The sequence below is a fragment of the Cottoperca gobio genome, chromosome 8 (assembly GCF_900634415.1).
Source record: "Cottoperca gobio chromosome 8, fCotGob3.1, whole genome shotgun sequence".
NCBI classification, from domain to species: Eukaryota; Metazoa; Chordata; class Actinopteri; order Perciformes; family Bovichtidae; genus Cottoperca; species Cottoperca gobio.
The window spans coordinates 20,637,667-20,709,755 of NC_041362.1; the positions used below are offsets into that span (position 1 = coordinate 20,637,667).

Consider the following 72,089-nt stretch of genomic DNA (forward strand, 5'->3'; position numbering starts at 1 on the left):
TCAGCGTTCTGATGTTAGTGTTGATATGTTTATTTACTGTATATTTACAAGTCCTTGAGTCTGCTCGAGTCAGAGCACCAAGGCCATCCACACCGAATCTCTCTGGATCTATTGTTTGTGCATTTTTGTATGATTACATGACAACAATAACAGAGAAGCAGTTGTCTCAGGCTCTCTCCAACAATACTCAAATATTATATACAAAATATAATTTTTATAAATTATTAAATGTATTAAAAGATAAATATCACACACACACACACACACACACACACACACACACACACACACATACACATACACAAACACACACACACACACACGCACGCACACACATTTTTATAATAGTGTCAACAGAATCCATGGTGACAGTGATGGATTGGGGTGGGAGTTACGGAGGCCAATGGAATGACCTCTCCACCAATAAGGAGCTCAGAAGATGGCTGTGTGACCTTTGGACCAATCACAGCACTTTTAGGTCAAATGTGACCGGAGGGCGAGCACCAAGAAAATCTGTCCATCTGGGAATGAATGGAGGAGGAGAAAATGGAGAGAGGGAGAGAGAGACATGGGAGACTCAACACGAGACAGTAGTCGTTTGTGTCAGGTTTCAGTCGTGGTTTCAGAACTGTTACACCCCGATGCTCTGCAGCAAACAGCAGTCAGACAGTCATAGACTCGAATGTGAACATAGTCGAGCTTCTCTGGGTCACGCTAACTGTCAGCATCTGATGTCCTGAGCGAAGCACAACTACTCTAAACAGGGACTAGTTGGGGACGATGTGCGCTGTGTGGAGCTTAACAAAGCAAAACGTTGGTGGAAAAGTGAGCTTCACCATACAGCCTTGTGTTACACACACACACAGACACACACACACACACACAGACACACACACACACACACACACACACACACACACAAACACAGATTGAGTAGGCAAATCACGGCACGTGGTTTGCGGCATGGTCAAAGTGATGGATAGATCCTGAGACTACTTCCCTGCTTCCCATTCCACACCAGGCATATGGAAATTGTACGCACACACACACACACACACACACACACACACACACACACACACACACACACACACGCACACACACACACACACGGTATGTTTATTTACAGCTAGTGTCAGGTGGCTGAGATTGATTATAAATGAACACTGGCTCATGATTAGCTTGAACATGATGGTGTGTGTGAGTATGTCTGTGTGATATATGCCTCTCAAAGAATTGTAGGTTAATGATTGGCTCTACGTTTATACTGTGAATAATGACTTACTGTGCGTGTGTGTGTGTGTGTGTGTGTGTGTGTGTGTGTGTGTGTGTGTGTGTGTGTAATATGACATAGGAAGAGATGCAGACCTCAGCCTTTAACAAGTGGTTGCAATTAGCTGCATTTTGCTCATAAATTACACACTCATACACACACACACACACACACACACACACACACACACACACACACACACACACACACACACACATAGACACACAGAAACGCATGTACAAGTGCAAACATTGCAAAAGTCAATCGGTTCGTCGCAGATACACACACACACAGATGCGCAGTTTTGTCAATCACACCGTCGAGGGCCACCATCATCACTACAATCATCATCATCATCTGGACCTGCTCAGGTTACTATTTGTGTTTCTGAAGTTATTAATTTGTACTTTACTCGGAAAGGTCCAGTGTAAATACAGTTATTATCTTCGTTGCACATCATCATCATCATTTGATCAAGTTTACATGAGGCATGCTGAATACAGATGGAAGAATTGTGTTGCTCTGCAAAGCCCACAGTGTGTAAGTGTGTCTTGTAGCAGTTAGAAATCCTCCCTAACAAATGTATACTTTCCTCCTCTCTAAGTAACTTTTGCTAAAATAATAGTGGCCAGCAGTTTTAGAAAATGAGTGAACCTTTAAAAACAAAGTATATATTCACCTCTGTGATGTCTTCATATAGAGTATGTCAGTAAGCACAGCTTCTGTTTGGGCTCTGTGCAGGCACACAAACATCACAACCTCACTGTGACCACAAGACAGCTGATCGCTGTTCACCAAGAAATACTTCCAGCCTGTAACTTTCCTCAAAACCACAAATGAGCATTTTATATTCCTGTTCTGTTTATGTATCAAGCAAATGAGATAGAACATGTTAACTAGAAGAGGCTCAATTCAAAATGAAATGTTACAACTGAGGTTTGATTAATCATTTCAGGTCAGTCTCTATTCCGGTGAATAACAGTCCCTGTCCTTAGTCTCCCTCATCTTAAGATGAATTTACAATACTGGTACCAGCAGTGGAGGGATGGAGTCTGCTTTCCAAACATCTTTCCAACAGTCAACACAGTGAAACATTATATAAAGAGGCAACAATTGAATTTCAGCGCACAAGGTCAATCCGTTACCTCAATGTATTTAAATCCTCCCCATGTTTTGGTTCATTTGTGCGCACGAGATAAGTGTATACTCATACAGAGAGCCCGCCAAGCGCACATCTCTGCAGGCTCTAACTACAGCGATGATGTCTATATCATCAGGCTGTTGTGAAATAACCACAGAGCCCCCGTGCTAATGTGTACATCCAACGTGTCGTTTGGAGACCAACACATTGAAAACAGTTGTGAATCACTTCAAACTTCTCGCTCTGCTCATAACTCCAGTCGTTTACCCGGCGCCTGCTTCCTAAACATCGGGTAACCGGGGTAACAACATGAGTCATGCAGAATGTCGCCTGGAGCTCCATATTTTTTAATAATAATAGCCTAGAGGTAGATGTGTGGCTGTGATGAGCAGCATGATGTGATAGAGATTGATATAAGATATAAGAAACTGACTGTACATCAATTACAAATCTTAATTGTCATGTCAGTTTTTTAATCCGCCGGCAGCATGAGACTTGCTTTGGCGTTCTGCTTCTCTTATGGCTCTCTCACACACTTTCATGGCCGAGTGTGTGTGACGTATGAGCATGGATGTGTGTGTGGAGGGAAGCAGGGAACAGGAAAAGAGCCTGAGGGAGAGAAAGAAGTGAAGTATGTGTTGAGGTCAGAAACGGAAGATTCCAGTATCCTCTTGGACGGTCACTCTTGCCCCATGTTGTTTTGCGCTGTGTATAAACCAAGCCCCCAGGAAGGGTGGAAACTTCTGTGTCAGTCACGTGATGAAGAATTAAATAGATGAATAAAACAATAAAAAAGTAAAACAAATAAATGAAAATAATTTAGTTGAATATCACCAGCAAACTGTATTTTACATAACATTTGAATTCCAATTGTATGAGTAATGAATCAAACTTAATAATAAAGAATACATTTCAAAATGATCCTGTGCATCACATGCTGAATCACAGCGAGATACAATATATATCTTATATCGCGGCATAGCTCAAAAATATTGCCTAAATATTTATTTAGGTGGTTTATCCGAGCCTGAGGTTGAAACAACAATCTGGCGGGGAATGGTTGAAGAGCTGACAAGCTCGGGAGAGGCAGGTGAGCAGCGAGAGGAGAGGCGGGACTAACACACACACACACTGCACACACACACTGAACACAAACAAAGAGAGAGACAGTCCTCTGGAGGTACGGCCACGACCAGAACACATCTCATTGTAGTACAAGTCTTCACATTGTTTCAACTTGTTAACTTCAACTTTAAATGTGATTTGTTAGATACATCTGGATGGTCTGTTTTAGAGGCTTTGTTTCTTTGTTACCTTGTAGTGTAGAAGCATAAAGAGAGAACGCACGCACGCACACACACACACACACACACACACACACACACACACACACACACACACACACACACACACCACCCAGCTGCCATTACATGTCAATCAAAGTCTGCCATGACCAATCAGAGAGGTTCGTCACTCCCCCTTTGTCCTGGACACCCTTTGGTCATTTTAGACAAGCAGAACTGACAGCCATTGAGACAACTGTGTGTGTGTGTGGGTGTGTGTGTGTGTGTGTGTGTGTGTGTGTGTGTGACAGATATTGGTCACCATTTGATCAAAGCTGACCAAGGCAACACATAGCAACATCATGAATTAATTTCAACAGTTGTCCATAAACCACACACACACACACACACACACACACACACACACACACACACACACACACACACACACACACACACACACACACACACAAACACACACACTGTCGGAATATATATGTTACTGGCTTTTCACCCCGTTTTACTTGGCATCAGAGAGTTTAATACAAGCTGGTCAGTTTTGAGGTGCATGCTTCCAGCTTGAAGGTAATTGTCCCTTTTTTTTCTATAAAGGACAAACATTCTGCCACTGCATTGAGATTGCCTTTTTTCTTTGTGGACACACTTTAGACTTCAGCAGACTCGTTCAGAGTGGAGGATATTATTAACAGTTTAGTAGTGAATAGTACTCCCTATGATGCCTATGATAAGCTCACCTTTTTTATTATTATTAATTATTATCATACTTTATTTGTCAGGCCCGATCCTAACTGATGAACAGTAAGAGAAGTGTGTATGAGTAATAAAGGCTCTCACAAAATAGAATAAAAGCTATATAATACATATATACTGCAGCATGATAAATATTATGCACAAGATTGTACACATTCCTCAATAAATAATGCGACCATATAACACATAGTTGTCCCCTAGAATGTATATTGTAGTTATTTATATGTAAATAGGGTTCACATTTATAAATAATTAATTGATTAATTAATAAGTCGAACTTGTAGCAAAGCTAAAAAAACATAATATGAAAGTGAGCATTGTGCCGAAGAATAAACTAAGAGATTCCATTGGACATAGTTTTTCTCACTATAAAGTTGTGACACTCTGTGGCAACAACAAACCCTGATGATGTCATCAAGGTAACATGTTGCATTATGTGAAGTTTTTTGGATCTTGTCTCCACATGGGATTCTAAATCACTTGATCACTGAACTCAGAGCATTTTGGTTGGTAAACAGAAACAGCAATTTGCAATTATGTTGTATAATAAATATGCATATTGGATAAAAGGGGATGATTGAAGCTATATTTACAGACTGGCATTTGACACAGTCACTCACAATGTAGCCTACTAGTATCTAGATTATCATATCATATGTAGTGTCAAACAATAATAGGAAGCTTACTATGAATATGAACACACTAATGAAGTCAGAGCAACCAACCTGAAGGCAAAACATATAAACAGAACTACATTCTGACACATAGAAGGACAATCAGCCAGACGTCTTTTAAAACATAATAATACGATAACACTCTTTACTGTGGACTAGTACTGTGACGGTTGTGCTTTATGTATCTGTGTGTGGGGGGCATATAACTGTAGCAGACACCCTGACACACACACGCACACACAGAGGATAGTAACTGTTGTCTGGCTGTAAACTGGCATCACCAAGTGGTTAAAAGCAGGAAGTGCATAAATGACAGTTGATCCTGAGATGTGTATCAAGAGTTTTGCATTTTGGATGTGAGATGAACTGTTGTGCTGAGCTGCATGTTGTTAAAGAGTTTAGAAACAAGTCAACCTGCCAACATCTCAGGACCAGAACACTGACAACACTTATCTCTCAACAGAAACACTTTCATCACACAATGACCTGAGAAACAAGAGCGGTCCAGCTGTCTTCTGCATTTGACCTCATGCACGTCAAACCTTATGTCCTCTCTGACAACACACCTGGGAAAGAATCATTTTGATGCCTGGTACAGACTTTGAACAGACTTGTTTGACTGTAAGCCAGTGTGTGTGACTGAGAGATGGTGAAAGTCCACATCGTCACATACATTTACAAAATGCCTTCTTTCCTCACCTGGCTCAAGTCTGCCATAGAAATCGTTGAGGAATGAAAATATGCACTCAGTGTAAGGAGTTCATGCAATTTTATTCTTTTATTTCTTTTAGATGTAGCAAATGTAAGTCTAATTTACATTCCTTTTGTGCAACGTTACGAAAATTGAACATTGTATAAGAAAGTGCGAGATATTAGAAACTGAGGTGGAGCTGTGGGGATTTGGTTTTATAGGACTGAGAGACTGCTTTCTGGCTTTACCGCCCACTCCCCACCTTCACTCTCCTCTATTTTCACTAACTTGTCTCTATATGTTTACCTTCACACTGGGATAAATGGTTTTTCTGTTGCTAATTGCGGCTGTGTGTTTTTCTGTTGGCTGGTTTGTGTTTCTCCAATCAGAGCTCTGAGATCCTGCATGGAACCAGTTTGTTTTTTCAAGCACAGGGGTATCATTTATAATGTGTGTGAATGTGTGTGTGTGCGTGTGTGTGTGTGCATGTGTGTGTGCGTGTGTGCGTGTGTATGTGTGTGTGTGTGTGTGTGACCACATACATACAGTTAGAATTACAGGTTGAAGGTACAATATATAACAATGTTTAAACTCTTTTAACACAGATTTATCCTACACTTTTTCTAAAGTACTTTAAAGATCCACACACATACGTTTACAGTGTAGCGTGATGGTGTGTGGCTGTTTGAAGCTGAGGGGGGACGTGTGTGTGCACATGGGAAGTTGGGCTGCCGTTTTAATATTGAGAGATTCATCTTGTAGAACACAGATGATCTTTGGCCAGATGGCAGCTCCAGCCCAGACCTGGGTTATATTTACTTACTTTGTATTTATTTGAAAAGGAGGCGTGCGGCCCACCAGTATAAAGGCCATGTGTTGTGTTTCTGCTGAATGAGAAATTATGGAAGTTGGGCGATGAGGCCCAATTTTGGCACACTTTGGCACACCGACAGGGGTGGATCACAGCGGTCTGAGCAGATGAACTGTATGTGGTGCTGATCAGAGCTCAGCATGGCTGTAAGAGTGAACAAACCAAGGCTGATCTGACAAATGAGTCATGGAGGTTTGTGAGAGTGTTATACAGTAGAGCTGTAGAGCTCTGGGGACGTCTCTGGTTTTCTTTCTCTGCCTTGTGGACTGGTTTCTGTAGGTTGTCAGAGGTTGCAGAGCGTTTCTCCATCTGTTAAACCTCTTTTGGAGGTCACTAGAGTTCAGAGTTTTGTTGGAATCTGTATGAACTTTCAAGAAGGTCCTTCAGAATAATGTTTGCAAATATGAAGAGGTTTTATACCTATCTGAAGATTTCTGGAGGTCTCTGAAGGTTTTAGCTTAGCTTAGCATAAAGACTGGAAACAGCTAGCCTGGTTCTGTCTGACCAGCAGCACAGCTCACTAATTAAAAAATTATATATTTTTTGTTTAATCTGTACGAAAACCATAAAAAGGGTAAATTAGCAGTTTTGTTCCCAGAAGGAGTTGCCAGGCAAAACAAAAATACAACAGCAAATTGATGTTTCACAGTCTGGTTTTCGTAAGATATAAGGTGTTAATTACAGAGCTTTGGTGCCGGTGGAACACAACCAGGCTAGCTGTTTCCTCTTGTTTCCAGTCTGTTTGCTAAGATGGCTCCAGCTACTTATTTATTATTACCATGAATGTGGCATCTAACTCTTGATAAAACAGCAATTAAGCAAATTTGCCAAAATGTCTAACTATTCCTTTAAAGAGTTTTTAGTGGTTACCTCTGGGGGTCTCTGGGGGTGTTCAGATTGTTCATGTGCGTATGAGTCTCTCTGGAGGTTTGTGGAGGCCACGGCTGCCGGCTGTTGTTGGCTGTTGTTGGCTGTTGTTGGCGGTGACTCTTCTGCTGTCACTTGAGTCCTTATGGTGTCAGTGGCTTGGCGTTTTGAAGGTGCTAATTAATTTTTACAGCCAGCTTCCAGCTGGAGCCTGCTGTAGAAAAATAACATAATTACATTTCCACAGCACATTAAAGGTGAACGTTTGCAGGCAGAACATTTGGCTACGCAGAGACAAGCTAATGGAAAGCTGAAACGTCACCGAGACAATGTTATGTTACACCATTGCTTTTGGAATAAAGCTTAGGTCATGTTGCTTACAATATTACAGCTACAGACAGAAGCATCACTCACAAGAGTTCCTAAAGCATTTAATCAGCCCTGACTCCACACTTGCATTGTAAAATAATGTGGTCTCATGTTGACTCGCAGACCCTTCAGTCAGAACATCAGTCAAACAGAGAGAGGTTCATCATTTGGATTTTCTTAACATTTCCCTCTCAGGCCCAGTTATGGCAGTATTGTTCCACGATGGTCCGATTATGTTAAAGAACATCTATGGTTGGGACAACAGAACGAGGTCATCTGCGTGCATCTGCATCTCTGTGTGTAAGAGTGTGGGGCCTGGAGCCGCTGAGCGCTCCAACGGTTCTGCAAATTCATTTATATACAGCTAGAATAAGTTTTGTTCTTTGATTGTTAGTTTTCACAACACATACCTTTGATAACATTATATATCTTACCACCTATTCCACTTTGAAGGATTTTGAAGAAAAGTCCTTCATGCCAAATGGAATCAATGAAACAAACATATTTTCTTTTTGGTAGTTTGAAAGAAAGCCAATTTGACATTTACTAAGTATTTCTTTTTCTTGAATAAAGGTTAGTATTCTGGAATTTAGGACATTACAGAATGTGTTCCCAAGGTTACTGTTGACACAGATCCTTCTGGAGTTATTAGATTCTGATTTATTTCCTTGTTCATAGATTGGTGATCAGCCTCTGGTTCCAGGCATCAGGGAAGCAGCCAGCTGTCAGCACCATGTTGAGCAGGAACAATAACCACTGCTGTTGGTAACACAGGTGTACTGTTCTTCAGCATTTAATTTTGAATTTTTTTGGATTAAGAGTTTTCAGTTTGTATGTTAAGTGTTTTTGTGTAATTGGGTAATCTAATGGATTGTGGTTGTTCTTGGTGGCTGATTCAAGGTTGTCTAACTTTGTCCAATTTCAGTTTGATTTATGTTCAGATATTCAGGAAGGATTCTATTGTAGTTCATTAATAAATAGTTTCATCAGATGTCTCCATCTTGTATTGCTAATTGTTTTGGCTGTTAAGCTGACCCTGGTCTCCTGAAGCGTGTTGTCTAATGGTCTGTTTGTACTGCTTTAGAGTTTCAGAGTGTTCATGAAGTAGTGTTGGGTCATTCTGGTTTCTGTTATTTTGTGTTTTCTCATTTCTTTATATTCATTTTTTCCAGAGGTGTTCGGTTTACCCTTGTGATTAGGGTTTTTTCATTTTTTTTTCAAGCTTTGCATTTAGTGCAGCTTTTTGGAAGACATGGTTAATGGCTTTTGTAGCTTTGTCAACGACTTCAGAGTTATTTTGGTAGTGTGAACTGTGATATCTCTCTCTCTCTCTCTCTCTCTCTCTCTCTCTCTCTCTCTCTCTCTCTCTCTCTCTCTCTCTCTCTCTCTCTCTCTTTCTTTCTCTCTCTGTCATGTAAGTGCTGGGTCTCATTAGCATTTTCATCCCTCCCACTTCTCTCTCTCTTCCTCTCTCATCCTCACTCGACCCTTCTCTCGCCCAGCCCATATCCAGTGACATCACAACTTCATTATCCAATCACCATGAGGCCAATTTGTCACTGTCAAAGTCCTGGCCAATCAGCTGCTGTATACTAATTCCTCCCAGCCAATGGCAGCGAGTGTAGCTCTGTTATAATCTATAAAGCAGGCAAGCAGTGAAGCAGCACACAGGAGGAGAGAGAGAAAACATGCCTGATAACGTTATTCCTTTCATAAATAAAGGAAAGCACAAGGAGATGTTTGAGACATTTGATTGACATGTGGTCTCTGAAAAAGGCAGGGCAAGAGGAAAATGAAGAAGAGGCACAACCAGAGAGAAAGTATCAGTTTATATCAAATAATGTCCTATTATATTGTCTGCTGTGGTAATGAAAGGTTGAGTCTGGGAACAACTTGTAGTCACGCTTTACTGTGAATGTGACAATGTTCTCATTGTAAGAGACAGAATGATCAGCGTAGAGAAGACATGCATGTTTTCACTGAAGTTACAGTCCAGTGTTGTTGTTGCTGTAAATCTATAAGAGTTTGCCTGTAGGGGTTACCAGGTGTATGTGACTTTGTGGAGATGCCAAACAGAGTGAGTCATTTTAAGCATGACATACCAGCTGACCAGCTATATAAAGCAGAATAATACATAAACCTGAGGAAAGCCAGACCATCTGAGAGAGATGATGACGATGATGATGACGACCTATTTCTTTCTATTGAGTCAGCACTAGTTCAAAAGCCCATTATTACACTACAGCCCTCACACCCTTACAGAAGAAAGATTAGTATATATTTACTGTCCTCGTGGTTTCTCATTAGTTGATGCCATGACAGATGTAAACCACCAGATGGCGACAGAATAGCATCCCTCCCCAGGATCTGCAGAAATCAAACCTATCTATCTATCTACACTGAAAATATCCGAAAGAAAATTCTTAAAATTATTATATCGTCAGGATACACGTCTAATGTATTTATCTTTGCATTCTTACACAATTACTGAATTAAAACCTATGCGCCCAACGTGGGGCTCGAACCCACGACCCTGAGATTAAGAGTCTCATGCTCTACCGACTGAGCTAGCCGGGCGCTAGAATTTTTATTATTATTACTTTCCAGAAATTTGTCATGCCCTCTCGGAGCATAGGTTGATAAATCTAGTTTTATTAGAAAACGGGATGAAGGGTGGGACTAACGTTTTCGTTCTTTTTTTATTTAGTTAGATTAGGAGATTTGAGTCATATTTTAAATCCAGTATTAGGCAGTAATGCACATTATTGGATGCAAACTGCCACTAAAAAACACCGAAGATGAAAAAAGACACTTGCACATGTCTTCTGTGGGTGCATCCCAAGTATCTTAAACTGCATCCACGTTTCCCTCACTTGCCTCCTAACTATGCGAGGAGAGAGGACACGAGGAATGAGACTTCCTTTCCTCTGAAGCGTCACGTGAAGCGAGGTCTGTTTCTGATCACAGCTGGATCAGCTGTCAGTCAGCTGTAGAGACTTTTGACGTGTGTGCACTGTGTTGATACTTATAAAGACACACAGTTATCAGCAGCCTGGTACCTGTCGAGCAAAAACCTGCGATCTGTCTTCATACTGTGTCCCGCTTTGTGTCTGTATATATTGATATTCTGCTTGTGAATTAATTATAGAATAACCCAGAATATGATTGTGATTTCTTTTGAACACTGGAAAGTATGCATTAGGTAAGGGTTTCAGGGAAAGTTGAAATGATGTAACTGTACCGACGGTCAGGAATGATTTACTAGAAGCCTGACAACAGAGGACATTTCTTTTAAGATAACTATTTCAAACTTCTAAGTCAGGAAAAAATAGTTTATATATTAATCGTATTTAATGATACTTATATATATTATAATGATTTGAACGTTTGAATGATACATAAATGAAGCCATTGTTATTTCCTCTGCTCTCAAAATTTAAAATAATCTTTATTTTCCAATTGTGATTTCAGAATTCGGGCAGTTTAGGGATCAGTTGCAGCCAACCAATCACATTACTCCGGAATAAAAGCAGAACGAACCATTGGCTGGGGGAGTGCAGGCACGTGTCTCCTGACGGCACTTGGTTTCTGCCAATAATATCCCTGACCACACCCACGAGCTCATTAATATTTATTAGGGTCGTAGAATCATGATTGGACGCACAGTGGGTAAAATAATTATATTTATAACATTATTACTCTGTTTTAAGGTTTTGATTGAGAGTAAATAAAAAGATAATACACAAAATCAACCAAATAAATAATGAATGAAGAAAAAAATCCAGAATAAGAAGACAAATGTTTTATTATCAGACAAATGTCAGTCTCACAAATGGCGGACAGACAGAAGGCCCTCCATCACAATGTTTCAACATCCAAATGTAAACGAAATGTCTTTGGCTTTTTTTTTTCAACTAAGAAAATATTTAATACCTATCAACATCTTTATCTCTCAGAAAATAGATATTACTCTTTATAACTCTTTTCACAAAATCATCCTCGGTATTTCATAACCTTCAACGTCCCTTTGACTCTTAAGATCAATTATATGTACAGATCCATATTTACCTTCATGAGAATTCCACTTTCAGGAGAATAAGGTTTAACTGCCACAGTAACATGTTGCCTCTTACACATGGTGCCAACATTTGTTTTGTGTCATAAGGCATCATTACATTCCTTTAATAAGCTGTACAAAGCACAATCCCAACAACAAACTTTATTAAACGGAGCACTTCAGTGCAAAAATTATGTCAGTGAGTGAATTTAACTTATACCTTGTTAAATGACATGGTTCAGCACTTTTCTCTTCTTATGTGATAATCACCCTTTTAGCTTGAATTGTAGTGTTATTTTTCTGTGTCTATTCTGATTTCCCAGATTAATGTAAGATTGATAGGAATGTGTATTTCCTTAAATAGATTGTAACATTTTTTAGGGGAAAGTTGTACATATCAGCAATATGCAAAACAGCTGAAATAAATCCTACAATCAAATTCAGTTTCGAGTAAACAGGAGCTGAAGATCCTGCTCCACCAAGCAATATATTGTTGTTCACTAACCAGGCTTCCAGTATCTTCATTGATAATAACTGTCCTTTGTGGAAGCACAGCTGGACACTTTCCTTTCATTTCCTGTTGTATATGGCCTGTTAAATGACACATCTAGAGTATGAACTAACATAACTCTCAAACCAAATAAATTAATTACATGTCACACACAATGTAACAAAAGGCCATTACACATAGAAAGAAATCCTATTACTGGCTGGGTATTTGCTATATAAGCAGCCTCTTGACCAACAGGCTTGTACCGGTAACCACTTTCCCTTTAGCCTGGGCTATAATAAAAAATAGCTCTGGACCTTTCTTGGGAATCCTAAATGTGTCTGTGCCCAGTCATTTCAGTATGGACCATTTGATCTGCTCCTTGGCTGACTGCAGAACCTGAAAGAAAAAAAAAAGAAGATAAGAAATATAATGTAGCATGAAGTAATACAGTAAACAAAAAAAATATAGTACAAGTCAAAAATACAAAACAATAAAAACACCTAAACCTTACTAAATATGAAATACTACATACTAATACAGCCTTGTACATCATGTAGTTAACTAATAAAAGCCTGATTCTTCATGCTCAGCTTAAGTAAGAGAAAAACTGAACTACACATCTGTGTGCATTGAAGAACTTGTACAATAGTGCAGTAGCACTGTTCCCCCACTAGATGGGACTGTGTTCGCTGTGTGGAGTTCTATGCCGCCAAGTTGAAAGACTACACCCGGGACCGGAACTGTACTATTCACGTTTTACATGTTTTGGGGGACATTTTGACGGTAACCTTTTATTTAGTCAAATACAATCATAGGTAGAGGAGAAAAATCTATTTTAAACTTTTGAATGCGGAATTCTTTCATCCGAGTCCTCATCAGTCCTCACAGGGTAAAAACAAAAAGTTCTACCATTTTTATGTGACCCAGTGGGTTCAGACTGGGGGGGGACAAATGTCACACAGGTGTGTTCCAGTATCGAGATTCAGGTTTTGTTCACACGGCACAGTGACATGTGAAAGGAAACATGCATATACTTTTGACAGGAAAAAGAGCCAATGGTCACTTGGGAACAAATGTCACTCAAATCTAAAAGTTGAAGACTCTCGAGTCCATTATCAAAGAAGCAGGTTTTTTTTCAAAGAAGCCAGTGTTTTCTTTACGTTTGTCTTTTCATGATTAGTTTCCTCAGTTATGTGTAAAGACTTAATTTAAGCACTGAGTTTGTAGTTCCTAATTTAAACAGCAGGGGGCAAATGGAGCTCAGATAACATTCACTGCAGTGTGGGATGCTGGGAAATGCAGTCATATCAGTCTCATACAGACTTCTACTGCTGCTATTTACTGAATAACAGGTGCAGTGTTAGACTGGTACCATTTCTGCGATATGTTGATGGTTAAAGTGTTTGAGGCATTTTTGAGGAAAAGTTAACAAACCACTGTTGGATACATGCCCATCATTCAAGCCCCAGCACATGACATAGGAACGTTGAATACGATTGTTCAAAGAGTTCTTCACATATCAGCCGCTCTTCAGCAAAAGCATGCCATGCTTACAGTAGACCAAAACATAGTATTTGACGCAAATATTGTGGTGTTATCCCCTTCCATTCAGAAGTTATGGGCGTTTTAAGTTTCTTTTGGCGGCCATTTAGTTTTTTGTCAATTTCGGTACCAAAACGTCCAAATTTATTTTGGCAAACAAAATATTCGGTTTCAGCATGTCCAAATGCTTCAGAAAAAGTGGTTTGGCAACTTTTCCTCAAAAATGCTTCCAACATTCAGATTTCCTGAAAATTGTCGTAGTCTATGTTGGAGTATATGATCATATCTTTTTTTCTGCAGTATGGGTACTAAAGTTTTACTAAAGTGACATATTGGATGCAGGAGTACTTGTAATGCAGTATTTTTATTTTGCAGCATCTCATTATGTCCTGGTGGTTCTGCCTCCAGCTGATAACTGTCATCAGTGTCAGCATTGTCAGATACTTCCTGTGTGCTCGCTCAGCTAGCGAACACTGTTTATTTGATCTTTTGAGTCACATTTACACCTAGATATAGATATGCAATGCATGCTATTCTAAATCCATTTCTCTGACCTTTAAACACTTCTAACAGGCCGTGCAGCGCTCCAGTATTGACTATATGATGTTATGGTCAAGCGTTATCATCAGTGTTAGGCAGTGCTACAGGGGAACAAGCTGTGCAGTGAAGGCTGTTGTGAAGTTAGTGGAGACTTACGTTAGTAGTCAGAGCCAGTTTCTCTGTTATGTGCTGTCAGGGTGAAAGCAACAGATACAGAAGAGCTTAGAGCATGAGTACACACACACACACACACACACACACACACACACACACACACACACACACACACACACACACACACACACACACACACACACACACACACCTCAATCCATTCAGTCACAGTTGAGCCTATTAGTGCTTTGGAGCGGAAGCTAAGCTAGCTGCTACCTTAACATGCGTGGTGAGCTAAAGTGTTAGCACGCACCCTGGGGAAAGCTTTCTGCTGTGATGTCGGTGTGTCTCTGTGGGTGCACAGAGTTGAGCTCTGTTATAGGTTATGGTATGAGAGAAGATGTTAATAACAATAACATGCAGTGTGTGCAGCGAGCGTTGTGTGTCTGTACGGGTGGCTGAGGTTTCATGTGTATCTATAACTTTGTCAGATCAAGTCTACATTTTTCTTGCATCTCTGCAGCTCCATTTGTGTTAAATGGGAAGTTTGTTATTAGACGAGAAGTTAAAAAGACACCTTGTTGCTGGGAAACATAAGGTTTATTAAGTACTGCTATTTACAATATGTGTATCAGTAGTGCACTTACTACATGTGTGTATGTGACATGCATGTGTGTACATATTCAGTGTCATTTAGGTGTACATGTGTGTTACCTGGGCCACGCTGTGTTCAGATAATGGGTTTTCATCCGCCTGTAAAACAAAATGACATCATCATATGAAAAATGCAAAACTCATGTGAACCAATTGATACACACTCACAACACATGAAGCAAAGCACTGCAGACAGCATTGGATCAGTAGAAACATCCTCACATACTGTAGAGAAGTGTCATTCAAAGCTCAGCCAATCACCAATGTCTGTCTGTCTGTCTGTCTGTCTGTCTGTCTGCCTCTCTGTCTGTCTCTCTGTCTGTCTCTCTGTCTGTCTCTCTCTGTCTCTCTCTCTCTGTCTCTCTGTCTCTCTGTCTGTCTCTCTGTCTGTCTCTCTGTCTGTCTCTCTCTGTCTCTCTCTCTCTCTGTCTCTCTGTCTGTCTCTCTGTCTGTCTCTCTGTCTGTCTCTCTGTCTCTCTCTCTGTCTCTCTGTCTCTCTCTCTGTCTCTCTGTCTGTGTGTGTCCACTCTTGGTTGTTTGCCATGACATTATGCACAGACTACCCTGGTCCCCAGAAGACACAGAAACCTGACTCTCCTCACTTTTCCTCTCGCTCACCAGCAGCTCACAGATTTAAAATATAGAGAAATGTCAGATTTACTCTTTAAGCCTCTCTGATAGTCAGCATGCTCACTGTGCATTAAACTTATCTATCATCCCTCCTTCATCCCTTCACTGTCTCCATCTCACTCATTCATTCATTCTCTCTGTCTCACCCTCTGCCTGTCTGTCTACAGCAGCTGGCTCTTGTCTGTTTGTCCCTCTACGTTACTGGTGATGTAATCAAACAGGACAAAGCCATAGGCTGGCTCTGACATTAGCTGACACAATCAGAAGAGGAGACAGAAAGGTAAAGCAGGTAAGAGAATTCAAGAAGGCTACAGTAGAGTGTGAACAGGCCAAACAAACAGCACCTTCACAATATAAGAGAGGTGGGCAATATGGCACTACATGTAATTATATATATCACAATACAGTAATAGTTGTGTAAATTCAATGAATAAATGGTTTAAAATAACCATACAATACTTAATCACATTTGATTATTTTCTTCTTTTATTTGCATCACATGAGACGACACAATGATTTCAAAATGGAAGCTTTAAGGTTCCTGAGAATAACAATGTCAAGTGTTACTGGTTAACAGGTGCAAATAAATACCAGCCTGACTTTATTCAGCGCAATATAAAAAAATATAAAAATCACACAAATGTGTACTTTGAGCATACCAAAAGAAATAAAAGACATGACTTTTCATGACATCCTGAGTTTACAATGTCACTCTCCTCCTCCATGTCTGCCCAAATCGGGTTACCTTGCAAGGCAGCTGGATAAGCAAGATCACGCGAGAATCACGAGATCCCGCGAGAATAGCTATCATGTTACAAACAGTATTGCAGCATCTCTATCATTGCGGTTTATACCGTCAAATCACCCAACCCTACAATACAAAATGTTCTTCCACATGACTAAAATCAATAAAGAAAATGCTATGATTGGGAGGGACTGACAGTCATCTTACCCTATAGTTGACCTTCTGCAGGACCTGCTGGGGGTCACTCTCCAAAATCACCCTGGCAACAGAATTTTAAAAAGCAGGACATTATATAAACTAAACAATTAAAAGAGTGATTGACACAAAGAATAATAGTAAGCTAGTTTATATGTAATTTTGTGTTCATCTTACAGATCTGTACTCTAATCAGCTGCACGCATTGTGTCTCTCTTACCCTCCATCAATGATTTCGTCCACAACCAGTAACACTCCTTCCATGTTGTCCAGTAAATACCTCCGCTCCACATTTTTCCTGCAGAAAAAAACACAACGATGCTATCCATAATACTCTGTATCCCCCAAAATCCTAATTTCACATGTCTTCACATTTACTTAAAGGGACAGTTGGACATTTAGGAAGCGCGATTATTCTCTGTCTTTTCTTGAATTAAGATGATATCACAGTCAACAACATGTGTTTCCTAAGAGTTTGTAAAGAGTATAACACTGACATCATACTGTATGATCTGGACATATTGCACAGTATAATCATTCATACTAATAATATTAATATCATCATTTCTCTGTCTGTTTATTCTCTGCACTACGACTGCATCTGTTCACATAGAAACCACATCCACCACCGTTTATCAACACACACACACACACACACACACACACACACACACACACACACACACACACACACACACACACACACACACACACACACACACACACACACACACACACACACACACACACAGTGATGAGGGGCTGCATGCATTTAATATCATTATAGTGCATGTGCATGGGGAGGAGTCTGTGAAAACAATCATCATCACTTAAAAGCTGTCCGACACCACAGAGATTGTGAAACTTCTTTTAAGACTCGATGAGCGAACGTACCTGAGGATCTGACTGAGGGACTCAAACAGGCAGTTCAGGACTGACATCAGCATCAGCTAGAGAGAGAAAAGGAAAAATAGCATTTGATTTCGAAGATGCAATAAAGTTGTTGTTTTTTGTCACGACTGGCTCAGGAGGCAGTTTTTCCCATTTGCCACTTTTCACAACAACTTTTAGGTTCTAATATATTTAGACCTCCACCCTTAAAACACCCTTTATTAATCATTAATTTACCCCTGAAAACACACAAAGCACCTGCATCTTAATCAAAGAGATTGTTATGGTAAAGAGTAATTTTTCCACAAATTTTAAAAGGTGAACCCGCACCCTTCATTTCAACCGTACACTTCATATGGTGTTTTAAAGGTTGGAACTTTACATTTGGGGTTGAGATATTTCCAGGTGTTGTTGTTATTCAACAGGATTCTTATTCTTACTCAGTATTTAGGTATTTAAAAGGTTTACCCTTCATTTGGGTTAAATTAATCCATTGAATGAAGTAAAAGAAATTCCATCCGTGATCCACACAGAAAACCCGTTAAAACCCTTCAAAATGTTAAAATCTTTTAATTCTAAAAACCCCTAGGTATCCTTTACTTTAAACCTTAAACAGGACCATAGTTCTTAAAGTGGGGGATGGATTTAATGCTCAATACATTCATATAGTCGATATTAAAATATATTAAATAATAGGGTGTTTTTATCTGTATAATGATATTGTTCAAATTCACGCAAAAGAAAGCTGCATTTAGATGAGCTAGTGAGACATATTGAAGAATCATTTCGCATAATTTTAGCATTAATCCACTGCTGAAAATAGTCCCAAACAAGTACACTAGTTCCTCCAGTTTGAAGAATGTTTTTTAAAAACTACAGTGAAATATTGTTTTGGCAGAAAAAGCAATTTCACCCTACCTCGTTCTCCTGAGCACTTCCTGCCACATAGAAGAAGAGATCTATACTGCTCTTATAGACGATAGTCATCCCCTCCAGGAAAGCTATCTCATCTACAGAGAGAAGAAAAAGATATACACTTCAGAGACAGAGAGGAGGGAGGTGAGGGAAAACAAGAAAATGAAAACGAGTAGAAGTTTTAGAATGAGAAAGGAGGGAGGGAGACAAGGAAGGGTGAGAGAAATAGAGGGAGGGAAGGGATGCTTAAAGGAAAGGAAGAGCAGGACAAAGGGAGGGAAGGAGAGGGGATATAGCATGACATGGGAGAAGAAAGAGAAGAAAAGAGCAGAAAAGGAGGAATGAAGGAGGAGTTTAGAACAAAAGGAGGAGGCCAGGGGCAGAGACTCAGGTATCAGCTGTGTGAAAAATCTAAATTATTCTACAGTGCAGAAAAGTGACCATCATGTTTCTCTGAACAGCCAAATAAATGTGTATGTTGGTTTAAAAGCTAATAGAAAATCCAAAAGTCACAATTTTCTAGATTTTGCAGGTTCACACTAACATAGTAGGCCTACTACTGGATTGGCTCCATAGTGGAGACCAGGCTTAAAACCGCTTGAGGCTAGTATCACCTGCACGTGTTGGGCTACTAGGCGGTAGATAGTTTAACAGGTGACATTGGAGACGTGTGTGAGTGAGGAGAATACACAGGGAGGGCCACAGAACAACTTACGGTCTCCTTTGTGTGTCTTGTTGAAAATGTTCTTCTCAAAGTTCTTCTGTTCCTTCATGGAGGGGTAAAGCCCAGGATCATAGTACTGAAACAGAAGCACAGGCGCTGCTGGGTTAAGGGTTTCAACATGTAAGAAGTTAAAGAAATGTAAGGACATGTGGAAAAGGATCCTCTAATACCAGAGCTTCTGGATGTTTTAGTTCATTAGAGTTATAATCCTTACAGTCTTCATGAAATCACATCCTGTTTTTGATGTTATTCATGGTCAGCATTTTTTCAGCAAGAGCCATTCAATGTATTCACATTCAGCAAGTATTTCTCTAGTTCATAGTTAGTGGTGGAGTATTCCATTCTCATGCTGGATTCAAGGGGCCTTCAAATGCACGAGGCAAGACAAGGAAACAATTTAGCAGTGTTACTGTTTGTACTGTTATCTTATTAATAACCACCTTGCTGTTTACTCTCCTACCGCATTGGCACCAATTTTCTTATCTAACTCTTGGCAAGAAAGAAAATAAGAATATTTCTTAAAATATCAAACTTTTCCTAAGAGGAATTATAAACCCTCCTTTCATAGAACATTTGAAAAAAATGCATTGAAGTCTGTCGAGTTGGTCTTCCACAGACCAAACACAGGGCTTTAGGACTATAAACAAATGGAACTTTGACACAACAAACAGATGGGTGCTGAAGCAAGTTTCAAGTCACAAATAAAATGAAATATAATACAAATATGTGCTTTCTGAGCTTTGGATGGTCAGCTGTAAAGTAAGATTAGGGATAATGTGCTGTTAATGGGCCAAAACATGTAAGATCACTGGTATGGCTCTTAGTTACCTTTGACAGAAGTCTGTTGCCATCATTGTCAAGAATGAAAACAGCTTTCACTGTGTAAAGGGTAGGTTCCTGCAACAATAAACAGAGAGGACATCTTAAATATTTCTGCTTTGCTGAGTAACCTCAGGGAAACATCTAGGACGGGGAGAGTTCTACTTCTTAATGCCACAGCTACAGTCAAAGGCATTCCTCCCACGCCTGAACAATGTGTTGTATCAACCTATATTATCAAGCCGGCTTTTCCAGAAACACCCTGTACACACATTAGCCGCCCAGTCCAACCACTCTCTACATTCATCTCTGCAGACTTTAATGCATTCATTTTGTTTGTCCATCCAGCTTTGTTCTGGACTTTCAAAGAGATGACCAAAGACATGATCCTTCTAAGCCATCTATGCAAACATCCAAACATCCATCCAAACATCCATCCAAACATCCAAAACATCCATCCAACATCCATCCATCCATCCATCCGTCCGTCCGTGCGGAGAGTTTTCAGACCCGGGACAAAGTTCTGTTATGCACTGACTAGCATAGATTCACAGTCAGAGTGTATCACAGAACTTAGACCAGGAACTTACAAAATTCACTGCCCAATTTTCTCAGCTGACATTACCATTGTTACAGGAGGACGAAGATGATGACGAAGACATGTTTAGATCAACCACCTTTTGTGTCAGGCAACAGTGTTTCCCCTAGGTTTACTGTTTTGGGGGGGTGCTGTCTGGGCTTGAAGAGGTCCGTGTGATGGGGGATTTTTAGTTCTCTCCTCTCCTTTCCTCCGCTCTGTCTCTGACTGTAGGTGTGTGCGCACGTGTGTGTGTGCGTCGGGAGCGGAGCCCTGCCCTTCCCGAAACAGAGCAGAGGAGAGACTGTGAATGCGCAAAGCAACGCAGTAGACATTGAAACGTGCACGTAAATTAGATAAATAACACAAGTGTTTAGTTTATTTAATAAAAGAGCACATGTTCGATGTGAAAAGTGAATATTAAAAGTAAATAAAAATAAAACACCTTTAACTTCCATTGACAATGAGAATGTCATTGGTATTTGGTCATAACCAAAGTATTGGACAAATGTAAATGTTGGGCTGATGATGGATCTAGACAAACAGAGGATCACCAAAGTTATTATCCATCTGGTCAAGTGATGAACCGACCGACCAACACGTCCAACTTTTGAGCTGCACCACTTGGTGCCTAAAACCCCCAAAGTTTTATCTAATGTGAGCAAGCATCCAATGGTCAGATTTTCAATCAATCTTCTTTTGATGAAACTTGAAAATAATGTCTCTGTGAGTAACTAGCCAAATATTGCCGTTGCATCAAAAGGACGAGCCAAGCCAACTCACTAATACACCGATATTCTTTTATAATCAAGGTTGTCATGTCCACTACACTAAGCTCGCAGAGGTTGCTGTATACAGTGATATGAAAACCTATATTTATTTAGACCACGAAGGTCCAGCATTCTACGCAAAGACTAGCAACTTTGATGAGAAGTCGTTGAAGTGCTCTAAAAATATGGAAATTTAAACATCTACAATGCAATGAAACTGGGCAAACTGGATCGGCTGATAAAGCCATACCTGTCCACTCTCCCGTTTTTCCCGTAATTATCCCGTATTTTTAACCTTTCAAAAAAGAAAAATAGGCCTAATTAAAAAAAGTGTAAAGTGGCCTCCGGTAGAGCAGGTGGCAGTATTATGTTTAACTTTAGCTGAAAAACGTTATCCGCCAGTAAACACACAGAAGAAGAAAACAGGAACAGTAACACAGAAGGTGAAGACGAAAACATATGATGAGAGTCACAGTGAATGGGAGATACATGGAGACGCAGTTGTACCTGCCAAACAAGTTAAAACTTTATGTAAGTACCTGCCAAATGGGAGGAGACCTTCCCTTATTTATTAAAAGCAGAGTCGGGCAAACTCATGCTTTTTGTAGTGTGCCATTCAGATGTTAGCTTTGCACACGGCGGAATAAGCGATGTTCGTCAGCGTGAACAATCGTCCAAGCACAAGCACGCCAAGAGGCACAAAAACATACACTGTCAATGACTTCATGTGTGACAAGAACTGTGTCGGAGGCAAACCAAGTGACCGAAGCTGAGGGAAAGATGTTGATGCTTTACGGCAAAAATAATGTAGCCTTCAGCTTCTGCGATGATTTCAGTCGCAGTGTAGCGGACATGTTTCCAGACTCTGCCATCGCAAGGAAGTACTCGTCGGGGGAAACAAAAGCCACACAACTCATTAATCATATAAATTGATGATAAGATATGATGGATAAAGCTCACATAACACGATTCAAAGCTCCAAAACAATCCACTAAATGGACCATGTGGTGAGATAATTTTATCAACTGCTAGCCAGTTTTAGTCATTTAATGAATTGGGTTGCACCATTAAACCTAAAGACATGTTTTAGCCATTTAAACCGAAGTTTCTACGTGTAAGTCAGTTGCTAGGAAACATGTAGCACAGTCGAATCAAAATCAATCAACAATGTCAACCAAAACTGTAAATTTGCATGCTCTGATATAACTTTAAAATTTAATTGTTGGCACCAAACCGTATATATAAATAACCTGACAATATACGTTGCAGATTTAAAAGTATTTTTGAGTTTAAAGTGAGTGGAAAATACCTGATTACCCAACCAAGCAAAGTTTTTGGGTAATTTAGTCATTATAATTAATGTTATTGGCACAATATTTTGTAATTGGAGCAACACTGTGTGACTTTGTGAAATGTACATTGATAGTAGGCTACTTCTCTAAATCTAACATTTTAGGCACATTTTGTTCAAATCTGTAATGCTGTTGGTTAATAAATAGAACTACGTCATGCTTTGCAGCACTATGGAGCAATGTTTTCACATGCGAGCCCGTTTTGCTTGCTCTCACATACAAGAAAGCACATGCTTCTTGCAAACAATGCATACAACGAACACTCAAAAACTGGCATCGTAAAAGTTTTACAGTACGAGGAAAGCCTTGAGGATTCAAACGATGTGACACTGCATACGAACATATATAAGAAAAAACCATAGAGCCCCTTTAAGGTTACAACTTATTGTCCTACTTTAAGAGTGGGGCTTGCACCTTTACCATTATTAATAATGAGCTGTTTCAATCTTCACTTTAAATGGTTTGTACAATAGCATGCTAGTTGGGTCAGTCAGTTGTGCAGTAGGTAAGTCTAAATGTATCTTACTAGTTACTGAGCAAACACTTTCTGTTCTCTATAACTATGTTTGAACTTCCCAGCTGCTGGTGCAACCGGCTGCTGATCCCTGTCCTCAGGGAGCAGCTCTTTACATAAGATGATGGATGATGACGAAATAATCACTGAAATGACACTATGAAATCAGCAACTTAATAAGTAATATTCAAATTAGGGCTGTCGAATTAACACGTTAATTTTGATTAATTAATCACAAAAGAATTAACGCAGATTAATCGCGCTCTTAGATGCCCCTTGACTCTTTACGTCACCGACGCGGCGCGGCAACAGCAGCCTCGTCATCATGATGGAGCGGATGAGAAAACGTTACTTGGCCCAGTGAATGGAAAGTTTACATTAATAAAGTCCCGGATGTAACTGTTGATGCTCCGTTCTGTGAGATTCCTGCAGCAAAGAATGTTCAAACCATCGAGAACTTCAAGCTGAAATATCACCGCAACGAAAAGCACTGAGCAGCTAGCTCGGAGCTAGCTAGCACCTGCCGCTGATGCTAAAGTGAGCGACCCGTGTCGTCATCTCTCGATCAGGCGTTCAGACGCAGCATGAGTCGGTCTACCTGAGACACATTAACAACTCCATGAAATGTATTGTAATGGACTGCAGGTGGTAGAGGACAGGGGGCTAACGGAGGCTTTACACATGGCATCAAAGGGCACAACTTTTAAACGTTTATTGTGCAATGAAAGATGTTATGCCAGATTTGAAATGGCACTTTATGTCAAACTGTTGGTCTGTGTTGTCTAAGATAATTGTAGCAAACAAGATATTGGAGAAATAGTATTGAAATAAGACATGTTGACCAGTTTATAATTCACTCCTCTTCCAAAAGCCATTTGAATATTTTGAAATGCTTCTCACACCAAATATTGATATATGAGATTAATTTAGATTAATGAATTACAAAGCTTGTAATTAATTAGATTTTTTTTTTTTTTTTTTAAATCGCTTGACACCCCTCATTTAAATGTAACAGCACATTGGAAATGTCAAATAATTAAGAATAACTTAGGAAATTAGAGCAGATTGTTTGGAGGTACGAGCACTCATTTAGTCAAACGTAATACAGACCAACAACAGCCTCAGTCTCAGTTAAGAGAGTTTAATGTAAGAAGCCTTTTTGACTCACTGTAAGTCACTCTAGATCTACATGACAGCTAAATACCTCAAATGTAAAAATTATCTGTTTGGTTTAAACATAATGATTGTATCTAGTGTGTAGGTGTATAAGTAGGTCATGATTCAGACAAAACCACAAGACCAATTTAGATGTCTGGAGAGAGGGTTCACTAAAAACATCATCAAAGCTTCTTATCATTTGGACTTTGGATTGGCAGTTGTCTAAACTGCCATTTAGATTTTTACCCCATCATGGACACAATATACAACAGGACATTCTAAGCATTTAGCTGATACTGTGATATGCATATGACATGATGCAAAAAAAATAAATGTTTGCTTCCATCTGCTTGTTAAACAGAACCAGATCACTAACAATTATTCTATTTAAAAAAGATTTCCAGCACAACAGGAAGAAGCATTATTCTTCCAGAAAAAATGGAGAAAGAGAAATGTCTTAAAACAATAGTTTGACATTTTGTAAAATATGCTTATTTGCTTTCTTTCCAAGAGCTTGATGAGAGGCTTACAACTCTTCTATGTGTATGGTGAATATGTATGAAATACGGCTGTATTTCTTAAAGAAACTTAAGAAGGCAGAACTCCCCAGCCAAGTTCTTGTTAACTTTTACAGAGGAGCAATAGAAAGCCTCCTGACTGGAAACATTGCAGACTGGCATGGTTAGAGCACGGCCCTGGACAGGAGGACTCTGCAGAGGGAATACAACTGCCCACAACATCAGTGGTTCCGATCTACCGAGCGTCAGTGATATTGGGGAGAAGACGTGCCTGCACAGAGCCCAAAGGATATATATATATTTTTTTAATCGGTCTCGTTTATCTATGTGAAGAACTCCTTTAGGTACATGACCTTTACTTGTAATATTCAAAGTGGTCAAAAGCTATAGAGACAAAGAGAACAAATGTGAGAAAGATAAATGCAGCACCAAACTTAACAGAGGTGAAACAACAAGTAAAATATTGAGAAAGAGCAGCGGTGGAAGAAACGTAGACATTCAGAACTATAATTTAGTTAAAGTACATAAGTATTTACTTTAAGTAAACAATGTTACTTTTCTGAACAGCAGCCACTGTGGACACAAGTGGCAAGTACAGGATGTGAGATCATAGTGTAACATTTGTAGAGAAGAGCCACAGAGTCAGCGCTGGTGTCTCAGGGATGTCAGATACATGCTGATATCTATCTGGGGTTACTATAGCAACGAATCAATCAATCAAATAACTTTATTGTCATTTCAAGCTTTACACAATGTACAATTCAAATGAAATGTTATTGTACTGGCTTACTGTAACGGAGGAAATGAATAGGTGATCATAAATATTTATAAAAGTTGTGGTGCTGATGCAGAAAAATAAAATATAAATGTATATGCTGCTGTTGGTCAGACCAGACCAAGTAAGACTCTAAAGGCCCAGACACACCAAACGGACATCAAAGAACTTCGCCTGCGTCTAACCTAACAAACCTGCAAAAACTTCAGCCAATGGTAAACTAGCACGTACGTTCTGAGTGAGAGGAAATAACTCTCCACACCAGCAGGCGGCGGTAGTCTGTATTCGTCTTTGAAAAAGGGAAACCGATAACGTTGGGCTGCGTGCGGATCAACAAGCTGTTGTTATGATACACACATTAAAACAAAGCATTGAAACGATCAGATGAGATGAAGATGAAAAATGAAGAGAGACTCTCTCTGTGCGCTTGTTTGTTTTCCTAACCGATTTGCAAGTGTCTTTGAGTTACTAGAAAAGCGCTATACAAGTCTAATGTATTATTATTATTATTATTATTATTATTATTATTATTATTATTATTATTATTCTCTCACCAACAGGCTCCACAACCGATTCAGCCCTTCTGCTGGGCCGAAAAATGCAGACGGTGCAGGACACACCATAAAAACTAGGGAGTCGGCCAATGTCAGACCGGTGAGCGATTGTTGGCCCTTTATAAAGGCCCCGAGACACCAAGCCGACTTAAAAGTACTAGTGACGACGGAGCCGCCCGCTGTGTGTCGTCATGTCGCTTTAAGTTTGCCCAAAAAGTCGCACTTAAACACAGCCAACAAGCACATACATACTGTGTAACTCTCCACACCAGCAGGCGTCGGTAGTCTGTATTTGTTATTCAAACGAGGCAGCCGGAAGACTTCGGACTGCGTATATACAAACAAGAAACAGCGTTTCACTTTTCTTTCTCTTCTTGTGCACTGATTTATTTTGCCGATAGTCTCCACTGCCGACAGACATTAACCAACTGCAGATACCGTGTTTCACGGCCTTTAGCGGCTTTTTGGTTGATTTGGCATGCCGGGGCCCTTTGGTGAGAGAAATCACGCTAATTGGCTTAAGAGAAAAACATAAATCAGAAATAAGCATCCTATAAAGACAAACCCTAACTAGATAAGTGACAATAATAATAATAATAATAATAATAATAATAATAATAATAATAATAATAATAATAATAATAATAATAATAAACTCGTCATTGACACTGGTCGCCATAAGAAAGACTGGCGAGAAGAAAAGAAAGAGAATTAGTTACCATTGTGGAAAGGGAGAAGTTGTAACAATTGTCCAAAATACAAAGAAATGAAAGAAGACTTTGTCCTCAAATTCAACCAGAAAAAGAAAGACTCATCCTAACCCTATTTATATTCTATTCTTCATATGTAACTATATATATATATATTCTATTCTTCATATGTAACTATATATATATATATATATATATATATATATATATATATATTCTATTCTTCATATGTAACTATATATATATATATATATATATATATATATATATATATATATATATATATATATATATATATATATATATTCTATTCTTCATATGTAACTATATATATATATGTAATATGTCACACATCCATAAAGTCCTGGTGAAATTGAGACAAAGAGAGAGAGAGAGAGAGAGAGAGAGAGAGAGAGAGAGGGGGGGGGGGGGAGAGAGAGAGAGAGAGAGAGAGAGAGGGGGGGGGGGGGAGAGAGAGAGAGAGAGGGGGGGGGAGAGAGAGAGAGAGAGAGAGAGAGAGAGACAGAGACCGAGAGCGAGAGCGAGAGAGGTGGACGTGGCACCTACTCTGTTCTACACGTCAACCGATCTGTGCACATATACATTTAACTACGCCATGTGTGATATAGACAGACAGGACAGTGTCTCCACAGTGAAGACTGTCTCTACACCAAAGACTGTGAGCCTCCTCCTGTTGCTCTGGACTCTGTGTGGATAACAGCAGCGGCTCACTCAGTCTATTGTAATGGAGTTAAGTTAACACCCTATAAGTTGTCGCACTGAAACCAGTGCAGTACTATTTTTACACGCATAGAAAAGTGTGTGTTTTACAGCACCGGCTGCATGAGAAATCAAACTGTGATCAGGCCTGCGCGTCCACAACAACACGCAACATGATTAGGTCACACTCACGGTCATAAACTAAAGAATAAATCAAACCTGTTAATGATTTCATGATTAATGAACAATCTGCACCCCCCTCTCCCTCTCTCCCTCACTACTGTTGCCCACCACCGAAACAGCCATAATGCAACAAATGTCCCTCGCGCTAAAATACATTTAAAAAGCAGTACAAAATACACAAACTGCCGAGCACATCACAGTCCTCAAACCCCAAAGTAAAGGTGCCCGGTGTAACGGCAGAGACTCACCAGAGACGTGGAGTCCATCGCTGCCGCCGCCGTGCTCGCTCGCTCGGTGTGTTGACGTGGACAGCTCTGAGCTGTCACACCGAGATCACCGCCCGGGCGCGCTCCTGCTCCGCAGCAGCCAACTGGATAAAACCACTGCGCGCTCCCGACAGTCTTCCTCCTCTCGCTCACTGGCCTTTCACAATAAAAGTCTTTGTGGGCCTTCAGAGGCTACTATGATTTACAGTTCACCATATTGTTTTCAAGGATAAGGTTGTGATATTCTGTAGGCTACATTACATATTTTTAACAAATTCCATAAAAAGAGCAAAATAATCAACTATGAATTTCTTATGTAGCCAAACATGATATAGCTAATTATTATTATTGAGTGACTTGTTCCCTTATTATGATGAAAGTGGGCACACTATTTATTCTTTATTCGGTCCCACATACTCCTGCCATAAATGCTCACTTTTGTGTATTAATCTTCCACTGAAAATAGTCCCAAACAAATGCACTATTTCTGTCTGTTCGAGTAACGTTGTGTTAGAAATGACAGAATGTGCTGATACAGTTTGAGTGACACTGAGGTGGTCCGCTATCAATAACAGTGACATTACTCTGTGGAAACAGGAAGTTTCACAGTGGCAGGTGTTGTACTGCCATTTTGAAGTCAGATTGGTCTCTGGAAATATATTTTTAATTATTAAGTTTGACTGATTAGTCATACAATTGAAATTCTACTTCTTCTTCAAAACTGAGTTTGCAGTTTATTATACATATTATTTATGTATTATATTCATTCAATTATTACTGACTGACTGACTGACTTATTGAAGTTATGCAAAACAGCCTATCCCTTTCATGCTCTTACCGTAAGGCCTAGTATATACACATTCTGCAGAACAACGTGCGGCCTTGTGCGTTCCAATTACCTCGGAAGTCGGAGCCGGAAATGATGTCACATCCGAGTTAACTGCATTCCAGTGACAAGTCGGAAAACCATTAGCTTTGTTAGCCATTTTTTTTATTACAACCATGTATTACACAGTTCATACAGTGTAACAACATGTCCACAGTGTGTATGACTGGTTTAATGGGATAAAGTGCTAGTAAACAGTATAGCACTACAACTTTCACTTAGTTGATGCAGGAGGCAGAGCCATCTAGTATTGTGAGGTCGAGGTGAGAATCTTCCCAGTATCGGCTACAACTCGAGCACACCAGCACTTGTTAAAGTATCAAACACCTGAGGTGGACATCGAATTTAACTATTGTGAACAAAAGCACACGCTGAATATACATACAAGTTACATCTTGGTTATATAAAGTGGTAAATGCACAGCAGGGATATTATGGCAAGTTGTGCTTCAATGCTCATTAGGTGTTGGTTTGTGCTACACATCTCGTTGATACACATCACGTTGATACAAGTTACTGTGTCTGCAGCAAACATAGTTATTGAAAAAAACAAGAAAGAAAAAGCTGGGTGCTCAATGTGTGCGGTGTCAAGTATTTAACTGCTCCCACATTGAGCTACACAATGATTTGCAGAGGGGGGGCGATGCTAATGTGCACATCCAACTTGTGTGGGTTTAGGCTTGATGCGAGTGATTGGTTAGGCTTGGGGTAAATCTATCATGGCAAGGCAATCAGAGGCAGATTGGAGCCGAGTAGGACATTCCTTGGAAATATTATAGCATCTACTGCTTCCCGGCTAGTTTGACCGTCTTTTTCGAATTGGAGGCTGGCTGGAGAATGCAAAAGTAGTCCCGAAAACAATTTCCAAGTATATATAATTATCTTGTCATTGGGATAACAGGTGACAAAATACATGTTTTCTCATGATAACAGGATAAATGTGTCCTTATCTCAAGAACATATATTTTCCCATGATCACAAGATGACCACAAGTAAACAGGATTAACAAATGTATATTCTTGTTTATTAAATATTAAATGTGATTATATAAAATTACATTGAGGAAACAACAACACACGGACACGCTATAAATTATGCCAGATATCAAGAGATAGTGGTACGAATATTTCAATAATCCTCTATTACTGCGGGACTGAAAGCGCATACTCGATGCTCGGGCACGCGCATCGCCAGAGCTGCTCGAGCAACACACACCCCTTACGGCCGCATTGCATTCTGGGAAATTGGGTTAATTATCCATTAGGAAAGATGGCAGGCGTGCAGCCGCCACCCCTCCGGAGCCTGGATGATTTTCTCCTGGGCTCGGCCCGGTTCGCTTTGCCCGATTTACGCAACCTGGAACGGTGGAACAACCGCATCATCAACAACCTGCTGTACTACCAGAGCAACTACTTCATGTCCGCACTGGGCCTCCTGCTCATAGTGGGGTAGGTTGCATTAGTCTGACGTGGTCCCCCACTCTCTCTGTCTCCCAGTAATAATATGAATATGAATATGAATGTAATGTGCGGTCATTCACTGTTCAGAGTATGGCAGGTATAGACACACTCTGCTGCTAGACTGCATCCATGCACTCTACCAAAAGGATTGTTATTTTTGTTTATGTCGGTTATGTGGTCAAATTCTGGATGCTTGTTTTTAAATTAAGGGAAATATTTAGTCGGGACTGGCTGAGGTTTTGTTCTCCCTGTCAGAAGGTGCAGCTCTGTCTCCACTGTGTCTTCCTCGCACAGCCATGATTTATTTTGTATCTAACTGTCTTAATGGCCAGGCTGTGCTCACTGAGTCTGTACTTTGTCAGGGTAGCTCTGTGTTTAATGTCAAGTCTGCATCATAAAAACTGCTATGTGTTTAAATAATAATAATAAATTGTATTTATAGAGCGTCTTTCAAAGCTAAATGCTAACATTTCCTCTCTTGAGACAATATGGACTCCCAGCATGTCTGTATGTCCTGGAGTGTGTTCAACAAGGACACATACTCGTCTAGACTCCAGTTAGTTTGTTCTGTTTCAGGAGGGAGCAAAAAGACTTGTTCATAAAGTTATGTAAAAGTGGGTTTCTAACAACAATGGAGCTCTATGACACAGAGGAGGACGATATATCAGGCTGTGATACACACACACTACTTGTTAGGAGATACATTCACTGTTACACAGTTACACATGGGGCTAGTTGACGATAAGAAAATAAAGACTATCACCAGTTTCCCTTTTCAATTCGGTCTCCAGGTAACTGTCCTCTGTGTTGGTAAATGTGTCTTTTCTCTCAGGTATGTGCAGCCCTTCCAGTTGTTTGTCGGGGCGATGGTGGTCACCTTGTTATTCCTGGGCTTTGTCTGGGTTGCAGAAAACCAAGCTCCCATTCGTCGTTTCCGTAGAAACCACCCAACAATCTCCGTCTTTGCCATTCTTCTAGTCAGTTACTTCTTCATATCGGTGCTGGGAGGTGTGGCCGTGTTCCTGTTTGGGATAGCCTTCCCTACACTGAGTAAGACCGGAACACACACACACACACACACACACACACACACACACACACACACACACACACACACACACACACACACACACACACACACACTGTCTGGCAGCAGCAGGTTGTCCTCTCCAAACATGAATATACATTTCCACAGCACTAAGTCCATCAGCACAGTTTTCACTTACTAATTATTTCCACTCACTTTTAGCTTTTCTCTCTCATCTCTGCTCAGCTACTGTCACTGCAACAGCAAAGTGGAAATAATTAGAGAATGAAAACAGTATTTCTTCTGTTAGAGAAGATACACTGTGACATGACTGTTGTTGTACTGATGGACTTAGACTTACTTTATACTGAATTTATCAAGAAAACAACTGATCCCTTCATCTCTCTGTGTCGCTCCTCTCCACAGTGGTTCTAGTCCATGCGTCGGTGAGGCTGCGCAGCCTGAAGAACAAGCTGGAGAACAAACTGGAGAGCATCGGTCTGAAGAGGACGCCCATGGGACTCCTGTTAGAGGCCCTGGGACAGGAACAGGAGGCTGGATCCTAGAGGGAATTAGAGAGAGAAATGGGTGTGAAGTGAGTGGATAACAATATAGGACAGAATTCCTGCAGGGAAAGAAGAAGAATAAATAGAAAAATGAAGTAGAAAGAATGAGCCAGGAGCAAAGGGGTCGCTTTGGTTTGTTCTAAAGGAGCCAACACAGAAGGAATAGAGGTCTTTACACTAATGGGAAAAGGACAGATGTAGAACCCAGACATCATCATAACACACAAATGATCAATCATCCCTCATCTTCTTTTGCACTTTTAGCACACGTTGTTTTGTTTCTTTTATTTTGGCATGATATATTTCTGTGTTCCCTGTAAGTCATATGGGCACATTCACATTGAGCCATCAGTGTGTATCTGCACATTGAATGTGATACGCACTCTCATCTAAACCTTGATCTGCGCTCCATCTCTATGCCTGTGGAGCTATGACGTTGATAACGTTATAAATATGCAAGAAAAAGTCAAAAGATTCTGAAAATAGTTATAATTCTATATAAAGAGGTCTAATATTTTGAGAAGTTTTTGATTAAAGTTTTAAAAGAAAAAGTATGTTGTGCTGTGCTCCAGCTGATCACATCCCGCTATGGTCTCACGTCACGTTTCATCTCAGTATTATTCTAATAAGGACAATGAAGTTAATATTATTGGTAAATATACTATAACTTAAGGACATCCACATCTCATTTGACACGTTAGAGCTGACTGACCTGTTTACTACGAGAACTCATTTAAAACGTTGTTTTAACATTATTACCTAATTATTCTAATCGTACAAGTTTTCTTCTAGTTGAAGTACAACTATATTCTAACTTTATGTAATATGTATGTATTTTCAAAATGTAAAAAATTGTAGAATTACAATGTCATATACTGTTATTCCTTTTTTATGAAAAAATAACATTGAATTCTTGAAATATTACTGCTTTTTCTCCAAAGATTACGACTCTAATCTCAAATTTCTTTCTTGGGAGTACTTTATTCTCACAATATAAATATTTTTTCGCAAAATAATTAGACTAGTCCCCCCCAGCATTGTGCCTCCCTCCGGGTCTCTGTACACATCACATGCACTACAGGAAAACAAAGCATTGATACTGTACCGTGCCATGGATGTGGTAGTTGTAGTCGTACTAAGTGTAAAGAGAAACGACATTATTCATGTGCAACACAATGTGTCCACACTGTAAATACAGAGCATAAAAACAAGTGATTTTCATTTAGTGTTTACATTATTTTGTGTTACCTAAATGCTTAAATTAGGTGAAGTTAAAAGGGAATTGGGGGTTTTATATGAAGAACAAAGCTCCAAGACTCAAAAAAGAGTACAACAGCAGATATGTGAAGGAAACAAATCCCCTTTCAAATAAATCCTTTTAGTTACCACATTTCTGAGCCTGTGTTTAACCAGAAGACAAGGCTGTCCATTACACTCCTACACTGCGGCAGGCATCCCCTTAGTTCCTGTATAACTTAAATCCTTGTTGCCGTGAAGAACCACTAACCCATGAAGTTTGTTCTTTTTGTACATTTCTGTGACAGAACACATGTAACTTTCTTTACAGGCGTTGATTCTGAATGTTCCGTGTTGCCTTCCATGCATTTTGACTGACCAACATCATGTCTTTGACTGTTGCCAAAAGATGGTATTTATTTAAAACATTTTTTCTAAATAAAACAAGAATGTTGTACTGCAGTATTTATGGACTATAACATCTTAAAATGTATATTGATGTGACTTTCTAATAATTTGTACTTTAATACAAAAGGACAGGTTCATATGTTATCTTTTACAAAAAGAGTGAGGACATGTAGTTTTCAGCTACCCAGATTCAAAGATCACGACTCAAAGATCGCCAGTACTGTGACTAGTAACGGCGTAATTGATTACTATTACATGAAACTGAGGGTCGAGGAATTCATGCAATTTCATTAATTTGTTATTGATTTCAATAAAGACACATAGCAAAACAAAAACTCATTTAAATCGTGTAAACGACTACGAAACCAAAATAAAGTTTATTTTCACACTATCTCAAATGGACCCAAAAGGCTGCCTGCTCTATCTACTGTAATGTAGATATAATTATAATGTAGATTATTTTCCACAGCAGTGTGTTCTAGTTCAGTTGTTGGTCTGAGATTACGCATTCATGAAAATGTAAATCCTGTAATATTGTCATAATATAAAACAATTTAAGCTCTAAGGTCCACTTACTACTTGCATCATATGGTCTTAATGCATGGTGCTGGTTCAGGTGTCACATGAGCGACAGTGAAAGTGAACTTCTGGTCCCCACTATGAGATGTATTCACCAGCAGAACATGCTGCTCTGTGTCTGATCGTCTATAATTTAAGGGGTGGTTAGAGTTCAAAGAGAGGTCACATGACACTTTCTTTTACTGAATGAAGACATGCTTGGAATTCTGGGAATGGAAATGATCAGATTGAACAAAGCTACCTGGTGCTTTTATTATTATTATTATTATTATTATTATTATTATTATTATTATCATTATTTGTCATTTAGCATATGCTCTTATCCAGAGTGATTTACAGTGAAATAAACAGGGACAGTTCCCCTGGAGCAACTCAGGGTCACAACCTTCCAGTGTTCTCTGTGGAAGCCTAACCACTAGACCACCTTCAGTACAAACACATCAGAAGGATTGATTGTTACTACCTTAACAGCAGATGGAGCTCTCTCTCAGTCACACATCAACAAACTAGCATGCACACACATCTCTTGGTCTGCTCCATCTCCTGCTCTCCTTCCCTGTTAACATAGTAATTCAGACATTTGATTTCTTGAATCATTTTTAAATACCAAGCCAAAAATTAAGGGATGTTTGGTCAAAATATTGCCTTACTAAGTCCGCTCTGAGCTGGCGCCTATATCAGCAGAACTCTATCGAAAAACAAGGAAAATAACAACACGTCTCTAACTACCGACTAAATGTTCCGATTAAACCAGATTCACCATGTTCTCAATCTGTCCGAGCAGCTCCTGATAGTCGCGGCAAACACATCATCTACCAAAGAGCACGTGTTAAATAATTATTTAAAATCTATCCAGATATTCACCCCTCTACACCGTCGTGTTTCTCATTAATGTGAAATGGACAGAATGGAAAAGCAGTCCGGCAAAAGTGACATTCTTTTCACTAACACCACTTCGACACGACACAACACAACACAACACAACACAGCGCTTTCTATATTTACTGTTGCATCTTTCTGATTTTAGCAGCGGTTCCCTCATCAACTTCTAATAGGACTTCCTCTGAATTTATTATCATTTTGTAGGTTTTTGTTTTGGAAGCCTCTCACCGTCTCCCGTGTTGCAGTACCACCCTCTGCCTGAACGGTTAATGATGCACTGGCAGGGGCGCTGTTTTACCGAAACACAAATATCACCAAGTGATACTGACAGAATGCGGCTGTTTCTGGACTCAAACAGGAACAAGAAGTGAGGTGGTTTAGAAATTCAAGAAAATTTGTTTTAATTAACACTTTACACTGCTCTGGTGCTGATAATATAATAGCTGCCCACTGCTCCTGTGCTGTGTGTGCTGTGCTGTGTACATGTGTGACCATTAAAAGAGGACACAATTTCCATTTTCCACACACACAATTAGTGGGCGGGATTAGTTGTCATACGTCACCACTGGGTGTCCTTTAAAGCGGCCCCGCCCTCACGGTGTAGCCTACAGTGTACGGTGTTATAGAGCAGAGACTGACAGTGGACACTCTGAACTGGTAAGACACATTGCCATGATATTCTAATAGTATTATTGACAGGTATACGCTGAATTAATTATTACAAGTGCTTTGTTATTAACTTAGAACATGTCCGCTCCCTGAGCTGAGGGACTGTACAGTTGCTCAGAACTGATCTCATTGTGTGTAGTCGTGAGATAAATCACTTTCAAATATTCAAGATTCACTTTAATGTTGCTGTAATGTTCCTGTAGTAGCCTGTCTATGTGTTCCTGTCAGTCTACGTGTTTATTGTCAGTAGTGCACCGCAGTGTTTTCAGGGAGTTGTATGTTTTCTAAACGTTGAGTGATATTTCTGAAGCTTTCTGACATAAATGTGTTTGAGCGAGGGATGAAAACATTGTGTAACCTGTTGCCACAGCAGCTTCATACCAACAGGCAGAACATGATCACCACTCTGGACATTCATGAGCCTGATATTAATGACAGAGTTTCACCTTAATGGTGGAACGTAAAACAAGTACAAGTGCTGGACACATTTAGGATACTTGTACTTTACTCGAGTATTTTTAATTGTATGTTACTTTTACTCTGCTACAATTCAGAGGGACACATTGTACTTTTACTCTACACTACACTCATCGGATAGCTTTAATGCAGGGTTACCTTGAATATTTAGATTTGACATATACTACACATGATGTATTGTATTGTAATACTCTCAGTATATAAAATAATACAATTAGATTTACCGCCAACATAAAATGCTACTTACACATTAATGTTCCAGTAATAATAATGATAATAATAATAATAATAACGTACAACACACTAGGGCGACATTTTGTGAATTATGAATACTTTTATATTGATACTTGAAGGACATGTCGATACTAATACCTAAATACTCTGAGTACTTCATCCATCACTATTAACCATATGAGGTAGCAGCCTATTACACAACACAGTAGGCTGTTAGTTTATATGGCATTAGTGTTAGACCAGAGGACACAAGAGTTTTACAACAATGGAATAAAATATAATAAAACTTTATTGTTTACCAAGATGGCAAATAGTCTTTGTTCTTCTGACAGTTCATAAATCAATGACAGGAATAAAATACATAAAAAGTAAGCTGTCAAAACAACAAAAACAGATTCAAATGAAATTCAAATAAAGTCTACAATAATTAAACAAGCCAATTACCTGGGGGATAAATGATTTGATGAGAATACATATACATACGTAAAAATATGAGTTTTCTGTAAAGTCCGTTTTTATATCCTTGGGTGTTGTGTATGGTACAGCCAGATCTTCCACTGCACTCAGCATAGCATGGAGACAGGGAGGAGATAGGGAGAGGCTTTTTCCAGGCAAACATTGGCAATTGCATCATGTGGCTGCAGTGAGTAACCCAGGCAGAGTGGGGGAGGCAGGTGGTTACCAAACGCTTTCTAGAAGTAGGGCGAAGTTACTGTCTGTCTGCCTTATCTCCTCACACTGACTTTCAAAGCTCTGCCTGTCAGGCTGCGCTCTCAATAGAGATTAGGTTTGATAAGTGTTTTCCGTTATTGTTATCACTGGTACAGCGGTGCGATGCTCCTGGACTGTACTAGGAGTAGTCCCGCAAGCAATAAGAGTAATAGCTGTGGCAGTAGTTGAAGCAATAGCAGATGTTTAGGTTACGTTCAGTATATTGACATAACAAATGATATTTGCCATAACTTGTGTAATATTTGGTCCGTGTAGTCCGTCCTCTAATCTCTTCTTAATTCACAGGAAACAACAGCTTTGTGATGAACCTGGGAAAGAGTGACTGTCGACCTTTCTAGATGTTTTGATCCAAATGACTTCTTCTTCTACACTTGGACACTGAACTGTGTAGTGTCTTGTTCTGGACTATATTATTAAGTCTTCTGTACCAGAGCAATTTTACATTATAATTGAAGGGGGAAAAGTAAATAATTTCCCAACCACAAGTACCAAGAACATTTTTTACATTTTTACTGTTGGTGAGGTGAGGTGCCTGACAAATCTTGTAGGGACTTAAGACGCAAAGACAGAAGAGACTTTGTGGTGAGCTGGGCCCTGAGCTGAGCTCGGGAACATGCTGTACCTGAAGAAATATTTCACAGAGGGCCTCATCCAGATGGCCATCCTGCTCAGCCTGTGTGGAGTGAGGGTTGACATGGGACTGGAGCCCTACCTGCCTCCCTCCTTGCATGAGATGATCCTGGGTCCCACCTCGGTGCTGACACAGACGCAGTTCCACAACCTCCGCAACCGCCTGGAGGACGGCCACACCCTTGACCCCAAGAGTGTGGACCTGGACGGCTTCTTCACGGCCCGAAGGCTGCTGGGCTGGGTCCGCTCTCTGGACAGACTACAGGTGGGACTCCCTCTTTATCTATATGGCCCCATTGGGCTGGAATTAGAATGATATGATACCAAGAGTAATAATGTTTTAGCTGTTTCCCTTTGACTACGCACAGTTTGTATTTAACCAAGGCTCTCACAAATCCTTTCTCCACAGGTTCCTCATGCAGAAGTGGAAACGTGGCTGGTCCAGCGAGAGCCAGATCCTCTCGCCATGGCATGTCCAGATCTGTCCACACTAGAGAGAGCATCTGCTGGGGTAGAAAGAGAGCTCACTGCCCCACCGGTGGAAACCAGAGCTGTACTTGGTGCCCTGCAGGAAGAAGAGGAGGAGGATAAAGAGGTACAGCTTTTTCACTCTTTAACAAGTCAGGATTTGTTTAGCTTGTTCTGGAGTATCGTCAGAAGTGGAGCACTTGGTCAAGACTGTAACTACATGTCGGGCTACGTGCCAAATATAATAATATTCACTCAATATAGGGACCTTTTATATTGTTTGGCCTGAGGCCTAACTGACAAAGGTCCCACACCAAGCTCTGGTCCTGTGTGTCAGCAGGTTGAGCAGCCTGCGGTGGTATGCAGCACTGGTTATGTTATTATGTCATTAGGTCAGAGGAGGCGTACGAGTTCAGTTCAGGTACAAGTGTTGACAGGCTCCTGTTTAGTTCACATCAGCATTCTCTGACCTTGCCTTCACCCTGTGGGGTCTAGAGCCAAATCCCATGTTCATGACGATGCTGCGAGAGCTTCAAGTCAAAAGAGGTCGGGTCTGAAGGCCGGGGGTACGCGTGAAACAAACTAGTTTGTTGTACTAACCTGTCGTAAAAGTTGTTGTTTTATTTATTTGTTAACAAAAGCTCACATGTGGTCCGATATAAACAGGAACTCGTACTAAAATGTAAAATAGTTGCTTCTAGAAGCCTAAATAATTGTGTTTCCACAGCAGTCTGTAAAATGTAGACACTCAGATTCTGTTAGAAGTGTACTGAGCGTCCCAAAATGCCACAGAAGTAGATATATAAAGATATCTATTTATATACAAATTATATAATTTAGTGATGTGGACGAGAGTGCTGTTTTGTTTTAGCTGTCACCAAAACTAAGTGTAATGTCATGTGACATAATGAGTCAGAGCTGCATGAGTCACCTAACTTCACCACAGATGACCTCAGCAGGAGCATGAAGTACTCTAGAAACGGAGAAGGAACCCCCTGCTGGAGAGACTACACAACACTCGCACACACACACACACACACACACACACACACACACACACACACACACACACACACACACACACACACACACACACACTGTTGTATGCAGGAACCTGATGTAAACAGGAAAGAATGAAAACTAGGAACCCAACACTTAAAACTGTTTGAAATAAGTATTCCACAGCTGAACAATAACTCATTGTAAAAATGCTCTCTTACTGTGCCATAAGACCATTATTGACCATTAATAATGTGTGATATGAAAGGGGTTGCTCCATAGTGATGAACCTATTTATAGTTTTTTTAAAGAGCTTTTTCTGCTTCCCTGACGAGGCCAAAAATAAATGATTTAAAATGCTTCCAGTTTTTATGCTAAACTAGGCTAATCATCAACACAGACATACGAGCGGCATCAGTCATACGATAAATTCTTTGTCAGAACATCTCATACAGTCTGCTGGTGATCATCTGATCTGGCTGGCAGCTCACTTCATGTTGTGGCCTGCATGAACATTTATTAACGCCTCAGACATGCCTGGTCAAGCTTTGGCTCATAACACAGACCTAAGCATATACATTACCTGGCTGTCAGATCTTTCATGTTGAAAATAATCTGTAGAACCCGTCATGCACAGAGGGATGTCTCAAGATAGTTGAAGGGGCCTCTGTGTTGAGCAGAAATGTTTTGTAATGACTGACGCAGGATTTATACTTTGTGGTTCAGGGGCGAGGCAGGAATTATGATTATCAGAAGACCCATGAATGCCTCTGCGGAGTACATGCTGAAGAAATAGCACAGTGTCATTTTTATGACATTTGATCTTTTACCAGCAGTAAGGGCACCATGTCCCATCATCAGAATTAGAATTTGCTTTATTGCCAAGTGTGTTTTCACATTCAATTTGCTATTTGTGTATTATGGTGCACACATAAACACGATGAGATAAATTAAAATGTAAAATAAGAGCAAATATAGAATTATTATAAAAACTATTGTAAAAACTATTGGAAGTGTACAAAGTATACACAAATACAATAAGAAATGACACATTAATTTCACAATTAATGTGAAAAAATATGTAAAGTATGTTAAAAGTGGAAGAGCAGTTTAGTTTTAAATCATTATCATTACAACCATCCAATAAACAAGTTCCACACGACTCTGTGACAAGATTGCATAACAGTGCTATAAAAGTGTACACTATATAAATAGCCCCCCCACCCGCCTAGTGATTTTGAATTCTCATTGTGTATCAAATGATACTCAGACACACAAACACACAGACAGTCACACGCAACACTTTATTAACTTGTGCCCAACTGACCTTGTTTTGAAACCTGATTGCTGCCTATTGCGTCCTGACACACTTTTACATTCCGCAGTTTTGCAAGCCCTCCTGTTTACTGCATCAACACACACACACACACACACACACACACACACACACACACACACACACACACACACATACACACACACACACACACACACACACACACACACACAGGCATGCATTTAAACAAATGTACGCAGATGCATGAGGTGAGGTTAAATATCAAAACTTTAATACATTCTACATTACCATATAGTCTGCTCCACCTGAGTTGGCTGACTGAACTCCTTTCTTTGCATTACCAGCTGTATTATAGGTTCCATATCAAGTCTACTCTACACGCTGAAGGTTCTGGCTTTGAAACCCAATACAACCAGTACTTTATATCTGCTGCTTGCAGAGCTGTCTCAGTGTAATCCTTTGAGGAAGTCTGCTGGGTCACATTGGCCTTACGCCATAACATTATGCCATGTAAAAATAATATTCTCATGTTTTAGCATGTTTAATTACCTGCCCGAAGAATACAGTTCAGTGTGGGGCACTGTGCAATGCGGGGCGTTGCTCCACATGTGCAGCGCCCTCAGCTTTTTATTTTTATTTTTGAGCCACCTGAGTTGACATTGAACGTAAATGCTCACCATGTCTACGACCATTAGCTGCACATGGTGAGTCTACACATGGCCTACATGTGAGAGATGATCGATACTTTGATGTTTCCGGCTACTATTTTGGTATTTCATACTCTTAACAGTTTGATATAATTTGTAAGAGACTCCATTTTTTTCTTGTTTGGTATAATTCAATATGATTCAGCTAACGGGCACATTTGCAATTGCATTCTCGTTTCTTTATAAGTATGCAGTGTTTACATTCCAAATGTACTTTTGTAATATGTTTTGTGGGCAGCAATGTTAAAATAATTTAGTACTTTATGCAGTATAGATGTTTGTGAATGTGCTGAATTGCTTTAACCGGGGGCCATTGGGGGGTAAAATATCACCTTTCAATAATGTGTAGTATAGGAAGCGACCAGTTAGTGAAATCAAAGTCCTGTTTATCTTGTGGCCATGATATGAATATCTTGAATAATAATAATAATAATAATAATAATAATAATAATAATAATAATAATAATAATAATAATAATAATAATAATAATAATAATAATAATAATAATAAGCAACTGTGGGTAAAGGAAACATCTGTTTCATCTGCCTCGCCGAATAACAAATTCTAATTTGTGTTCACCCCGACATAACGGCGAGGTGCGCCTGCGGAGCGGGGCTCTCTCTTTCTCTTGACAGTGGCCCACAATAAGTTATCACGACATGAGATATGAATCCCCCCTACCCTCTCACATACTCCGTAGCTAAAGTAGTAAAGCCCGCTTCTGGCTTGATTTGATTGTCTGGGCAAAGTGTGACATTGAGCTGTGACTAAAACCGTTCACCCCAGATCAAAGACCCCGCCCACGTTGAGGGGAACTTGCACAGACTCATTTATGTTGGAGCTACATACGTGTCCTTGCTGGCCAGCTGCTGAAGGTCCCTGGGTTTTTCTGTAAGCCCCAGCAAGGTCAGGAGAAGGTTAAAGCTATTCTGAGCTTGGCTGTCTGTCTCCGGGTACACAGGAGCCTTTACGTTCTGTACATATGACTGGCCGTATAGAAGACAGTACCACAGCATTATACTGCTCCAGTGGTTAGCATGGGGGAGCCTTTACGGCTTCACTATTTGTTTCTGTTGAATCTCTGTACCATTCTTGTGTTGGCTATAAATGCAAAATTAGGTCAAAATAAGAATGAAAAAAAGAGTTGTGACCTTATGTGCTGAGGCGTATCTTTATACTAACTAATAGCATATGCCAAATACATGTCAACAGGGTACATTTAACATATTAATAAATGAAGATCCAACTCTTTCTCCTTAAGTGAAACTCTTAAGATCAGGGATGTATATGAAAAATACCAGCCACTAGAATGTGATCCTAGATTCAGGGTTGACCGAGTCTAATAGTCCTAATCAAATGTCCCATGTGCCTACTGGCACACTGTCAAAGCTTCATGGGAGCTAATACAATGGTTGTTTTTATTATATGTTATTGTATATAGTGCAAGGTCCTGGTTTCAAACCCAGTAGAACCAGTCCTTTGTGTCTGCTGGATACAGAGCTTATTCCAGCCATGTAATCGTTTCACATTTTGGGAAGTATGCTGATGAGAATTGATGCACTCTCATGCCTTATTATGTTATGTTAGGTTATGTGCTGGACTATTTCTTAGCCAATAACCTTTGTGTTTACAACCGGTTCTGTTGGCCAAAAAGGCCACTACAGCCTTGTAGTAGTCTCATAAACTCTAAATCGACAAAATCCCACACAACATGATCAAAAGAAATGGTTCGACATTTTGGAAAATATGCATTTGTGTTTTTAGTAAATATGTAGATGAAGCCAGCATAAAGAAGAGAATCCACCCAGCACCTCTGAAGCTCTCCAAAGAACACTGGATTTGTTTCCCCCAAAATTTCAAACAGTTTAAACTCTTTCAAATAACTCTTTCAAATAAAGGTTGTACAATGTATCATCCGGCCTCCTTCTCCTCAATCCCTCCCCAAGAACTCTGTGTGCGTCTTTGTAGTGTCGACTTAATGAATTGTATAAATGGGGATAACGATGCACCCACGTTTCTCTTGAAGGCCTTCATGGCGGTGCACTGGGGTATAAACACTAAAGGTGACGGCAGGGTGTGTGTGAAGGATTTACAAAGAGCGCTTGAGAGAGAAGTCCAAACCCTGATTACTTTCACATCTCCGCACATCTGGCCAATTGTGGCATAAAGTAAAAAAAGTTGTGTCGCAGACCTTTACCAATTCTGATGTCAGAGAGGATACTCCAGAGATTCTTGCTTAGAGCAACAGAAATGCAATCGTCAGTGTGAGATAATGGTTAAGTTTATCCATATCTGGTGTAAAACAATTGGATCGTTACCCCCCCCAATAACAATTGCAACAGGAGGAAGTTAGTAAACATCAACAGTCACTTTAATTTAAAGAGGAAATATCATGTTTCTGTGCCCATACATGTGTGTAGTGGCTACTAACCTCTAAACTGTGAAAACATGTGATTCAAGAAGCCATTCAGACTTGGCTCCCCTTCTTATGTCACATGCAGCTTCATTACAAAATAATGTGTCTCTCCACACGGCTTGAGAACTACCTTTGCAAAGGGGCGCCATTTTTCTTACGAACCAATCAGAGCAGACCTGGCTTTTTTGAGAGGGGTGCTTAAAGAGACTGGCGCTAAAAGGGAGCGTTTCAGACAGAGGGGGAATACAAGCGCATTCAGACTGACAGTAAGAGTGTGAACATTAAAGCATGTCCTAGTAGAAAGTATGAACCTGAAAATTAGCACAATATGTCCCCTTTAATGGGCATATCTTCTCATCCTGAACAGCTCTAAACCGCTATACACCATTAGCACTGCAAAGTCAGACAGTCTGAAATAAGTGCGTATATTTGAATTCAGCTAAGCAGTAAATAGTGACAATAGCTTTAATAAACCTGCATTAGTAGAATGTGGCAGACATATGTACCATACGTAAACCTGTGCAAGTGTTAAATAAGGTGATCAGCGCTTGTCATGCTTGGAATCTGAGCTGGACGCTTCACCTTTAAATGCTGAATTGCTGCCAGCTCAGCAGAATAGGAAAGCATGTGAGACACTTGAGCAGCTGCACTCCAGGGTGCCTTTTACACTTAGGGTATGCTTTCTAACACTTAATATGCACAGTTGTTGTGTTGACAAATGAAAGAAGTGTGGACCATTAGCTTATTTGAGTTCATCTTCTGATAGGGGTGAAAACCCCAAGTTTATTTCATATAGATTCTTTGAACCACACGATCATCACAAAGTCTGCAGATGATTCAGAGGCCTGTGATCGATATGAGAAGATATCATTTACCTATTTAACACAAGTTACATTTTTATCAACTCACAAAAACAACTCAAATAGGATTTGACATTTTTATAACTGGGCTCTTCCAGACATTTAAATAAAAAACAATCTATTCTTTTTTTTATAAAACTGGTTGCTGGTCAAAGCTGTGTCTAAAGCCCTGCATATATACAGCAAATACAAGGCCCAGCTGGTGTCTGTCTGCCCAGGAAAGTGAGAGGAGAAGAAACCACAGGGACAGCCACAGGGGTCGGAACACATTTCTATTTATTTATTTTTCAATAACTTTGAATTGGCCCCTGACCCCTGCGGCAACTCACGCCAAACTGCCCTCAGAAGAAAATGGCAGCCGAGCTGAATCAGGAGGAACTCAAACGGTCCCTGCAGCTCAGTGGTATAAAAGTTAAAATCTGACAGAATTTGATGAATCTCCCCTTTGAGTAAATCCTTTTTGCTGTTTTTCATTCATGCAAACATAAGTCAAAAGCACATAAATTAAAGTTCTAGGGCAACACCATGAACAGACATGCCAACATAGAAATAACAAGTTAAGCAGAATCAAAGAAAAAATAAATCAAAGATGGGTTGTTCATGTCGTAGTGCTGTCTCTAGTTTTCAGGGCAGATCTTAAGAAAAGCCTGCCTTGTGAGAAATCATTGTCAAACCCAGAATCCACTTCCCCACATAGCCGGGAGAAGGGGAGAAGTGTTCGACAGGACTCTGTGAAGATGGAGAGACTCGACAGAGAGATGCACACAGACCTACAGGTTAACTGTGTGTTTTCTCAGAGGTCTCCCTCTAATGGTGCCACCTGTGAGTAACACTGAGACTGTTTCATGTGAAAGGGACGTGTCATAGAGTGATTCTCACGGACCGGGCCGCAACCTGGTATCGGTCCGCACAGTGTTGGCTGCCAGGCTGCAAAGTTGTTATCTGACAAGCACCAATCATCCGTCTATTTTTAACTTTAATTATAGATTTTTATTTTTATTTTGTCAACTTATCTTGACTGAGTACATTTGTTTTTTCAAGTCCCCCTCCAGTAAAAAATGTGTTTGCCTCTTGTTACTTGTTTCAGCTTCATCTGCTGAGGGAGAAAAGTTTCTCTTTGCTCACCTTACATTACACAACCTACACACAAATGTGACGTGGAAACTTGTACTTACACTGACAATGGACCTTTCAGTGGAGTTGGAGACATCTTGTGTCCAAAGCATTTGCATATTCATCGATTCTGGATTTTTTAATGAAGAACAGAAAATGTTATCCAAAGCAGATTCTTTTTACAAACACATCTGGAGAGGATCTTTTAAAGTAGACTCAGTCTGGTCATAACCCGCCTGATTGTCCCCTGTAGCGCCACCATCAGGATGACAATCGTGGCTTTGAGTGAAATGCCTCAATAACTATTGGATGGATTGCCATGAAATGTGTCACAGTCTACAGCCATGCTAGCTGCTCAGTGAGCCTGTACACAGCGGTGTTTTCAGCTAAATGCTAACATGCTTAATATGGCATGTTGATGTTTAGCAGGTCTGTCCAACATGTTATGCATATGATCGTTGTTGCGAATATTTCAGTCAAGACCAAAGTCTTGGCTCAACCGACTGATTGGTTTCCCCTTGAGCCTTAACGCCAGCATGGCTAATAAAAACCTGTCTCTATCTTCCTCTCTCTCTAATTTCAGACTTCTTCCTCCCTCCAGGAGTGTTTGATGCTGTTAGAGGAAACCTTTCCCTTATCAGAAGAACAACCGGTACAGCCTCTTCTCTACTCTTCAGTCCGTTCTGCTGTGTCCTTCTTGAATCCTTAAACAGTACTAAGCATTGTTCCTGCTTTCTTTTCCTTCAGTCACGTGATGTTGGGGGTAGAAGGGGAGACCTGGAGCGTCAGCCACCAGGCAGGGAACCCCTGCTGTCCCATACCTCCCCCACTTCTAACCCTTCCTTGGACCTGGAGCTCCACTGGCAGGACCTGTTGGCTATCATGGAGCCTGAGGTGACTGGGAGAATGAAATCAGATGAATTTACATTTGGTAAAATAGAATAAGAAGAAATCAGGAGAAGTCAAGATATATGAGAGATATATCTTTTTTTTTTAATCCTTTCTCTCCAGAACACGGAAGTTGACATGATGACTTCATTTGATCACACTCAGAATTCAAGAGCATCTGAGACCCTTCAGAATGTTGGGTCTGAAGCTCTACACCGAAATCGTAACGACCATGACAACAGCGTAACAGAGGCTGATCATGAAGTCCTTCTAATGGATACTCCCCTGCAGCACGGTAATTCATTTAAAAAGTTGACGTTTGTTGTAAGAATTCATGGACAGTATTTCCACACTTCAACAACTCCAAATGTTGCAATCCTGTTGATGTTCCGTTTAAAGATTTAAATACAAATGTAGAAGTTCTATGGACAACCTTAAAATTGTTAAATCAGGTCAGGAAATTGTCATTATTGTCTTATTTCCTGAATGGCCCATTAATGACTGTGCCTTGTGACATATCCTACAATTCTTAACATTTTGCAAAAATGCCCACTCTTTGTCTGTAGGTTTGTTGGGGCCTCCAAGGCAGTCAGAGCTAGAGCCAGCCCTGCTCCCCCTCACTCCCAGTGCAGAGTTGGATGATCACAGTTCAGCCTTAAACACAAGGGACACTTTGAAAAACTCTATTGTGAATCCCTCACACAGTCTTCCAGACCACACACATCTGCTCGAAAAAAATCTTTCAAGAGACTTCTGCATGGGAATAGATGCAGAAGAGAACTCGAGTACCTTCAACATGAATCTGCTATCACAAGGTCTTTTGGATACCATGGAAGGCAGTCCGTGTTCACAGTATGCCCCCTTCCCTGAAAGCCTTCCTAGCTCTGATGTTAACTTTCAGTCACGTGACTTGACACCTTCCAGGTTGACCCCATCTCCGGAGGGGAATGGTATGACTCGAGACCTTGTGACATCTCCCTCCAGTGTCTTTCTGGTCAACGAGGAGGAGGGTGTGGACAATGAAGATGGTCTACCTAGCCCACTTAGTGACCTCTTAGAGGATGCTGTCATCTTGGATGAGATGAGATTGTTGGACCTGGCTCTGGTGGAAGGATTCAGTCCTGAGATGAAAGCCAAGCTGGAAGAAGAGGGTTTCCTTGACAGTAGAATTACGCAACAGGACGCTGTCAGAAATGATGAGCATTCAGGCTCTGGCACAGCGGTTACAGAAGATCAGGGTCAACCAATAGGACATCAGCAAGGTAATGAAACTGGGACCTTCTTCTGTAGTAACTATATCTGATTAAATGTGCAACTATGTACCTTCCTATTAAGAGCATATTCAAGCTGAGTTCAAGTACTTACTATAAAACTGTAGAACTTACCTTGACCTTTCCTTCTTTCCTCCTCCTAGACGGCGAGGATGAGGCAGACTCAGACTCTGGTCTTTCTCTGGACTTTAGCCACAGTCCTGCTTCTCCATCTGCTTCTGAGGCTTCCTCTTATTCCTCCTCCTCAACCTCCTCTTCATCTTGTGTGTCATCTGTGGGAAGACCCTTCTCTGGAGATGAGGACGAAGAGGAGGAAGGTTTAGTTGGTTCACATATGGAAGTGGAGGTAACCATAAAGCAGGAGGATCTGGAAGAGGAGGAGATGGGGGCAGTGGGAGGAGGGTACCCTGAAGATGTTAAAGAACCCTTCCTTTCCAACTATGGGGATCAGAAGCTTTATAATGGCGTTCCTTGGCTGGAGCACATTGGCCACAATCACACGTACAACCAACCATGGGCATCCGACTCCTCTCCATCTCTGGGCAAGATGACCACCAAACACACCAAATCCTCCTCACGACATGACAACGCCAAACCTTACCACCGCTCCTCTTCCAGACACATCTCCGAGAGCAAAATGTGGAGCCGGGATGAACGTCGTGCACAAGCCCGGAAGATCCCTTTCTCCAATGAGCTGATCGTTAATCTGCCAGTGGAGGAGTTCAATGACCTAATGACCAATTACCAACTTAGTGAGGAGCAGCTTAACCTCATCAGGGACATACGACGTCGGGGTAAGAACAAAATAGCTGCCCAGAACTGCAGGAAGAGGAAACTGGATGTTCTGCTGGAACTGAAAGACAATGTGTCAGGTTTAAGGCGCTACCGTTCGCGGCTGCTCCGAGAGAAACAGGAAGCCCTGAGGAATCTGCAGGAAATGAAGCGCAGACTGGGGGTGTTGTACCAGGATGTCTTTTCCTCACTGAGGGACGAGGAGGGGATGCCGTTGAACGCTATGGAGTACCTGCTTAATTTTGAGTCCAATGGTAGTGTCACAGTAGCGTCACGCCAACAAGGGGCAGCGCTGACAAAAACAAGCAAGAAGCAGAGGGACAAGAAGAAGTGAGGAGGTGGACAAACCAGACATATTCTGGACAACATGAAACATGCCTAACATGAAATCCTCCCACACCCATATCGATATCTCTGACAGTGAGGATTTTATTTTAAGAATTAGTAAATGGCTGGATGGACGCAGTAAATCGGTACAGAAGAATGGAAGTTCTTTGAAAGAGGAGGTGCTTATCATAATGATGTTGGTGGGGTCTTTACTCCACGATGTGTTGTTCTCCATTTTTCATTATTAACATTTTCTACACTGGAAAAGGATTTGAGTATAACTTTAGTTAAACTCAAACATTTCTGAGGTAAATGTAGACTTCTACATAGTGGAAACAACAGATGATATATGACCTGGGACCAGTGCTTTACAATGCTAGCTTAATACCTATGCACCATCCTGCTTGAAAATACAGTTGCACAAGATAACAGACTGATAGCAGGCACTACAATGACTCTGGTCACCAAGGATGGGGTGCTGGTACACAGGAAGTGGAAGTTGTGATCATGCCCCTTGAGCTGGTAGGGTTGCAGCATCCTACAGAAAGACACTTCAGCAGGCTAAGGACAGGGTCATGGGGATCACACCTGTGTATGTTGAGTTTCCAGATGGTGCCCCTGCTGCCAAAATGAAAAACTCAGAGACACTAACAGCAGCATTTCAAATTCTACCAAGAGAGGAAATCTGCCACATTTGCCACTTTGCTGGACATCTTGGAGCAGCACAAGTTAAAAAAGACTTTACGTCTGGCAGTCCTGGAAATGTACACTTGTTTTAAGAGGGCCAGTCCTACTACTTGACTGACTTAGAAGGTATTAGGACAATTCACATACAGTAAAACCTTGTTGCCTATATAAGCTACAATTTTGTGGACAGGGCACTTGAAACTATGCCCATTTTCAAACCTGTGCACACCCAGCTTGAAACTCACCAGGCAACTAAATACTGTTCTGAATATGATGAACTGACCCATATAGGCTGCCTACTTTCTGATAGCATGATGGCAGTGGGTTTTACCCATGCCTTTAACATATTTGATTGTTTTTCAAGAATTTCACCACAGCGGTGACTGTGAAGCTGTGGAAATCGTATGGACTACTTGAAAGACAATGGTGGGAATCTGTGTTCCAACAACCTAAAATCACAGGATTAGAAACTAGTTGGCAGATCTTTAAGACAAAGATACAATACAATTTGTTAAGCTGTTCATATTTTAATATTGGTAGGTTCCAATGTATGTCAAATGCCCCAATTACATATAAATGTACCTTTAATTGATAGTGTAAAGGTGAAAGCTTTGGCCTTCAGATGGTACCTCTGGATTGCAACATTTCTCCAAACTAAAGGCTGACTTGTGAATTGTTTTAAGTTTGGGTTTCACCCTCTGGTGGTTGTGCAGAACTCCAGAGATTCTAAAGAAATTACCAGTACAAGGAATTAAACATGGCAGGAGTTTATATTTACATACATCTGATGTATTCTAGGTTGTAGTTCAAAAGTAGAAATTTGGATGAGTTATCAAACTAATATTATGAGATTATATTTTTGTAAAGTAAATGTATAATTTCTCAGGAATGAGCACAGCCAGAAGAACATGCCAGCAGTAATGGCTGTGTAGTCACACAAACGATTCACTTTGTAATGTTGGATTCTGTTCAGGTAAGACATTTAGTTGTTCAGTGTTTCACATAGTGGACACCTAGTTAGAATCAAACTACTGTAATGCCTCGCATATCTGTAGGACAAAGAAATGCAGTGCACTGTCTATTGTCTTTCAAATTTATGAAGACGAATAATAACCTGCATGTCTATCAATACCTTTGATGGTAACAAGCTTTAATTATTGTTTGTGAAGTGTTTACATTTTGTGTTGATGGTATTCAAGGATGTGGGACCTTGTCTCCTGCAATATAAAAACCTAAAAATAAATTGGAGCTCATTTCTTTGGAGTCAGTGGAGTTCCCTCTCTGGTGCATCAGATGTTACCACTCATTTTAACTCAGTATTAAGTCTTTACAGTGAAATAAATAAAATAAGACAGCTACATTGAATCAAAGGGTTTCTAAAATTGGATTTTCTTAAACGCAAACATCCTAAATGTATCCGTTTATTTCCTGCTCCAGTGTATGTGAATGAAATCAGCATGTTGCCTAGCAATACATCTCCGTTGAAATATTGTGTCCCATTAAAACAAATATGGAATAATTAAAAGACCAAAGTACAAGCAGTTACGAAAACGAAAACACTTTATTGTTCAAAACAGACAATTAAAAGTAGATTTGCCATGACAGTGACATTGCAAGGGAAACTAATAAACATGCAACAGGACAACACAAGCTAACCCACTAAATACAGAGAAACGTTTCAGGGACAACATAGATAAACTAAATAGCAGACCCGGGTGCAGCCAATTCAACCCCTTCCTGTCAGTGGTGAAGTATAACAGAAGGCAGTCAGGGAGCAGGACATTATATTCATAGTACTGATGTACACGCTGAAGAAATAAGAACGTCAGTAACTTTACTGATTAATATATTTATTAGGGTGAAAACAAAAAAGTCGACCGAGCATAGAGATACTGACATACAGTAGGAGCATTAGCACAGCTCGTCAGAGGTTTCACTTGATACTAGAAACTATTTACTGCTGAGCAAACTTACTTTGAAAAAAGAAAAGGGTGTGTGCGGCCTTTTCGTATCAAGTACTTGTGGCCACTTGTTTTAGAAATTGGACCGTTTTTATGCAGCTTGCTGCTTTGAGTTTTTACATGTCTTCCAAAACATGTCACTGAGGGATAGGGCTCAATAAAATAAAAAACATTCTGTAAGAAAAGAAAATATTTTGAAACTAACATGAGGCAGTACGAGGTGAAGCAGAAAGAATGTCTACTGGATATACTGGAGTTGCATTACAATAAAATTTTCTCTTCAAGGTCAGTTCTCTGGGGGTCTCTTGCTGGTGGAGATTCACCAAAGAAAACAGTTCAGAGAAAAAAACATTTGAAGCAGCTAACCAGGGTCTGCCAACAGAGGAAGCTACAATGCTAGCTTTAATACAGTATATAGAAATAAGCACAGCCGGGCTACATTCAACACAAAACGCTGGGAAACATTAGGCAGCAGAGAAACATCTCATGTTCATCAAGCAGACTTCAGAACTTCCTGTGTGTTAAACATAGAACGGTCTGCAAGCAAGAGGAACCAAGAAATACTCTGAACAAGCTGAAATAATCATGTTGCCCGGCCAGTGCTGAAATAATAAAGTCTAGAAAACACACATGTAGCAGAGTGTGTGCAGGCTAAAAACAAGAGTGATATTAAACAAAAGCTCGATCATCTCTTCTATTAGCAGTAGAATCCAGTTGTGTTTGTTATGTAGTATGGATCTACTGAGTGACAGGAGCAGGAAACCTCCACCTACTGGCCAAATTAGCAGGAGAATTAACAAGCCACTTCTACCACCAGCCAAACAGGCTTGTTGGCTGGTTTCGTGCCAACATGGCTGGCAGAGAAGAACAATGTTCCGACATATGGCTCATCAATTCCCACACTGATACAGTTCTCTTGTCCAACGCCTGTTCTCTTGACTGTCAAACTGGGTGCATTTACGCTGAGCAAAACATTATCAACACGTTTAATTCCCAGAGAAACATGTCTGATGATCCCCCATCAGAAAAGCTTGTAACAGCAGCTCAGTATATAATAAGCACGCTTCGTTTACCTACTCTTGCAATTTGGGATCATAAACAAAAGTTTCACCTCGTAATTAAAAACAGGACACATTACCTCCAGCTTGCTTTTATAAAACCCTGCATCTGATTTATGGAGGAAAAGCATTAAAAAAAATAAACGTTAGCTCTGCTAGGTTACCATCAGGGATGAGAAACTAAAGAAAGGACAAAAGGCTGCAGGGTTTCATCCAGCTGAGCTCCGTGCTCAACACAACTGTAACCTGATTGGAAGTGAAAAGCACGGTGTCCATTCTAGTTGTATGATCATCTACAGGTTAAAGGGCATCACAGGTCTTTCAAGCATGCAACCTTTCACCTGAAGTCATCCAGTGTGCCGTCATTAGCAGTGTGGAAAATTGCAACTCGCCAGATGCTGATTTTGCTACCGCTGTAAACTCTACCAGCCACTTTGGCATCCCACCAGGCTTAAGTTGCTTTCACATGATCAGCAGTAAAAACATCTCTGCACTGGCTGCGTCTTGGTTTTCCTAAGCAGAGCGGGGCCGCCCGACTAGGCAGAAGCTACCCTTGGCGTGGCGCAGCGCTCTGTGGCAATTCTGGTTCAAATTATTTAAACTTTGACCTTGATTGCCACTGACCTTTCAAAGCGCAACCAATGCGATAACAGCTGTATGAAGAGAAACAGGCAAGCAGGGGAGGTAACCATAGAAACAAAACTAACTAGCTGTCTTCACCGTAAGGCTCCGCGCCTGACCTCACACTGAGCGCAGAGAACATTTCCCATCACACGAAGGCAGCCATTAAAAAAGAATTCCTTAAAATTGCTAAAATGGCATGAGAGGTTTGGTAGACAAACCAGCCACAGCTGCCAGGGAATGAACCGAGTCTGTACATTTACATATATCATTACTTCTGGAACTTGTAATTTTAATTTCTATTTGACAAATACTGTGACACGAAATATGGCAGATTGGATTGGATATAAGGACAGTTTTACATTCACAGAAAAGCTACAGGTTTGCCTCTGAACATCCACCAAATGAGCAAAAACCTCAACTAATAGTTTGATAAAATACAGACTTGTTCATTAGTTTGAATAAAAGAATTTAACAGGAAACAAAAGTACAAGTTTTGGGCATTTGATCACTGGCTGGTTGGCTGCCACATTAGCTTGTAGAACATGTCTTTTCATTGAGACTGTAACCCTTATTTGTCCAACTGTCCATGTCAGAGTGAAATGTACAGTCATTTGGCGTTTGAGAGTTTCAACTGAAGAACGGCATTACGTAGAAAATAGTGATCCCAGAGGGCACAAAGAGAACATATTTTCCTTTTTAAGTCGAGATACAGGTGGGAGCATCTTTTGAGGAAATCAAACATCCACAGTGGCAGTTCAATCGCAAACATCTGGGATTTCCTTCCAAAGCGGCTGCTAGAATCAATTACCAGCAATTAACAGTTAACCAGCAAATAGTTAATTTCCCGCACTGCTGTCCCCACACAAAATGACTTTAAAATACCCAATTAATTGCCTAAATTGTTTATAACATTTTGTTTAGTATGGATCCTACATTCCCCCCTTTGCAAGTGGGTGCAACTGTTTAGCATCTTCCATTTCGATGCTCCCTGCTTCCCACAACCTTCAAACAACATGCTAATGTTATCTATTCAAAAGTTTACATCTCCCAGCCAGAGCCCAGACAAACCCTGGTGACATAATCAGGGTTATTCTTTCAGACTTTAGAAAACTCTTCCACAGCTACAGAGCACATTAGTGCGGTCCTTTAATTTCACTTCAATTCTTTATTAAATGAATACTACTACTACTGGTACTGCTACTGCTGCTACAACTGCTTGTATACTAGTATACTGTATATCTATTGTTGTTACAATTGCTATCACTACATAATATATATTACAATGCCGCACGATTTTCAATTGTTTATCAAATTTTAACCGATCTCGAGGTTTCCAAGCAGTTAGAAGAGTCCAGCAGATGGCAGTGTCCAGACACAGAGGCAGAAGACACACCACAACACTGCTAAATCTTTCAGAAACATTACAAGGTATAAAATGACCCAATTCATGACATGAAGCATAATGATGGTTGCAATGGATGATGGGTAATCTTAATAATGACAAGGTGTGTATGAAGCTGTGATGACTGATGTGATGCAGCCAGACGAGACATTTGGTGGCCTTTTCAATTATATACATATGTATATGTATGTATAAATTATGTTTATTATTATTATTATTATTATATATTATTATTATTATTATTATTATTATTATTATTATTATTATTATTCTGAGTAGACATGTTTGCAGTCCTTACTTTGCAACACTGGGAAGTCATAATCAGTTATATGCTAAACATTACTTTCAGCTTCTTCATACAGACCCCTAAATATTCTCTTTGCAAATATTTTTTGATTCATGAGTAAAAAAGGTCACTTTTCAGGAACATTTTTATGACTTAAATGTGCACTTGTTTATTAGCCAGTAGATGGCAGGATGGTGTAAGTTTCATCAACCAAAGAATGCATTCTCAACAGTTTATATGTATTCTGCCTTTTCGAATACATGTCAATACGTTGACATGAGTTAATATTGAAAATATTGTTTAAGCTTGATATTTATAAACACTATGGAAGCTTGTAATACATGTGTTTCTATTTAGTTATAATTATATGTTACCTAGTTATAGTGTATAATATGTTTCTTTATTCTAAATATAGTGAGCATAATATGTTACTTTACTCTAGTTATAGTGATTAATATGTTCACTTATTCTAGTTATAATGTATAATATGTTCGCCTTACTCTAGTTATAGTGCGTATATATGTTCACTTTTCTCTAGTTATAGTGTATAATATGTTTACTTTACTCTAGTTATAGTGAGATAATATGTTACTTTACTCTAGTTATAGTGAGTATAAATGTTTACTTTACTCTAGTTATAGTTTATAATATGTTCACTTTACTCTAGTTATAGTGATTATAATATGTCACTTTACTCTAGTTATAGTGTATATATGTTCATTTTACACTAGTTATAGTGAGCATAATATTTTTACTTTACTGTAGTTATAGTGAGTATAATATGTTTACTTTACTCTAGTTATAATTTTTAATATGTTTACTTTACTATAGTTATAGTGAGTATAATATGTTTATTTTACACTAGTTATAGTGAGCATAATATGTTCACTTTACACTAGTTATAGTGAGCATAACATGTTTACTTTACTCTAGTTATAGTGAGCATAATATGTTTACTTTACTCTAGTTATAGTGAGTATAATATGTTTACTTTACTCTAGTTATAGTGATATATAATATGTTCATTTTACTCTAGTTATAGTTATAATATGTTCACTTTACTCTAGTTATAGTGAGGATAATATGTTTACTTTACTCTAGTGTAGTGAGTATAATAGTTTACTTTACTCTAGTTATAGAGATTATAATATGTTCAATTTACTCTAGTTATAGTGAGTATAATATGTTTAATTTACTCTAGTTATAGTGAGTATAATATGTTCACTTTACTCTAGTTATAGTGAGTATAATATGTTTACTATACTCTAGTTAAGTGGTATAATATGTTTACTTTACTCTAGTTATAGTGATTATAATATGTTCACTTTACTTAGTTATAGTGAGTATAATATGTTTATTTACTCTAGTTATAGTGAGTATAATATGTTTACTTACTCTAGTATAGGTTATAATATGTTACTTTACTCTAGTATAGTGAGTATAATATGTTCACTTTACTCTAGTTATGAGTATAATGTTTACTTTATACTCTAGTTATAGTGATTATAATATGTTCACTTACTCTAGTTATAGTGAGTATAATAGTTTACTTTACTCTAGTTATAGTGAGCATAATATGTTTACTTACTCTAGTTATAGTGGTATAAATGTTCACTTTACTCTAGTTATAGTGGTATAATATGTTCACTTTACTCTAGTATAGTGAGCATAATATCTAACTTTACTGTAGTTTAGTGAGATAATATGTTCACTTACTTAGTTATAGGTATAATATGTTTACTTTACTCTAGTTATAGGAGTATAATATGTTTACTTTACTCTAGTTATTGTGTATAATATGGTCGCTTTACTCTAGTTATGTGAGTATAATATGTTCACATTACTCTAGTTACATTGAGTATAATATGTTGACATTAGTGTAGTTATAGTGAGTATAATATGTTTACTTGACTGTACTGTAGTGAGTTAATATGTTTACTTTACTCTAGTTATAGTGAGTATAAATATTACTTTATCTTTATAGCTTATTTACTCTAGTTAGTGAGTATAATATGTTCACTTTACTCTAGTTATAGTGTATAATATGTTCACTTTACTCTAGTTGATAGTTAGTATATATGTTCACTTTACTCTAGTTATAGTTAGTATAATATGTTTACTTTACTCTAGTTATAGTGATATAATATGTTCACTTCACTCTAGTTATAGTGAGTATAAATGTTTACTTTACTCTAGTTATAGTGAGTTAAATTGTCACTTTACTCTAGTTATAGTGAGTATAATATGTTCACTTAACTCTAGTATAGTGAGCATAATATCTACACTTACTGTAGTTATAGTGAGTATAATATGTTCACTTTACTATAGTTATAGTGTATAATATGTTACTTTTACTCTAGTTATAGTGAGTATAATATGTTTACTTTACTCTAGTTATTGTGTATAATATGGTCGCTTACTCTAGTTATGTTGAGTATAATATGTTGACATTAGTGTAGTTATGTGAGTAAATATGTTACTTGACTGTACTTGTAGTGGTAATATGTTTACTTACTCTAGTTATAGTGAGTATAAATCTTTACTTACTCTAGTTATAGTGAGTATAATGTTCACTTTACTCTATTATAGTGAGCATATATGTTTACTTTACTATAGTTATAGTGAGTATAATATGTTCACTTTACTCTAGTTATAGTGAGCATAATATGTTTATTTTACTCTAGTTATAGTGAGTATAATATGTTCACTTTACTCTAGTTATCGTGTATAATATGTTAACTTTACTCTAGTTATAGTTAGTTATATGTTCACTTTACTCTGTTATAGTAGTGATATGTTCACTTTACTCTCGTTATAGTGTTTAATATATTCACTTTACTCAGTTATAGTGTTAATATTTCACTTACACTAGTTATAGCGAGTATAATATTTATTACTCGAATTATGTGAGTATAATATGTTCACTTTACTCTAGTTATAGTGAGCATAATATGTTTACTTTACTCTAGTTATAGTGAGTATAATATGTTTACTTTACTCTTGTTACAGTGTATAATATGTTCACTTTACACTAGTTATAGTGAGTATAATATGTTTACTTTACTATAGTTATAGTGTATAAATGTTCAATTTACACTAGTTATAGTGAGATAATATTTTTTACTTTACTATAGTTATAGTGTATAATATGTTCACTTTACTCTAGTTATAGTTAGTATAATATGTACTTTACTCTAGTTGTAGTGTATAATATGTTCACTTTACTCTAGTTATAATTAGTATAATATGTTCACTTTACACTAGTTATAGTGAGTATAATATGTCCTTACTATAGTTATAGTGATTAATATATTCACTTTACACTAGTTATAGGTGATATAATATGTTTATTTTACTCTAGTTATAGTGAGTATAATATGTTCACTTTACTCTGTTATAGGAGCATAATATGCTTACTTGACTCTAGTTATAGTGACTATAATATGTTTACTTTACTCTTGTAAGTGTATACTATGTTCACTTTACATAGTTATAGTGAGTATAATATGTTTACTTTACTCTAGTTATAGTGAGCATAATGTGTTACTTTACTCTAGTTATAGTGACTATAATATGTTTACTTTACCTTTGTATAGTGTATAATATGTTCATTTTACACTGTTATAGTGAGTATATTATGTTTCTTTACTATAGTATAGTGTATAATGTTCATTTTACACTAGTTATAGTGAGCATAATATTTTTACTTTACTATAGTTATAGTGTATAATATGTTCACTTTACTCTAGTTATAGTTAGTATAATATGTTCACTTTACTCTAGTTATAATTAGTATAATATATTCACTTTACACTAGTTATAGTGAGTATAATATTTCACTTTATATAGTTATAGTGATTAATATATTCACTTTACACTAGTTATAGTGAGTATAATATGTTTATTTTACTCTAGTTATAGTGAGTATAAATGTTCACTTTACTCTAGTATAGTGAGCATAATATGCTTACTTGACTCTAGTTATAGTGACTATAATATGTTTACTTTACTCTTGTTATAGTGTATACTATGTTCACTTTACACTAGTTATAGTGAGTATAATATGTTTACTTTACTATAGTTATAGTGTATAATATGTTCATTTTACACTAGTTATAGTGAGCATAATATTTTACTTTACTCTAGTTATAGTGTATACTATGTTCACTTTACACTAGTTATAGTGACTATAATATGTTACTTTACTCTTGTATAGTGTATAATATGTTCACTTTACACTAGTTATAGTGAGTATATTTGTTTACTTTACTATAGTTATAGTGTATAATATGTTCATTTTACACTAGTTATAGTGAGTATAATATGTTTACTTTACTATAGTTATAGTGTATAATATGTTCACTTTACTCTAGTTATAGTGAGTATAATATGTTCACTTTACTCTAGTTATAGTGTATAATATGTTCACTTTACTCTAGTTATAATTAGTATAATATGTTCACTTTACACTAGTTATAGTGAGTATAATATGTTCACTTTACTATAGTTATAGTGATTAATATATTCACTTACACTCGTTATAGTGAGTAAAATGTTATTTTACCTAGATTATAGTGAGTATAATATGTTCACTTACTCTAGTTATAGTGAGCATAATATGCTACTTGACTCTAGTTATAGTGACTATATATGTTTACTTTACTCTTGTTATAGTGTTACTATGTTCACTTTACACTAGTTATAGTGAGTATAATATGTTTACTTTACTCTAGTTATGTGAGCATAATGTGTTTACTTTACTCTAGTATAGTGACTATAAATGTTTACTTACTCTTGTTATAGTGTATATATGTCATTTTACACTAGTTATAGTGAGTATAATATGTTTACTTTACTATAGTTATAGTGTATAATATGTTCATTTTTACATAGTTATAGTGAGCAATATTTTTACTTTACTATAGTTATAGTGTATAATATGTTCACTTTACTCTAGTTATAGTTAGTATAATATGTTCACTTTACTTCTAGTTATAATTAGTATAATATATTTCACTTTACACTAGTTATAGTGAGTATAATATGTCACTTTACTATAGTTATAGTGATTAATATATTCACTTTACACTAGTTATAGTGAGTATAATATGTTTATTTTACTCTAGTTATAGTGAGTATAATATGTTCACTTTACTACTGTTATAGTGAGCATAATATGCTTACTTGACTCTAGTTATAGTGACTATATATGTTTACTTTACTTTGTTATAGTGTATACTATGTTCATTTACATAGTTATATGAGTGGTATAATTGTTACTTTACTATAGTTATAGTGTATAATATGTTCATTTTACACGTTTATAGTGAGCATAATATTTTTACTTTACTATAGTTATAGTGAGTATAATATGTTTACTTTACTCTAGTTATAGTGAGTATAATATCCTCTTACTCTAGTTATAGTGAGTATAATATGGTTTACTTTACTCTGTTATAGTGCGATAATTGTTATTTTACACTAGTTATAGTGGGTATAATATGTACTTTACTATATTATAGTTATAATATGTTTACTTTACACTAGTTATAGTGAGCATAATATTTTCAATGTACTCGAGTTATAGTGAGTATAATATGTTTACTTTACTCTAGTTATAGTGAGTATAATATGTTTACTTGACTGTACTTGTAGTGAGTATAATATGTTTACTTTACTCTAGTTATAGTGAGTATAATATCTTTACTTTACTCTAGTTATAGTGAGTATAATATGTTTCACTTTACTCTATTTAGTGAGCATAATATGTTACTTTACTCAGTTATAGTGAGTATAATAGTTCACTTTACTCTAGTTATAGTGAGCATAAATGTTTACTTTACTCTAGTTATAGTGAGTATAATATGATTACTTTACTACAGTTATAGTGAGTATAATATGTTACTTTACTCTAGTATAGTTAGTATAATATGTTCATTTACACTAGTTATAGTGAGTATAATATGTTCACTTACTCTGTTTAGTGTTTAATAATTCATTTTACTCTAGTTATAGTGTTTAATATATTCACTTTACACTAGTTATAGTGGTTTAATATATTCCACTTTACACTAGTTATAGTGAGTATAATATGTTCACTTCACTCTAGTTATAGTGAGATAATATGTTTACTTTAATCTAGTTATAGTGAGCATAATATGTTACTTTACTCTAGTTATAGTGAGATAATATGTTCACTTTACTCTATTTAGTGAGTAATATGTTTACTTCTCTAGTTACAGTGAGTATAATATGTTCAATTTATTCTAGTTATGGTAATAGTTTACTTTATTCTAAATATAGTGAGCATAATAAGTTTACTTTATCTAGTTATAGTGAGTATAATATGTTACTTTACTCTAGTTATAATGTATATATGTCACTTTATTAGTTATAATGTATATATGTTCGCTTTACTCTAGTATAGGTATAATATGTTTACTTTACTCTAGGTCTAGGAGTATAATGTTTACTTTACTCTAGTTATAGTGATTATAATATGTTCACTTTACTCTAGTTATAGTGAGTATAATATGTTTACTTACTCTAGTTATAGTGAGTATAATATGTTCACTTTACTTAGTTATAGTGAGTATAATATGTTTACTTTACTCTAGTTATAGTGAATAATAGTTTACTTTACTCTAGTTATAGTGATTATAATATGTTCACTTTACTCTAGTTATAGTGAGATATAGTTTACTTTACTTAGTTATAGTGAGTATAATATGTTTACTTACTCTAGTTATAGTGATAATATGTTACTTATCTAGTTATAGTGAGCATAATATCTACACTTTACTGTAGTTATAGTGAGTATAATATGTTCACTTTACTCTAGTTATAGTGTATAATATGTTTACTTTACTCTAGTTATAGTGTATAATATGTTTACTTTACTCTAGTTATGTGTATAAATGTCGCTTTACTCTAGTTATGTTGAGGAAATATGTTCACTTTACTCTAGTACATTGAGTATATATGTTGACATTAGTGTAGTTATAGTGAGTATAATATGTTTACTTGACTGTACTTGTAGTGAGTATAATATGTTTACTTTACTCTAGTATAGTGAGTATAATATCTTTACTTACTCTAGTTATAGTAAGTATAATATTCACTTTACTCTATTTATAGTGAGCATAATATGTTTACTTACTATAGTTATAGTGAGTATAATATGTTCATTTACTCTAGTTATAGTGAGCATAATATGTTTACTTTACTCTAGTTATAGTGAGTATATATGTTCACTTTACTCTAGTTATGTGTATAAATATGTTCACTTTACTCTAGTTATAGTTAGTATAATATGTTGACTTTACTCTAGTTATAGTTAGTATAATATGTTTACTTTACTCTAGTTATGATATAATATGTTTACTTTACTCTAGTTATAGTGTATATAGTTTACTTACTCAGTAATAGTGAGTATAATATGTTTAACTTTACTCTAGTTATAGTGTATAATATGTTACTTACTCTAGTTATAGTGAGTATATATGTTTACTTTACTCTAGTTATAGTGAGGTATAATATGTTTACTTTACTCTAGTTATAGTGTGTATAATATGTTTACTTTACTTAGTTATAGTGAGTTAATATGTTTACTTTATATAGTTATAGTGTATAATATGGCGCTTTACTCGAGTTATAGTGAGTATAATATGTTCAATTTTTTCTAGTTCTAGTGTATAATATGTTCAATTTATTCTGTTGTAGTGTATAATATGTTTACTTTACTCTAGTTTTAGTGAGCATAATATTACTTTACTCTAGTTATAGTGAAAATATGTTTACTTACTCTAGTTATAGTGTATAATATGTTTACTTTACTCTAGTTATCGTGTATAATATGTTCACTTTATTCTAGTTCATTGAGTATAATATGTTGACATACTGTAGTTATAGTGAGTATAATATAATCACTTTACTCTAATTGTAGTGTATATGTTCACTTTACTCTAGTTATAGTGTATAATATGTTCACTTTTCTCTAGTTATAGTGTATAATATGTTTACTTTACTCTAGCTATAGTGTATAATATGTTTACTTTTACTCTAGTTATAGTGAGCATAATATGTTTACTTTACTGTAGTTATAGTGTATAATATGTTTGCTTTTACTCTAGTATAGTGAGTATAATATGTTTACTTTACTCTAGTTATAGTGTATAATATGTTCACTTTTCTCTAGTTATAATGTATAATAGTTTTACTTTACTCTAGTTATAGTGAGGATATATGTTTACTTACTCTAGTTATAGTGTATAATATGTTTACTTTACTCTAGTTATAGTGATCATAATATGTTTACTTTACTCTAGTTATAGTGTATAATATGTTTACTTTACTCTAGTTATAGTGTATAATATGTTTGCTTTTACTCTAGTTATAGTGAGCATAATATGTTTACTTTACTCTACTTATAGTTTATAATATGTTCACTTTTCTCTAGTTATAGTGTATAATATGTTTACTTTACTAGTTATAGTGAATATAATATGTTCACTTTACTCTAGTTATGGTGAGCATAATATCTACACTTACTGTAGTTATGTGAGTATAATATGTTCACTTTACTCTAGTTATAGTGTATAATATGTTTACTTTACTGTAGTTTAGTGAGCATAATATGTTTACTTTACTTGTTACAGTGAGTATAATATGTTTCAATTTATTCTAGTTGTAGTGTTTAATATATTCACTTTACTTAGTTATAGTGTTTAATATATTCACTTTACACTAGTTATAGTGTTTAATATATTCACTTTACACTAGTTATAGTGAGTATAATATGTTCAATTTATTCTAGTTGGAGTGTTAATATGTTTATTTACTCTAGTTTTAGTGAGCATAATATTATTACTTACTCTAGTTATAGTGAGCATAATAGTTTACTTACTCTAGTTATAGTGAGTATAATATGTTTACTTTACTCTAGTTATCGTGTATAATATGTTCACTTTATTCTAGTTATAATGTATAATATGTTCGCTTTACTCTAGTTATAGTGCGTATAATATGTTCAGTTTTCTCTAGTTATAGTGTATATATGTTACTTTACTCTAGTTATAGTGAGTATGATATGTTCACTTTACTCTAGTTATATTGTATAATATGTTTACTTACTGTAGTTAGTGAGCATAATATGTTTACTTTTACTCTAGTTACAGTGAGTATAATATGTTCAATTTATTCCAGTTGTAGTGTATAATATGTTTACTTTACTCTAGTTTTAGTGAGCATAATATTATACTTACTCTAGTTATAGTGAGCATAATATGTTTACTTTACTCTAGTTACAGTGAGTATATATGTTTACTTTACTCTAGTTATATGTGTTTTATAATGTCACTTTATTCTAGTTATAATGTATAATATGTTCTCTTTACTCTAGTTATAGTGCGTATAATATGTTCAATTTTCTCTAGTTATAGTGTATAATTTGTTCACTTTACTCTAGTTATAGTGAGTATAATATGTTCACTTTACTCTAGTTATAGTGAGTATAATATGTTTACTTTACTCTAGTTATAGTGTATAATATTCACTTTATTCTAGTTATAGTGAGTATAATATGTTCAATTTTTTCTAGTTCTAGTGTATAATATGGTCGCTTTACTCTAGTTATAGTGAGTATAATATGTTCAATTTACTCTAGTTATAGTGAGCATAATATGTTCACTTTACTCTAGTTATAGTGTTTAATATATTCACTTTACACTAGTTATAGTGTTTAATATATTCACTTTACACTAGTTATAGTGAGTATAATATGTTTATTTTACTCTAGTTATAGTGAGTATAATATGTTCACTTTACTCTAGTTATAGTGAGCATAATATGTTTACTTTACACTAGTTATAGTGAGTATAATATGTTTACTTTACTCTAACTAGTGAGCATAATATTTTTACTTTACTGTAGTTATAGTGAGTATAATATGTTTACTTTACTCTAGTTATAATTTTTAATATGTTTACTTTATTCAGTTATAATGATAATATGTTCGCTTACTCTAGTTATAGTGAGCATAATTGTTTACTTTATCAGTTATAGTGAGCTAATATGTTTACTTTACTCTAGGATAGTGAGTATGATATGTTCACTTACTCTAGTTATAGTGAGCATAATATGTTTACTTACTCTTGTTATAGTGTATAATATGTTCACTTTATCTAGTTATAGAGTATAATATGTTTACTTTACTCTAGTTATAGTGAGCATAATATGTTTACTTACTCTAGTTATGTAGTATAATATGTTTACTTTATCTAGTTATAGTGAGTATAATATGTTTACTTTATTCTAATATAGTGAGCATAATAAGTTTACTTTACTCTAGTTATAGTGAGTATAATATGTTTCTTCTACTCTAGTTATAATGTATAATATGTTCACTTTATTCTAGTTATAATGTATAATATGTTCGTTTACTCTAGATATAGTGTATAATATGTTTACTTTACTCTAGTTATAGTGAGCATAATGTTTACTTTACTCTAGTTATAGTGAGTATGATATGTTTATTATTCTAGTTATAGTGAGCATAATATGTTTACTTACTTAGTTATAGTGAGCATAATATGTTTACTTTACTCTAGTTATAGTGAGTTTGATCTGTTCACTTTACTCTAGTTATAGTGAGCATAATATGTTTACTTACTTAGTTATAGTGAGTATAATATGTTTACTTTACTCTAGTATAGTGTATAATATGTTACTTACTCAGTTATAGTGAGTATAAATGTTTACTTTACTCTAGTTATAGTGTATAATATGTTTACTTTACTCTAGTTATAGTGAGTATAATATGTTTACTTTACTCTAGTTATAGTGAGTATAATATGTTTACTTTACTCTAGTATAATGTATAATATGTTCACTTTATTCTAGTTATAATGTATAATATGTTGCTTTACTCTAGTTATAGTGTATAATATGGTCGCTTTACTGAGTTATAGTGAGTATAAATGTTCAATTTTCTCTAGTTCTAGTGTATAATGTTACTTTACTCTAGATTAGTGAGTATATATGTTTACTTTACTCTAGTTATAATGTATAATAGTTCACTTTATTTAGTTATAATGTATATATGTTCGCTTTACTCTAGTTATAGTGAGCATAATATGTTTACTTTACTCTAGTTATAGTGAGCATAATATGTTTACTTTACTCTAGTTATAGTGAGTATGATATGTTCACTTTACTCTAGTTATAGTGAGCATAATATGTTTACTACTCTGTTATAGTGAGCATAATAAGTTTACTTTACTCTAGTTATAGTGAGTATAAATGTTTACTTTACTCTAGTTAAGTATAATATGTTCACTTTATTCTAGTTATAATGTATAATATGTTCGCTTTACTCTAGATATAGTGTATAATATGTTTACTTACTCTAGTTATAGTGAGCACATTGTTTACTTTACTCTAGTTATAGTGAGTATGATATGTTTACTTTATTCTAGTATAGTGAGCATAATATGTTTACTTTACTCTAGTTATAGTGAGCATAATATGTTTACTTTACTCTAGTTATAGTGAGTATGATCTGTTACTTTACTCTAGTTATAGTGGCTAATATGTTTACTTTACTCTAGTTATAGTGAGTATAATATGTTACTTTACTCTAGTTATAGTGTATAATATGTTTACTTACTCAGTTATAGTGAGTAAAATGTTACTTTACTCTAGTTATAGTGTATATATGTTTACTTACTCTAGTTATAGTGAGTATAATATGTTTACTTACTCTAGTTATAGTGAGTATAATATGTTTACTTTACTCTAGTTTAATGTATAATATGTTCACTTTATTCTAGTATAAGTATATGTTCGCTTACTCTAGTTATAGTGTATAATATGGTCGCTTACTCGAGTTATAGTGAGTATAATATGTTCAATTTTTTCTAGTTCTAGTGTATAATGTTACTTTACTCTAGTATAGTGTATAATATGTTTACTTTACTGTAGTTATAGTGAGCAAAATATGTTTACTTTACTATAGTTATAGTGTACAATAGTGTCACTTTACTTAGTTATAGTGTATAATATGTTACTTTACTGAGTTATAGTGAGCATAATATTTTTACTTTACTAAAGTTATGTGTAAAATAGTTTACTTTACTCTAGTTATAGTGTATAATATGTTCACTTTACTCTAGTTATAGTGTATAATATGTTCACTTTACTCTAGTTACATTGAGATAATATGTTGACATACTGTAGTTATAGTGAGGATAATATAATCACTTTACTCTAATTGTAGTGTAATGTTCACTTTACTCTGTATAGTGTGTAATATGTTCACTTTTCTCTAGTTATAGTGAGCTAATATGTTTACTTACTCTAGTTATAGTGTATAATATGTTTGTTTTACTCTAGTTATAGTGAGCATAATATGTTTACTTTACTCTAGTTATAGTGTATAATATGTTTTACTTTACTCTAGTTATAGTGAGCATAATAGTTTACTTTACTCTAGTTATAGTGTATAATATGTTTACTTTACTTAGTTATAGTGATAATATGTGTGCTTACTCTAGTTATAGGATCATAATAGTTTACTTCCTCTAGTTATAGTGTATAATATGTTTACTTACTCTAGTTATAGTTTATAATATGTTCACTTTTCTCTAGTTATGTGTATAATATGTTCCTTTTCTCTAGTTTAGTGTATAAGTTCACTTTACTCTAGTTATAGTGTATAATTTGTTTACTTTACTGTAGTTATAGTGAGCATAATTATTACTTTACTCTAGTTACAGTGAGTATAATATGTTCAATTTATTCTAGTTGTGTTTATAAATATGTTTACTTTACTCTAGTTTTAGTGAGCATAATATTATTACTTTACTCTAGTTATGTGAGCATAATATGTTACTTTACTCTAGTTACAGTGAGTATAAGATGTTACTTACTCTAGTTATGTGTATAATATGTACTTTATTCTAGTTATAATGTATAATATGTTCTCTTTAATCTAGTTATAGTGCGTATAATATGTTCACTTTTCTCTAGTTATAGTGTATAATATGTTTACCTTACTTAGTTATATGAGTATGATATGTTCACTTTACTCTAGTTATAGTGAGCATAATATGTTTACTTTACTCTAGGTATGTTGTGTATAATATGATCGCTTTACTCTAGTTATAGTGAGTATAATATGTTCAATTTTCTCTGTTCTAGTGTATAATATGTCACTTTATCTAGTTATAGTTAGTATAATATGTTAATTTAAACTAGTTATAGTGAGTATATATGTTCACTTTATTCTCGTTATTGTTTAATATATTCACTTATTCTAGTTATAGTGTTTATATATTCACTTTACTTAGTTATAGTGTTTAATATATTCACTTACACTAGTTATAGTGAGTATAATATGTTCACTTCACTCTAGTTATAGTGAGTATAATATGTTACTTTACTCTAGTTATAGTGAGTATAATATGTTACTTTATTCTAAATATAGTGAGCATAATAAGTTTACTTTACTCTTAGTTATAGTGAGTATAATATGTTTACTTTACTCTAGTTATAATGATAATTGTTCACTTATTCTAGTTATAATGTATAATATGTTCGCTTACTCTTGTTATAGTGAGCATAATATGTTTACTTTACTCTAGTTATAGTGAGCATATATGTTTACTTTACTCTAGTTATAGTGAGTCACTATAACTAGAGTAAAGTAAAATATTATGACCACTATAATAGAGTTAAAGTAAACATATTATGCTCCACTATAACTGAGTAAAGGACATATTATACATTATAACTAGAATAAGGGAACATATTATACATTATAACTAGAGTAAAGTAACATTTTATACTCAATATAACTAGGTAAAGTAAACTTATGATGCTCCACTATATTAGAATAAAGTAAACATATTATACTCACTATAACTAGAGTAAAGTAAACATATTATACTCACTATAACTAGAGTGAAGTGAACATATTATACTCACTAATAACTAGTGTAAAGTGAATATATTAAACACTATAACTAGAGTAAAGTGAATATATTAAACACTATAACTAGGAATAAAGTGAATATATTAACACTATAACGAGAGTAAAGTGAACATATTATACTCACTATAACTAGTGTAAAGTGAACATATTATACTAACTATAACTAGAGTAAAGTGAACATATTATACACTAGAACTAGAGAAATGAACATATTATACTCACTATAACTAGAGTAAAGCGATCTATTATACACAATAACTAGAGTAAAGTAAACATATTATGCTCACTATAACTAGAGTAAAGTGAACATATCATACTTCACTATAACTAGAGTAAGGTAAACATATTATACACTATAACTAGAGAAAAGTGAACTATTATACGCACTATAACTAGATAAGAGAACATATTATACATTATAACTAGAATAAAGTGAACATATTATACACTATAACTAGAGTAAAGTAAACATCTTATACTCACTGTAACTAGAGTAAAGTAAACATATTATGCTCACTATAACTAGAGTAAAGTAATAATATTATGCTCACTAAAACTAGAGTAAAGTAAACATATTATACACTACAACTAGAATAAATTGAACATATTATACTCACTGTAACTAGAGTAAAGTAATAATATTATGCTCACTATAACTACAGTAAAGTAAACAAATTATACACTATAACTAGAGTAAAGTGAACATATTATACACTATAACTAGAGAAAAGTGAACATATTATACACTATAACTAGAGAAAAGTGAACATATTATAAACTATAACTAGAGTAAAGTAAACATATTATACACTATAACTAGAGGAAAGTAAACATATTATGATCACTATAACTAGAGTAAAAGCACACATATTATACACTATAACTAGAGTAAAGTAAACATATTATACACTATAACTAGAGTAAAGTAAACATATTATGCTCACTATAACTAGAGTAAAGTAAACATATTATACACTATAACTAGAGTAAAGTAAACATATTATGCTCACTATAACTAGAGTAAAAGCAAACATATTATACACTATAACTAGAGTAAAGTAAACATATTATGCTCACTATAACTAGAGAAAAGTGAACATATTACACACTATAACTAGAGTAAAGTGAACATATACACTACAATTAGAGTAAAGTGATTATATTATACTCACTATAACTACAGTAATGTCAACATATTATACTCAATGTAACTAGAGTAAAGTGAACATATTATACACTATAACTAGAGTAAAGTGAACATATTATACACTATAACTAGAGTAAAGTAAACATATTTTACACTATAACTTTAGTAAAGTAAAAATATTATGCTCACTATAACTACAGTAAAGTAAACATATTATACACTATAACTAGAGTAAAGTGAACATATTGTACACTATAACTATAGTAAAGTAAACATATTTTGCTCACTATAACTACAGTAAAGTAAACATATTATACACTATAACTAGAGTAAAGTAAACATTATACACTAGAACTAGAGAAAATTGAACATATTATACTCACTATAACTCGAGTAAAGCGACCATATTATACACTATAACTAGAGTAAAGCGAACATATTATACATTATAACTAGAATAAAGTGAACATATTATACATTATAACTAGAGTAAAGTAAACATATTATACTCACTATAACTAGAGTAAAGTAAACATATTATACTCACTATAACTAGAGTAAAGTAAACATATATACACTATAACTAGAGTAAAGTAAACATATTATACTCACTATAACTGAGTAAAGTAAACATATTATACACTATAACTAGAGTAAAGTAAACATATTATACTCACTATAACTAGAGTAAAGTAAACATATTATGCTCACTATAACTAGAGTAAAGTGAACAGATCATACTCACTATAACTAGAGTAAAGTAAACATATTATGCTCACTATAACTAGAGTAAAGTAAACATATTATGCTCACTATAACTAGAATAAAGTAAACATATCATACTCACTATAACTAGAGTAAAGTAAACATATTGTGCTCACTATAACTAGAGTAAAGTAAACATATTATACACTATATCTAGAGTAAAGCGAACATATTATACATTATAACTAGAATAAAGTGAACATATTATACATTATAACTAGAGTAAAGTAAACATATTATACTCACTATAACTAGAGTAAAGTAAACTTATTATGCTCACTATAACAAGAGTAAAGTAAACATATTATGCTCACTATAACTAGAGTAAAGTGAACATATCATACTCACTATAACTAGAGTAAAGTAAACATATTATGCTCACTATAACTAGAGTAAAGTAAACATATTATGCTCACTATAACTAGAGTAAAGCGAACATATTATACATTATAACTAGAATAAAGTGAACATATTATACATTATAACTAGAGTAAAGTAAACATATTATACTCACTATAACTAGAGTAAAGTAAACATTATACACTAGAACTAGAGAAAATTGAACATATTATACTCACTATAACTCGAGTAAAGCGACCATATTATACACTATAACTAGAGTAAAGCGAACATATTATACATTATAACTAGAATAAAGTGAACATATTATACATTATAACTAGAGTAAAGTAAACATATTATACTCACTATAACTAGAGTAAAGTAAACATATTATACTCACTATAACTAGAGTAAAGTAAACATATTATACACTATAACTAGAGTAAAGTAAACATATTATACTCACTATAACTGAGTAAAGTAAACATATTATACACTATAACTAGAGTAAAGTAAACATATTATACTCACTATAACTAGAGTAAAG

The 72,089-nt window shown here is 36.6% G+C and overlaps 3 protein-coding genes and 1 non-coding gene across 8 annotated transcripts; 2 read left to right on the plus strand and 2 right to left on the minus strand.

Moving 5' to 3' along the window:
- Positions 1-10,444: 10,444 nt before the first annotated feature.
- trnak-cuu (transfer RNA lysine (anticodon CUU)) lies at positions 10,445-10,517 on the minus strand. The gene has a single exon. It is a non-coding gene; the product is annotated as a tRNA-Lys (tRNA).
- A 1,210-nt stretch (positions 10,518-11,727) lies between these two features.
- Positions 11,728-28,468, minus strand: copz2 (COPI coat complex subunit zeta 2). 4 transcript variants are annotated; one of them, XR_003832675.1, is made up of 11 exons: positions 28,339-28,468; positions 20,269-20,337; positions 19,432-19,516; positions 18,720-18,811; positions 17,805-17,860; positions 17,131-17,208; positions 16,923-16,974; positions 16,117-16,221; positions 15,401-15,439; positions 14,729-14,761; positions 11,728-12,886 (listed from the first exon to the last, which is right to left on the minus strand). XR_003832675.1 is itself a non-coding variant. In XM_029437997.1 (10 exons), exons 1-10 carry the CDS (start codon positions 28,354-28,356, stop codon positions 12,839-12,841), a joined length of 570 nt encoding a protein of 189 aa, XP_029293857.1. In that variant the 5' UTR covers positions 28,357-28,468; the 3' UTR covers positions 11,728-12,838. The 4 variants fall into 4 exon arrangements, 2 of the variants coding, with proteins under 2 accessions (XP_029293857.1, XP_029293858.1); XR_003832674.1 differs by lacking the exon at positions 14,729-14,761; XM_029437997.1 differs by lacking the exon at positions 16,117-16,221.
- A 1,993-nt stretch (positions 28,469-30,461) lies between these two features.
- praf2 (PRA1 domain family, member 2) lies at positions 30,462-33,995 on the plus strand. The gene is made up of 3 exons (XM_029438268.1): positions 30,462-30,689; positions 31,534-31,751; positions 32,155-33,995. Exons 1-3 carry the CDS (start codon positions 30,511-30,513, stop codon positions 32,292-32,294), a joined length of 537 nt encoding a protein of 178 aa, XP_029294128.1. The 5' UTR covers positions 30,462-30,510; the 3' UTR covers positions 32,295-33,995.
- Positions 33,996-36,006: 2,011 nt separating this feature from the next.
- nfe2l1a (nfe2 like bZIP transcription factor 1a) lies at positions 36,007-51,224 on the plus strand. Of its 2 annotated transcripts, none has more exons than XM_029437033.1 (8): positions 36,007-36,056; positions 37,797-38,406; positions 38,551-38,736; positions 46,586-46,654; positions 46,750-46,896; positions 47,014-47,185; positions 47,457-48,152; positions 48,305-51,224. In XM_029437033.1, exons 2-8 carry the CDS (start codon positions 38,125-38,127, stop codon positions 49,285-49,287), a joined length of 2,535 nt encoding a protein of 844 aa, XP_029292893.1. In that variant the 5' UTR covers positions 36,007-36,056; positions 37,797-38,124; the 3' UTR covers positions 49,288-51,224. The 2 variants fall into 2 exon arrangements, with proteins under 2 accessions (XP_029292893.1, XP_029292894.1); XM_029437034.1 differs by having other exon boundaries at positions 46,604-46,654.
- Positions 51,225-72,089: the final 20,865 nt, after the last annotated feature.

What these genes read in the sequence shown, in the direction of transcription:
- copz2 (XM_029437997.1), bottom strand. An exon ending in GAAGTGCTCAGGAGAACGAG is followed by an intron (nt 17,861 to 18,719) that starts GTAGGGTGAAAT and finishes TTCTCTCTCTAG; the next exon opens with CTGATGCTGATGTCAGTCCT. An exon ending in TCCCTCAGTCAGATCCTCAG is followed by an intron (nt 17,209 to 17,804) that starts GTACGTTCGCTC and finishes TTTTTTCTGCAG; the next exon opens with GAAAAATGTGGAGCGGAGGT.
- praf2 (XM_029438268.1), top strand. Translation starts at nt 30,511, where the DNA reads ATGGCAGGCGTGCAGCCGCCACCCCTCCGGAGCCTGGATGATTTTCTC. An exon ending in GGCCTCCTGCTCATAGTGGG is followed by an intron (nt 30,690 to 31,533) that starts GTAGGTTGCATT and finishes CTTTTCTCTCAG; the next exon opens with GTATGTGCAGCCCTTCCAGT. An exon ending in GATAGCCTTCCCTACACTGA is followed by an intron (nt 31,752 to 32,154) that starts GTAAGACCGGAA and finishes TCCTCTCCACAG; the next exon opens with TGGTTCTAGTCCATGCGTCG.
- nfe2l1a (XM_029437033.1), top strand. Translation starts at nt 38,125, where the DNA reads ATGCTGTACCTGAAGAAATATTTCACAGAGGGCCTCATCCAGATGGCC. An exon ending in AAGAGGAGGAGGATAAAGAG is followed by an intron (nt 38,737 to 46,585) that starts GTACAGCTTTTT and finishes CTCTAATTTCAG; the next exon opens with ACTTCTTCCTCCCTCCAGGA. An exon ending in TGGCTATCATGGAGCCTGAG is followed by an intron (nt 46,897 to 47,013) that starts GTGACTGGGAGA and finishes CTTTCTCTCCAG; the next exon opens with AACACGGAAGTTGACATGAT.